Source organism: Ambystoma mexicanum, chromosome 1q (assembly GCF_040938575.1).
Source record: "Ambystoma mexicanum isolate Mex_15411 chromosome 1q, UKY_AmexF1_1, whole genome shotgun sequence".
Lineage (NCBI taxonomy): Eukaryota > Metazoa > Chordata > Amphibia > Caudata > Ambystomatidae > Ambystoma > Ambystoma mexicanum.
This window is the reverse complement of record NC_090922.1, coordinates 461,763,523-461,835,611: the sequence shown is the minus strand read 5'-3', so window position 1 is coordinate 461,835,611 and position 72,089 is coordinate 461,763,523. Positions and strand designations below refer to the sequence as shown.

The 72,089-nt window shown below is 46.6% G+C and overlaps 1 protein-coding gene across 1 annotated transcript; it reads left to right on the top strand.

Annotated features, from left to right (window-relative positions):
- The first annotated feature begins 25,618 nt into the window (after positions 1-25,618).
- Positions 25,619-53,470, top strand: LOC138528687 (formyl peptide receptor-related sequence 4-like). The gene is made up of 2 exons (XM_069640547.1): positions 25,619-25,732; positions 48,851-53,470. Exon 2 carries the CDS (start codon positions 48,864-48,866, stop codon positions 49,965-49,967), a length of 1,104 nt encoding a protein of 367 aa, XP_069496648.1. The 5' UTR covers positions 25,619-25,732; positions 48,851-48,863; the 3' UTR covers positions 49,968-53,470.
- Positions 53,471-72,089: the final 18,619 nt, after the last annotated feature.

Here is a 72,089-nt window from a genome sequence, read left to right as displayed (position 1 = left end):
TATGGACCTTTTCTGTTCTTTAATAATCAACCCTCAGGCAACCTACTATCACGAATAAGACATTGATCAATATCCTCATAGTGTGTTCAGTGAAGGCATATTCAAACTCATTGTATGTAACATTGGAGGTCATTACACCGGGGATGAGAACTCCTACCTACATAACATAACCGCACCACTCTGGTCATTCCACAATCACTAGAGTGACTGAGAGGTAGTAAATGATATACTTCCTGTACTATACAAAATATGTTCCGTTGTTAATGTGGTGCAAGTTCAGCTGTTAATTGCTGTGGACCCATACACCTATAAACTCTTGATTGTTGCTGACGTGCCCCTTGGAGCACCACCCATCTGCATAAAAACCTTGATAGAGCCCCGGAGCGGCGAAAGGCTGGCTGATGCAAGGGTGACTGTTAGCCGCCGTGGACCCATATACCTTTAAGCTCTTGATTGCTGCTGACGTGCCCCTTGGAGCTCCACCCATCTGCATAAAAACCGGGATAGAGCCTGTGAGAGATGAAATCCCAGATAGTGCAAGGGCGGCTGTTAGCTGCCGTGGCTGGTTGCTGCAAGGGGCTCAGCTAATCTGCGTACTTGCACTGTCAACAACCAGTGTGCTCACGCATCAGTAGTCACAAGATCTTCAGCTGCAACCATTTTTTCTTTCTGAGCCCTTTCAAGGACTTTCGACCAGGGGAACCCTGATAGACTGGTCCACTCGAGAAGAACATCAGAAAACCACTGAAAAAGAGTGACCAGGCACAGAAAACCACAGTAGGACACCGACAGCTAACTCGTTATTTGCACCATACGTAATTTGAAAAGATTGGTAATTAACTTTAAATCATTAGAGTTTGAGCTCTGTGTCAACATTCTAAACATTGAAGCTTGGTGCCTGGGAACAATCTCACAGAATAACCTGATAGGGGATCTGGTAGCGGGAGTGAGGAGGTGGAGACGGACTAAGGTGGCCCCTTTAGCCATCGGGCATGCCTTACTCTGCTCCACTCACCTAGCCGCCGCTGTGTCGACTTTGTCAACGGACATCTTTAATAAGTATTTCTGCGACAGCACTTCCATGAGAACTCTCTGTTAGCTTGACTACCCCCATTCTGCCCCGGTAAATACTATTGAGGGCTCCAATTGCGCGAACTGAGCTGAGTTTTTTTTAAACATGTCAAAAAGAAAGGCATCCTCAGAAATATCCCCAGGAGGGGGTTCTAAGAGACTTTTTCAGATTTATAAACCAATGCAAGATGTTAATATATTAATTACTGAAATGGAGGATCTGTTGTATGATATTGAGGGTGGCCCTCCTCTTATGAACGTTAAGTCAAATTTTGTGATTGGAGAGCAGGATAACGAAATCCCAGAGATTGGCCCTCATTGCCCCACTTCAGTGAGAAAACCATCAGTGTCAATAGGGAAGGTGCAACCGTTACGGGGAGAAACTCTTGATGAGTTTGTTGTAGAAAAGAGAGCCGGGCAGCAGGCAGGCAAAACATACAGACTAATGGCATGGAAGCTGTATATTGAAGGGAGGGCAGCCCTGTGTATTCGAGCTAGCATCCACCCCCCCACATGTCTTGGAAATCTCTGATGAAATAGAGGGAGCCCTCCCATTGAAAGAAGTACCCAGTGAAGAGAAAAGATTAGAGTGCGGCACGAGTGGGGGGGGGGTGACGTCCTTGAAGAGGAGGTGTTGGACGTATGTCTACCGATAACCACTGCCAATAGATTCTCCCCTTTGGCACAGCAGGAAATGCTAGTAAGAAACTGTCCTACCAAGAGAGCTGGGAAAATTGGGGGGAGGGTGTTGTTCGGGACACCGGGAATGGTAAGGATGCACCATGGCTGGTGCGTAAGGCAAACAGGCCCTCCACATTTAAGGTACGTGATCTGGTGCTAAAGCTCAAACCCTCTCCTAGGGCAACACAGCGGGTCATGTACGGGAAGCTGGGTAGAAAGTCCCTGGGGAAACTGTCTAGAGAGATCAAGAAAAAGGGGACCAAAGGCACCCAAGCGACAAAGAACAAAGAGATGGAGAAGGGGAAAAGGGGAAGAACAATCTCTCTCGCGATGGGAACGAAGGGGACATTGGAGCATTGACACAGGTGGTGGCAATTATGAAAGAAATTATGGTTAGAATAGTGAATGACCTACATAGGCTGACAAACCTCTCTCAGCGGGTGTGCATTTATTGCTCTGGCTCCCCCAATAAACCCCAGGGCACTAGCATGAAGAAGGATCATCCCAAGGAAAATAATTCCCCCCATTGCAGGAGAGGCCGCACGGTCCCACCCACGCTCACAAGCGGGGGCATGGCGGAGGTGATAGTTGAGCAAAACCATTATAAGAGGTCATTCAAACTCAAGTTAAGAAGGGGGATCGGAGGACTAGTGATAAAACTGTCTGTCCCACACCTTTTATACCTATGCCAAGAAAAGCCCAGATAGCCTCTTTGGCCCTGAGGTATTCTGCAGCACCAAGAGAGAAATCCAAATGGGTACCCCAAGCTGCTGCCCCTAGTAGGCTTGGTTACCCTGATCTAAACAAGCTCTTTGTGGTTCTGACTAATGTAATTAAATTAGTTGAGTTTTTTTTTAAAAACTATGAAACACTGGTTAACAAAGTCATTCAATGGGTGTGCATTAACAGAGGGTGCACTTCAGTGATTCCGGAGGACATTGTGCATTGTAAAAGAATCAGCCAATGTAGAGAAGGGAATGATTGCATCCATGTTTTCCTGAGAGATGAAGGGCTAGTTTTGGGGTTACTCCGGATTGAGACTCTGACTTATCTGCCAGAGGGTTGTAACATCTCTATCAAAGCCACAATCCCTGGGGCCCAGTATCTGGAAACACAAATGGCAGGTGGTAGCGCTGGTAAAGATTCACCATGGGGAGTGCATGGTCCTGGGTGCCCACGGGGCACATTTGTTAGGAACCTGGGGGAGTTACATTGGAAACGGCCCCAAATTTAGAAGATGCTGGTTGACTGACATGGGAGCCTGCAGTACCAAAGATCCCAAGCCCACACCTATTAAAAACATTGTCATGGAACAGAGCAGGCCTTGCCAAACATCTCAATGACACGGAGTGGGTTATATTTTTGCAGCTCCACGATATAGTTCTCTTTCAAGTGACATGGGCGGTGGAGGAAGTGGTTATACAGGGATATGAGATCTTTGAAATCAAGCCAAAAAGGGGTCCAAGACGGAGCCTGTCCGGGGGATTGGCTGTGGGAATAAGGACATCACTTAACTGGGAAGCCAAACAGATATCCACAGGATCTTTGGATCTGCTTTCACCGGAAATGGTGAAACCAAATTGGGGTAGGGATCTTCTATTTAACGTCTATAATAGGTTAAGTGACAAATCTCTCTTCTGTGAAAGGGATAGTGAGCTAAAGAATCCAGTTGAGACTCTACCGGGATATAGGCCGGTTGAAAGGGACTCCCAGGACCCCCCTTGTTTGTGCATATTAAGTAGCTTTGGGTTCCCACCCTAAGTTACTAGGGTAATCCAGGTGTGGACCCCTTGTTCACTGTTCTTAGAGAAGCACAGCTCCACCTCCCTGATGAGGCCCAACCAGGCCAAAACACGTGTCTGGGGTTGCTGTTGTTACTCTTGTTCAGAAGAGAACTGCCTGGCATTTCAGTGCTGGACGGCTCTTGGGCAGGACAAAGACTGATATGTAATGGAAGTTTCTCTTCTGTGAAAGGGATAGTGAGCTAAAGAATCTGGTTGAAATTCTACCGAGATATAGGCCGCTAGTGAGGGACTCCCATGACCCCCCTTGCTTGTGCACATCTCTATCAAAGCCACAATCACCAGGGTCCAGTATTTGGAAACACAAATGGCAGGTGGTAGCTCTGGTAAAGATTCACCGTAGGGAGTGCAGGGTCTTGGGTGCCCACAAAGCCAGTTTGTTAGGAAACTGGGGGAGGTACAATGGAAATGGCTCCAAATTTAGAAGATGTTGATTGACTGACATGGAAGCCTGCAGTGCCAAATATCCCATGCCTGCACTTATTAAAAATGTTGTCATGGAACAGAGCAGGCCTTGCCAAACATCTCAATGACACAGAGTGAGTTATATTTTTGCAGCTCCACAACATAGTTCTCTTTCAAGAGACATGGGTGGTTGAGGAAGTTGCGATCCAGGGATATGAGATCTTTGAAATCAAGCCAAAAAGGGGTCCAAGAATGAGACCGTCCAGGGGTTTGGCTGTGGGAATAAGGACATCACTTAACTGGGAAGCCAAGCAGATATCCACAGGGTCTTTGGATCTGCTTTCACTGGAAATGGTGATACCGAATTGGGGTAGGGCTCTTCTATTTCACATCTATAATAGGTTAAGTGACAAATCAAACACTAATACCGTGATGGCACTCTGTGATGTCATTAATCGGACCAGGACAGTGGTTAAAGGGGAACATTGTATCTTAGCACTGGGGGATTTATACACCCAACTGTATCTTCCCAAAGTGCTCGATGACCTCTGGGATGATCAGGATGAAGCCTGGGCGATACTTGCTGTGATAGCCAATCCCTCAGTGTGAGCACACTCAGAGTCCCTGGAGATCGTAAGGAGGCTGCATAATGTTGGCCTAAGGTGCTCTAACAGCCGGTTTATTGCGGACCAGCCAGCGAAACATATGTATTATGCTCAGAATGGCTGTTCAAGGATAGATTATTATACTATTTCCGGCATTTCAACATTAACTAGCCTTTCCTCCGTCTCTCCCTTTGCAATAGCATGCACCTGCTCTTGTGCTGCACGGCGAGTCCGGGACCCTGAGACTGAGATTAGCTAACCCAGTCAGGAACTGCCACTTTAACATTAAGGTACCCCGCTCCTGTACAGTTTTTTTATTTATATTCGCGAGACCTTTTGTCTTGGCAGTTTCTAATCTACTAAAGTGACATTTTATCAGTACCTGTCTCTCACGGTGCATTTTCTAAGGGGAATCTCTGTGTTTTTCATATATAACACTCTGCAGTGCCCCAGTATCGACTTTTTGGATGGTGTATCAGACGTAATTGCCTTTCAAAAGTACAGGCTTTCCACCCTCCAATTCTTAACTCACAAAGCCAGCTAGGCAACCCCATTTGTTGCTACCCCTGTGTAGGTCAGTGTACGTTTGGAATTGTGTTCATTTTAATAAATTATACACTCCATTTTAATGATGCATGAAGTCTGTGTTAATTATGCTTTGCCACTCCTGTATGTATTTAGTTACACTGTATAAATCAACTACTTTGGACACCACTTCTACCTATCTCACGGTCCCTTCTGCTTTTTCCAGGGGATCACCGCCTTCGCTCCAGAAGAAGGCTTGTCCATGACATTTGCCGAAACCTCTATGAACATCAGCAGTACCTTGTGTTGCTGCTGACTGATTCCACCCTTTACAAGGTTCTTGATTTACAGTCTAGACATCAACTCAATACAAGGTCACCCTACAGCCTGGTTCGAACAGACCATCCTAAGGTTTCAATAGGATAAGAAACCACCCTGAAAATAACATTTTCTTATGAGGTCCATTCTCTAAAGCACTAGGTGCAGAATTGTGTGTACCTGAAGGACTCAATTTCCAGACACTCTCTCTTTTTCCATTTCCAACATTCTACTTACAGTGTTCATAAGGAATTGTAATTCTGCATGAAGCAATGCACTAGGAGCTTGAAATCTGTTTATTCTTGGCTCTCTTTTCCTCCACTACATGTGAGAACAATTGACACTGTCTAGATTTTATAGCCACTTAAACACTGAGCATGAAGTAATGCTGATACGTGTGTGGCTCGAGTATTCATGTATTTAGGTAATTTACCCTTGCATGCACAATGTTGGAATTTTTCTGTTGTATGTACCTCTCTGTACAGTATGAGATAAACTGTTTCTAATCATATGAACTCCCTTGGACTCTACTGTACATTCACGCACAGAATGTTTTACATTTTGTTATATGTTTGCAACAATGAATGTGTCCACTACCAGTAAAACAAATTGCAACTCATTCTGAATGCCTGCACTGCATTTCCTGACACAGCCTTGCACTACTTGACAGTTAATAATATGCTGCCAGTGTGCCCTTTTTTATGTGATTAAATTTGCACTGTGAATTAGTGTGCAACCAAATAGTATCCCTACAGGCAGGACCCTTTCTTGTGTATAGCCAAGGATAGATGATGCCCTTCTGCTCCAATTAAAACATCCTATATTTCAACCTGCTGAAGTGGCTGACAAAGCAGTGGATATATCAATCGATGGTCATGCCAGATGACCCGTCAGGTGGGCGAACATTAATCTGGCAGATCTACCTCCAACATTAAATGGCAAAATCATTAAGCAGATTGAAACAATATGTGATGCATACACAACCCCCAGACATAAATGCACGAGTTAGGTCCCCATGGTGGAGGAGGCAGGGCATCTCGTAACTTTTCCAGTCAATCAAATAAGAAAAGGCCGAATGAATCCGGGTACTTGGTTTGACCAGGACTGCTGCAAAGCCAGGCAGGCCTTGACCACGTACATGAGGAATGGTGCCATGAATGACACCCCCCATCTTCACTATCTGAGGAGGTCTGATAAGGAGGGTATGGCCAGAATAAAGTCCCAGTACATGCAGGATAGATGGGCCTCTATGCTGGAATGTCTACAAAGTAAAGATTGTGTTGGCTTCTGGAGATTGATTGCGGACCCAGAACTTAAGGGTAATGTAAATGCTCCCAAATGCATTAATTCGACAAGATGGCAAAAACCATTATGAGAGTCGGTACGGCCTCCCACATAGGCACAAACAGGTAACATCGATCTCCGCCCTAGGTGGTGGCATAGGAAGGGAGCATGATGGTGAAAGCCAATTAGTTATTGCATTGGGTTAGGTGGTTAGGGCAATACGAGCCCAGAAGGGGAAAAGCATTGTGGCATGATGGGGTACCAGTGGACCTCTACAAGATCGAAGAGGCTATTTGAGCTGCAGTATTTTTCATGGGTTTTAAAGCCATCCTGTGGCAGGAGTGCGTTCCACCATCCTGGACGTCAGCTGTGATCATCCTCATATTTAAGAAGGGGGATAGGTCAGACCCCGGCAATTACAGCCCTATCTCGCTGCTTGAAGCTGTAGGGAAAAACTTTGCAAAAATGTTGCTGCAGCATCTGGTAGCATGCGTGGAGGATACACACCAACTAAGCCATCTCCAGGCTGGGTTTCAAGCCGGGAAAAAGCACAGTCGACCAGCGTTTCAGGTTCTACCTAGCGGTTCAAAAACACCTGAGTATTGCAAATGTTAACCTGTATGGGACATTTCTGGATCTAAAAGCCACATTTGACAGCATGCCCAGAGATGTACTTTGGGCTGTTTCACAGGCAAAGGCCATCTCTTAAGATATATTGCGGATGATCAGACTTCTATATGGTGACAGCACGGCCGCTGTCCGTTGGGGGATAGGAGGCGAAGTTACCAACCAATTCCGAGTGGACCGATGGGTCCGCCATGGATGTGTCCTTGCTCCCATCTTATTCTGGGTTTACATGAACTCTATCATTGACAGGTTGATGGGGGCAGGCACGGACCCCCCGAGCATTGTGGAGGAAGCAGTCTACTATCCACTACAACGACAGCACTGCGGCGAGCCATGGCAATATTTGAGCATGAGTGCAGTAAACTGGGCTTGGAGATCAACACTTCAAAAACAAAGGCTATGGTTTTTTCCCATAAAAAAGTTGGGACTAAAACTCTGAAGCTGAGGGTGGGTAACAAAACTCTGGAACAGGTGGATTGGTAAGATTACCTGGGGATCCGATTTACAAGTGGGGTACGATGAGAGAATCAGGTTTTCAAGGGCAACACCCTTTTGCAGAAACATAGTGGGGTGTTGAAGGCTTAGCATGCAAGGCACAGTAGGGGGACCATAGGCCCGGCTCCTAATTTGTATCAGGCACAGGTTAAAGCATCAGCAATGTATGGGGCCGAAGTCTAGGGTCATGCAGACGTATCATCTCTAACAGTTAATGGAGAACAAATGTATGAAAGCAATTTTATTGCTGTCGCAAAGTACCCCAACTAGCTCTACTTGCATGGAGTGTGATTTACCCCCCCATTGGCGCAGAAATAGTGATCACACCAGTACATTATTGGGTCTGAGTCTGGGGGAAAACAGGATCTGGGGAGCTACCACAAGGCATTAGAGCCTGTACTGTCACTAGGGGGCTGCCAGAAGATCGTCTGGCTTGCTCATGTCAAGGAATGGAGGGAGACTCGAAGGCCAGGATGGTGGCTGCCCTTGAGAGATACAAATTGACCAGAGCAATGTCAACCATAGGGGCATTGGTTACAGGTCCTGCCTACCTAGATGTAAAACAGATGCGGGGTAAAGAAAACTATCTGAATATGAACAAGCCAGCATATGCCTCTGTGTGCGGGGCAACGGGAGTCTCAATTGCCCATTGTGTGGCAACCGGGTGGAAACCATTATTCATTTTCTTTTAGTATGTGAAAAACTGAAGGACCTTCGAGTTAGGTATTTGAAACCTTTTTTTTCGGGTTATATCATGTCCGAACAGTCATGGATGCGCTGCAGTTCTGTAAGATGACCTCAGACCTGAATGTGGTTCACAATGCTTACAACTATATCCATAGAGCCTGGATAAAAAGAAATCTGCCCCTTTAAGGCAATCACTCAAAGTGTAAGACTATCCCCTAACATATACATGAGCAAATGTTGATGACCGACGCTCAGTAATATCAAGGAAAGCACATTTAGACCGCGCTGTTAGAGGTAACCTGAAAAACTAAGACCGGGCTTTGTGTTATATGCGAGTCATGTTTTAAATGTCTTAACTGCAGTTTGTTTTTATTTGAGACTTACGCAACATTTTATTGTGATTTTAATTTAGCACTAGGTGTCTCAAATGTATGTATTGGCTGTATTGTGCACCTAAAAGGCTGACGCTGAATAAAGGTTTTATGATGATGATGACTACTGCACGTGACGAATACTAAATGGATCCGTAGAGCCCCGTAGCTAAGGTTAGGACTCGGGCTAGCTGGGAACCGTCGGAGTACCATGGGTAATGTTTAGGATGGTGTTCTGACACTTATCACTGTAAGTCCTTGCTGAGCATTACTTTCTGACATCACTACTATCATATACATACCCACCAGCTCCACATCTAGCGCATTACCAACAGTTACATACTACCTTACACCCCCAAATCTAGATATATATATTGGGGCCCAACATGAGCGTGACTGTTTAGGATGGCCCCCTTTCACTTCTAACTCTAAGCCTTAGATCAGCAGACCCTTGCTGCTGTCACACAAGTTCTTTCTACATTAAGCGCACACAATAGTCCATTCTACTTTCAATACTATCTAGAGATAGACTGCCGCACCATTTAACTGACTGAATTTATCTGGTTAGTTATGATTATGTTGTGTTTACCTATGACGTCACATGGCGTACACATGACGTCATCAAACGCCATATAAGAATCCCAAAATGGCATCCATTATACATACACTGGGAATACTGAAAAGGCTACACCTTTACAGGCCTTAAACAGTCTCTTTTAGGTAAGACATGTCTTCCATTATTCCTTCAATCCTTTACATATAACACTTGGGAACTCACTCATACAGAGTCTCTATCCTCACAGATACGCCACGCCGAAATGCTGCACGTGTACAGGCCCTACACAGTGTCGACTTTAGGTAAGACATTTCCACCATATCTGTATCACTTCCTTAAATATCACATTTGTGAACCTAGTATCATTCAGCCTTTTCCCCTATCTTCCTTGCAGAATAATATGGATACCTAACTAGGCCATGCACTTTCTCATACAAATGGAACCTGTCTTGAATGAATTTCTCAACCGTTTGATTATTTTCTAAAATGAATAGGAATCTTCCTGAGGACTTTGCATATGTTAAGGGCCTGATTAGCATTTTGCTGGTAATCCAATCTTGTATGGGTCTTATCACATGCCCATGGCATCCCCTTTGACCAACCCCGCAACTTGTTCTCTTATCCTCTCCTGACTCCTTTAGGACCTGCCACCTGGTCTTGGCTGATTTTTCATAATTGAGGGTCAGTCAGTATTATCATGAAATCCCGTTAAGAGGGCCCACGTCCCTGGTGAGTGTACTCCCAATGTGTATATTTGATTAGTCCGAACAGGACTACAAGTCGTTTTTAATTCAATACTAATGTGTTTTCTCTTTCTTCTTTTTCGTTGTTCCCCTATTGATCGCAACTCATTTTTGTTCTCATTCTCTTATGTTTGTCATGGTTTTGTCAGATTTGGAATCTGTGATTTTTCTTCAGTTTCACCCTTCAGTGGCAATACATCTAAATGTATGTTCCACACTTATATATGCTTTTTTTCTGGTGGTGTACTAAGCAGCCTTGAAAAAGACCCAGCACAGGGACAAACACGTGTTGGCTGTGACTTTTGGATATCTACCACATAACAATCTTGATTAAACCTAAGGAGTTAGCAGACTGGCCTTTGCATTTGAATTTAGCTTGTATATAGTTTTTTGATTCAATTAATCTAATTGGCCAGCATACTAAATTTACACAGCCTGTATGTACATTTACACCCTGCCCAATTGTGTAATTATAGATTCACTGTTTTAGTGCCCATGAAATTGCATCAACAGTGCGAGGGAAAAGGGGCCTGTGGCACAAGTCCCAGGTTGCGTTACACCCAACACTCATTTTTCAAGTCAGTGCCGAAACACTGGTCGGTACATCATGACTGTCATAAAATAGTGATTCCTCCACCCATGCACTTTATGCGTGTGCTCTTAATCAGTGTCAATTAACAGTAAACCTGTACAAATTTACTATGTAATGCATCCTGATTCCCAAAGAAGAATAGACTTATGATGGACCTTCACCAGACCCCAGGCACACTTTTCAAATGTTCATTCAAAATGCACATTGGATGATCAGGGCCAGGCAAAAGTGCTTCTGAGGCCTGATGAACAGGGACAAGAAAACGAGGCCCAGGGTTCTGACTGCAGACCAGACCCTCTACGAAATAGTTTTTAGTGGACCAGATGATAAAAAGCATTGCATCAACAAAAGCTGGAAAAAGTTTAATATTATGTTTTGCAAGCCCCCAAGCATTTGGGTGGCAGCAAATATCGGAAAATTAACAAGTAATCAGCAAGTAAATCAATGATTCAGTGAATAAATAACTCAGGCCCAGTGTGACCGTTAAGTGCTCATTTAGGATTTGTGCTACCTGCCTTCTCTCTGTCCAGTGATAGTATGAAGCAATTAGCCCCTCTCTGAGGAAGGGCTAAGCTAACAGTATGCACATATTCCCCGGAGAGGTGCAAGTCTACTCAATCTAAAGGCCATGTCACTTTAGCTGTGCTTTTGATGTTCAGAGACAGACATCAACACGTTACTGCATCCTCAAGATCCTCAGCCAGCCCTGAAATGACTCAAGAGAGCACCAGTGTGAAAGGGCAGGAGGGCAAATACCACCCATACAAACGACTTGATTGTTTGCTTAAAAATAAAAGAGATTTTTTGTTTTTGAGAACGTAAGAACAAACACACATGTATGTTCAAGTATGACTTCTCTCTGGCAGTGATGCAAGCCTACAATCCCTAGTGTGGACTTAAATTAGATATATTCAACAGCCAGTGTGCATTATGCTAACACCATACCACTGATGGCAACCTATGGGCCATATATACACATTTAGAAGAATATTCCTTCAGATGTTGGATACTGGCTGTTTTACTTTCGCTGGTAGACAGCTTCCCTGTGCCACTTTCATATGAGTACCCCCCACTATGAGCCTCATTTTGAGCTTCCCTAATTGAGTGACAATTTTCACATTTGCTTCATAATCTGTAGCTATACAAATACACAAAAACAAAAAGGGGTCAATCCAGTCCCAGAGCCTACCATTCGAGGAACCCGAATAACATTAAAAAAAAAACATAGTTGCAGGCCTCTCTAACCTTCTAGCCGAAAGTGGAACTAGTGCTAGGGATTAATCTGTTCCCTTTATATCCTAGGCTACTCCTTAAGTGGACCCAGTAAAACATTTGTATTGCAATTTATTTTAATCCAACCAATCCGTATCTGAATTCAGAGTCACTCGCGCTGCATTCCAGCAAGTAGTGTATCAATATTTGACAGTTGCATCCCCAACCAAATACAGTGAACACTTGGTCTATGTGTCTGTACTGTGGGTCCAGGTGCATCCTCTGTCCCACCTTATCACTTCCAAGATTCATGCCTTCATCAGGACATATACAGTATTTTAGACACAAATTCAATGATTCCCCTTTGATACCATGTTCTGACTGATACTTTGTATCTCTCCATTCTCCAGTGAATCCATCCAAAGTACAGCACAAAAACAATTGTATCTACTGCTTCTCACTCTTGGGTGTACTTTTCAATTATTCAAATTCTACACCACCTTAACTATAAGCCACCATGTACACAGCATATAAGCACATTGATGACAATACAGATGACATTGGCCCTCATTACGACCCTTGCGGAAAGCGACTGACCGGAGCGCCACAGCGTAAATAGCGTTTCCGCCATTGTACGAAGGAGCAAAGTGCGGCCCATTCCGACCCATCGGGCACGAGCACCACGCCACGGCGGAAGTGCAAAGTCCGCGATGGCGGAAATGACCCCAAAACGGCCCACACCGCCGCCGTACGGCGCCCTAGGTGCAATACCGCCACCCCTCTTAGCGGTCACCGCAGTGTGCGCCTACCGGAAAGTACGGTGCCCGGAAATATACGGAAACGGAAGTTAAAACATGGGCCCGGAACGGGAAACATCCCGGCGTACACCTATAAAAACACCAAAACCACACAACCACTAAAATCACTACCCTGAAACACACCCCAACCCGTCAACCACCCTAGCGAAACCACGAAAAATGGGAAAAGTAGCGAAGAAAGCGTGCGACCGCAAGCGGCAGGTCCACTTCTCCCGTGAGGAACTCACCGTGCTAACAGAGACCCTCCAGGAGAATGCAGCCGTCGTCTTCTCCACGCAAATGACCAGGACGGCACTTGCAAACAAGAAGGCCATATGGGCTCTGGTGGCACAGCGGGTAAGTGCGGTGGGGACCGCACCCCGCACCCCACAGCAATGCCGCAAGCGATGGGACGACCTGCGGATACGCGTCCGCAGCATACTCTCTGCCAACCGCAACATTGCCACAGCCACCGGGGGAGGTCCTGAATCACCCATCAAGTTGACCCCCTGGGAAGAAATCTGTGCCTCCACCATCGGAATGGAGAGCATAGAGGGAGTCGGAGGGATGGAGAAAGGAGTGCAGACATCCGAAGATTCAGGTAGGTGGGCCAGATAAAACAATGCCAAATCCACAAAGTCCAACCATGTGAAGTACCATGCGTCCACATAGTGCAACAGAAACACATGTCCAGGAGAACGTCCACACACATCGGCCTGAAAGCGCACGTCAAAACCCACAATAAATACATAAATAATTAAAAACCCCTAATACACGCACTACACGTGCAGCAGGCACACCCTAACTGCAGGCTGCCAAACAACTGCACCCTCACTCCACACACAAATCAAAGCACCTCCAAGACCCCGACCCAAATCACCCTCAGGTACCACCCCAATGCATGTGATACAATGCCATTCCAATTCCCACTGACCCATCAATAACCCTCGCCCTCCTTTACTCCACCACAGGGTCCGATCCAAACGACGAGCTACAGGACACCCCTACCAGCACACCTGCAAAGAGGGCCAAGACCAACGGCCAGAGACCCTCCACCTCAGCTGCACGCATCAAGACACGGCAGCAGCACAAATCAGGTGGCAGCACAGAGGAGGGAACATCAACAGGCACCCCAGCAGCCAGCATGCCCACAACACCACCACCACAGGTCCCCCCAATGGATGCCACAGAAGGCACTGCCTCTGGTGGCAGCAGCACCATAGGTGACACCCCATTGATGGCAGCATGCTCGGACACAGAAGACGGGGATGTCGAGGTCAGATCCATCCATGACCTGTCCCAATCCCCCTGTCTGTCCCATCCCGTACAACATGAGGATACCACGCAGGTGCAGCCACAAGACGACGACTGGCCATCCCCCACAAGCCCTGTGGCAAGGCAACATGAGGACAACAGCCCCTCTGTGACACCACCGCAAATGGCCATGGCCCAGCAGAGGCAACAGTCCCTCGACAAGTTAATCGTCCAACAGCAGCAAATGGCCACACTCCTCAAGGGCCATGCCGATGAATGTGGGGGCACCAAGGCAGACATAGAAACATCAACAGAGACACTTAGGGCAGAAATGGAGAGAGGTACAGAGACGCTAAGGGCACAAATTGAGAGTAGCACCGAGAGCCTGAGGGGGGAACTGCATGCGACGTCCAAAGACGTATGTGCCGAACTTGCCGCAGTGCGCCGTGTGCTCACTGAGCTCTCGCAAACCCTTAGGGACATGCATGGACGTGAGCAGGCAGACACATCATCCGTTGCAAGTTCCGTCCAGGGCAGCCCCCAACGTAGATCTGGAAGGAACCTGCGCTCCACAGGCAGGGGTGCCCCTGATACCCGCAGAGGGGGCATGCAATAGCGACAGCACACTGACAATGAGCATCTTTGGACACTGGTGTTCGGGTGGGAGGTAGGAGGGTGGAGGGGGTGTGTTGGGCTCACTTGGGTGGCGGGTCGATAGGGTGTTCAACATGATATCACATATGCCATAAAAAGTGCACGATCAACCAATGAGAAGTGTGGACATTGATCTTTGTGTACTAGGCCATCATAGGCGTACAGTCCATATTGTGCATGTCCCAGACACACGCAGTGCCACGAGTCCCGTGTCCATGTATCAGCCACCAGGCGTGAGTGCTAGAAGCATACATCAATGAGATGCTGACGAATGTCACGGCCCTCCGGTGCCTCGCAGACTCCATGAGGTGCTGCCACATCCCCACCCTCATCATGACCATCATCAGGTGCTTGCAGTTCTGCGTCAGGGGGCATGGGCACATTTCTACGTACGCACATGTTGTGGAGCATGACACATGCCATGACCATCTTTGCAACCTTCTCATGGCGGTACAGGAGTGCCCCGCCAGACCTGCTGAGGCAGCGGAAACGGGTCTTCAGTAGGCCGAATGCCTGTTCTATGACTACACGGGTACGTGAGTGGGCATGGTTGTAGTCCTCCTCATGCTGGTCCCGTGGGTTCCGGACTGGTGTGAGGAGCCATCTCTTCAGTGGATATCCAGCATCACCTGTATGTGGACGATAAACGTATGATGTGGAATGCCATTGATACGTACGCACACCCCCCCCCCCCTTCCTGGCAGGTCATTGACAATTCACATACCCCACATCATCATGCATGTAATGAGACTCACCGAGTAGCCAGGATCTGTTCCCTGCGTGTCGTTCCATGTAGCGTGGTATTGTAGAGTTCCTCAGGACCATAGAATCATGGGTTGATCCAGGGAATCGGGCACAACAATGTGTAATGATCCTGTTGGAGTCACACACCATCTGTACATTCAGGGAATGAAATTGTTTTCGGTTGCGGTACTGGGCCTCCATGGCATGTGGGACGACCAATTCAACATGGGTGCAGTCGATGGCACCAATGCAACCCGGTATGCTGGCAAGTGCATGGAATCCCACTTTTGTGTTGGTAATTTCCTGCTCCGAGCGTGGTAGAGAGATGTAGTCGTCTGCGTGCTTCAGGAGGGCATCGAGCACTTGCAATAGTGTCCGTGAGAACAGTGGCTGAGAAATGCCATGCAACTGTCCGACTGTGTGCTGGTAGGTGCCTGTGGCCAGGAAGTGTAGTACAGACACCACCTTCAGTAGGGGTGGGATGGCGGTTGGGCTATCTATCATGCTGACAAGGTCAGCCTGTGTCATGTCCACAATGGCGGCTATGGTGTCCCGGTCCAGACGGTAGAGGGTGTGGATCTGCTCATCAGTGAGGTTGAACGGATGTGCTCGGAGGCGTTGAATTGCGGGCTGCCTGCGTGGTGGTAGTGGCTGTGCTGGTGGGCCTTGCTGGCCCTGCCTTGGCCTCCTCCTCCTCCTGCGTCTCCTCCATGCGGCTGGTTGTAGTTGGTGTTCGTCTACTTCTTGGAGTCGGAGCACTTGCAGTGCTATCAGGTCCCCCAGGGCCAACATCGCGAGTCCTGCCGGTAGCATTTCGGTGTGGTTGTGGGAGGAGACTGGCTGTGCAATTTATGTGTTTTCAGGCTGTATGGCCTCCACCTGTGGTGATTGATTCCACCTGTGCAAACTGCTCTCCCCTTTGGCCGAGCACGTCCCGCGCACAACGCTGCAATTCGGGGAATTGTATCTTGCTATTGCAATCATGTATTTGTACCCGATGGCCGTGTAAGATTGGTTGATATGTTCATTCTGCTGTGGTCCCATTGTTTCACATACTATCTGTGCAGTCGCGAACAGACTTGTGAGGGGTCAGTGGGACGTAGTACTCGAGTAACGGTGGGCCCTCATGCATCACTGTACCGAGTTGCAACGACGGGCGGGGCGTCCCATTCGTGGGTGAAGGCAGTTGCCATTTTCACACACAGCCGCACTCGATGGGATAATTAGTGATTTCAAACGGCCACAGATGCCTTTTCGACGTGATGTTGCAAATGAGGAATTCGAAGGGCGGCGCTTTCGGTTTCCAGCTAGCGGCGAGGAGATGCCCACAGGTCTGACTGCAAATGTAACGTTCTATTGTTCTATGTCCTTGAGACAGGGCCCATGGCGAGGGAGCAATGATTGATATGAATAGTTTGGGATGCGCAATAGCTACGTGGGCGATGAGGCCGTCCGTTCCCAAATACATGTTACTTCACAACACTGGAATTACGGGCTGGGGCACTGTGGATTTAGCAGGCTGCATAACGCACAGACTCAATGGATGTTTCTAATGTCATGTGAGTAATTATTCAGGCATTTTGATCCCGGGATGAGGGAATGATGGATGGATGCATGGGCAGGTGATTTGATACAGAGTTTGCCATGTACAGGGCTTCTTGGGATCTATCCGCCTCCCCTACGCTATGTGATGCAGGGCTGCCATAGTGGGACCATCGTCCATCTGGCCTTGTTGAGCCCTCCCTGTCTCGAGGCGCCCTCAGACACTCGTTTGTGATGGTGTTTGCACCTCGATATAGATGGTTATGAGTCGCAAGTGGTTTTGGGGTGGTGATGTTCCTTTGGAGTGGGATAGCATGCATATGGCTGTGGATTTCGTGTGATCATTGAAGTGAGTTGTTGGTATGTAGTTCTGATGGCCATTCTGTTCTTTTTCTTTTCTTTTGGTTGACAGGTATCTCCTCCCCTTTTGCCACTGCCATCTGTATGCCACTCCTGCAGATGGATTTTACTCCCGACACCTGCTGCTTCGTGTTAATCAGTGGAGCAGCATTACGATCTTATGGGACGATCGCCAATGGGCCACATGCCCTTACGCAGTACTGGTGGCTCGGAGCAACATTTCGGCCTTTCAGCTGGACTAGTGCCTCCCCATTGGGACGGCCCTGCGGTTCTGTGCGCTTCCATGTTGCCTTTTCGTACGTGAATGTGGCTCTGTGTACCATGGGGGAACAGGGCGACACACAGGTAGTGGCTGGTCATTTCTTGCGGAAGCAGCCCACAATGGTGATTGGTGTTTTGGATTTCATGGCCTGATGGCTGTATGTGCTTGGTGATTTTGATGTGCATAAATTTCTATTCTGATTTGGCCCGTGTAGCGTTTTTCTTTGCAAGTGATGTGGCATATGCCTATTTGGGGGGCGATGTATTGTGAGGAGATCTGCATTGGGTTCCAGCTTCGGGGTTTAGTTGCGTGGTACTGTGCTGTGCGCGTTTGCCTACGAAGCCCAGTGAGGTCAGGGATGGGGGCTGCCAATATGCCAGTTTGAATGTTGTCATGCTCAGGGGCGGGGGATTGGGTTTTGTGTAACAGATGCCGGTCAGCCAGGTGGACTGGTTGAATGATGTGGTTTTCGGAATATTGCTGGTCACAGGTGCCTGTGTTTGCGTGCGTTTCTTGGTGGGGGACTGTGGTCATGTCCATTGGGATGGCTTCTGTATTCGTGCCATCTGTGCCCTGCAGCTCCCATTGGCCCCTGTTGTGTTTCTTTTGTTCGTTGGCATGCATGGGTGACTTGTACATTTCAATGGTTGCATTGTGGCTTCATTGCACCTACGGGGAGTTGTACTTTGTGGGCAGGGAGCGGTGTACAGGCACTCAGTGGGGCCGTTTACGGTTGATTCGCGATGCCGTACTTCTCGCCATGGCGGAATGGTACATTCCGCCATGCCTGATGGCGTTAGGTACATGTCCGCTAGGGTCGGAATTGGCGTACCGTTGCACCATGGTGGTGTTTGCGGTTTGGCATGGCGCGCGCGCGCGTGCTTGGTGCAGTTAGCGTTGGCGTTCACTACGGTGTCGCTAATGGCTTCGTACTTTGCGGTGACGGGTCATAGTCGCACCGAGCGCTATTCGATGGCGGTATTGCATTTCCGCCATCGTTTTTCGATTTCCGCCAGGGTCGTAATGAGGGCCATTGTCTGTTACATCACATATGACATCATCAATTATATCACAGATATAGCTGATGTTACCTCATAGCAAGATTTTAAAAAGTGTATTGATGCATCTAAGCGTGTTTGTACAGACAAGTGCAAAGCTTGTGTGGAGTTCACATTTAAAAATACATTTAATACACAACCATGATATTCTTACACATCTCAGCCAGGCAGTACTAAATGAGCATTCACCATGAAGAGATACTCTAATGCCTTCATCATTCTGTCCTTAAATCGGTCCCCTTTCAAGGCAGATTTTCTGAGCATTATAACTATGACCTTGCAGACCTCCACAAAAGATTAGTAACATCACTGAGAAGGAACAGTTTCCCAAACCCCTTTATTTTTCATATCACAACAAACTAACTGCTAGTATTGTGAAAATGCATTTATTTCAGGTTAGCCTTAAGCTCCCCCATTTTATTTCATGCTCATCTTGCAAAATCTCCTATTTAGAGCTGCAGGGAATCACCGGACAAGAGTGCTGAGTTTGTTGCTGCAAATAAATTAGCTCATTTTTATTACAGCCTTGGATCTTGCACAAGCGCAATAAAATGTTTTCATCTGCAGCTCTTTAATTGCGTAGGTCTCACAAATATACATACTCATAATGAGAATAGTTTATGACACAGGAGATGTTCTGTTATTTTCTGTTCTGTTTGTACCAGGAAAGGATTCCCCTAAACAAACTGTGAAAGTTTCCGCTAGGCAGTAACTCTCGGTCATGAAAACAGAAGATAATGTTTGTAGGAATGTTTTCCTTTCAGTGCGAACAGTCTGTTGTCTTGCAAGTTTGGAAAGTTAGAATGTACAAGCATAAAATCACTCGCAGAAATTAATGTTTTTGCAGGAAACCTTATACGTAGAATGAAGCTGTAAACTGTTTATGGCATGTATGACATCACACTAGCAGCAGAACTCATTCAAACTGGGGTGCATAAAAGGATGTCATTTTCGTTCTGTAAGTTGCTCACTTCTGCACAGCTATTGCTGGGTAGAACCTGAGTTCGCTTAAAGCGAATAAAGTTGTATTATTTATACTCATCTCAGTGTCTGTTGTTCTCTTATCTTGTTTACAGTGCAGTTACCAGATTTTGGTTTTATAATATAACTAAGCAAATGTTAGGCCTTAAACAAGTCAAAAGGTAATGTTTATGGTAAGTTGCCTGTAAATGTCAAGAATCAGGATATAATGTTACATGATTAGAGGACACAGGGTTTTCAGGACAAGAGTAGATAATGGACTGCACTACCTCAATCAATACTCTTTCTAGTGCAGGGGTCTGCAACCTGACTCCCATGATCCCTGACCACTGCTTATGCTATCTAGGGATGATGGTAGCTTTAGTCCAAAACGGTGTATCCAAAGGTTGCAGAACCCTGTTCATGTGTACATGGAATGAAGATCCTCATGAGCATGAACTAGTTTACTGAGTAATTCCACAAATATCTACAATGCTGCAAAACATTTTTGACATTCAATTAAGTTTGAAAGAAAACAATGACAGGCTGTGTGGTAGCTCTGTAAGTATACCCCATGTGTCTTGAAAACGAACATTAGCATTGTTCACCATGATTAGTAGGTACTATGTTTGTTGTTGGGGAGGCCATGAGTGATGCCATGTGTGATGTTATTTGTGATATCATCTGTGATGACCCCAGTGTGATCTGACTTGCACTGATATCATTGTGTGATTGTGTGGATGCACAATTGGAAACTCATAGTTGAGGTGGTATAGTTTCCAACGCATGCCAAATTTCAGGTGTGTTGTTGTGTTAAACTGGCACCTTAACATCACGTCAACTAAAGTGTGTTCATGAATTTCAACCATGTTGTTTTACTGAACTTATTCACCTCAAAGGTCTCTTACCCAAGGCTGTTTCACTTAATTTCAAGGGTTTTGATATGCTATATCTTCCACCACTTCTAATTCTTCAATTGTTCTTCTGATTGAACCGATGTCATATGAATTGTTATCAATGTCTGTTTTTAAGCCATGCAACATGGGTATTTTCACCCTTGAAATGGCCCCTCAGGCCACTGGCCATGGCCATGTTTTAACACTTTGTGAGCACACGCACATGCTCTCTGTTAATTCAGGCTGCCCTGGGAGGGAAACTATGTATAACCTTACCAAGTACATCATAAGTGCTGATGATGTCAAACATATTTCGGCCTGAGCCCTGGACAACAGTGACACACATTAAGCACTGGAGATTTTAGGGGGTTGGGATCAACTCGTCATTGTCCTTTCTCATCTGCTGCCTCATGTCCCTATTTGACATCTGTATGGGTCTGACCTCTGATGGGGTTGAAGGCTTCCAATTGCTATCACTTGAAAATGGGTTGGGAATGTACACATTCCAAAAGCAAATATATGGCTAAACCACTGCATGTTACAGACAGGGTCTCACTGTAGTGGTGCCTTCCTGCTGTAGAATCTGTTTTAGATGCTGACCACAGCTAACAGCGTCTCATGATAAGTTTGAAATAGTTTACCAGACTTAGAAATAATAAATGATGTTTGCAGTGAAAACCCCTCTATTTGCAAAATATCGTCCCAGCTGTATATTTACAGGCATTACAGAAACAACCATGTGGATTTAAGTTAAAGGGGGGAAGCATGGCTGATGCAGAGTTTTCTAATCAATGCGTCTTTACCAGTTGACAGCAAATTCATGAGACATTAAAAAACCAAGGGTTTATGCAAGTACCTTAAAACCTGGGTAAAAAGTTGAACGATACCTCAAAGAACAGAGAGAAGATTTATCAAGAGGAATACGATGGGCCTGATTCACAGAACGTTTCCCTATGTGATTGTGCCATTATAAAACGCTTCTGTGAATCAGGCCCTATGAATCTACAAACCAAAAAATGTACATACAGTTTTAAAGGTGCGGCACGAAACAATGGGAATTCAATCCAACAATTAAGAAATGAGACCGTGAGCAAGCCCAGCCTACGACACTTTCAGAGAACCCTCCAATCATCAGGCGAGTTTACCTGAAGCAAACAGCATCCACAGCTGTCTTTCCAGAAGTAGACCAGACTGTCCTGCCTTGGGAACACAGAAGAGCAGCTACCTTTTACCTCCTCGGAAACTGAACATGGTCAAGTGAGACAGAGAGACATCCTGAACTAGATTATACATAAAGGGTGTCACCACCCTGCAAGGCCGGCGAAGACATTTGGAAGTAAGTGTCAGGGAATAGGGCAGTCAGCAAGTCTAGCAGGCTTTCTTGTGCATGTGCAGCCACCGGGATGACTTAGGACGGACATCATCCAAGATACTGAGCAAGACAGAAGTCCACCTCCTCACCCTGTTCTCTTCTGGCTTGCCTCCCACCTGGTCTCCGTTCACACATTGGTGCCTTCAATCAATAAGCTGTTGCCAAGCACCATAAGGATAAAGGGGAAAAACAAAATGACATAGCCTCGACAGGATGTATTATGGCAGAGAGGTGTGTGGTGGGTTACCATCTATGGTATGTTACAGGGCTTCCACTCACCAGATGTACTGAGCAGGTGTCCACTGTCTGAAAAACACACTCTGCACACACTCACTCAGTACAGGCGACCTCTGTGGTACTGCATAGGAATTCAAAGTACAAGGCCACAAAGGGGTCAGCATAGAAAAGCAACTGTTGTCATTCATTCTATGCGAAGACCTCCGACACACACATTAATCTGCCAGCACAATTATCCTATGACTCTGTGTGTTTTCTGTATTAGAGATTGAGGGACTATTTCTAGCCACAGCACATTCTTGATTTTGAATGTTCTTATTGACCTCAGATAGATTTATTTTGTTAGGGGAATAATGGTTTTACTCTACTACATGCCAACAGCCGTATTCCCATTGTCCACCCTGCTGCACAGTCATGTGAGCTTGTGTTGCAGCAGGGATGAGAATGCCAAGAGTCATTCCCTCTGAGAGAACCTCCAGCAGTAATGGGTGAGAGAGGGGGTTTCAGGGAATTACCATCTCAGGGATCTCAATGCCTTCGCACGTGGCCCTTCCAAAGATATGTGAGACTCTGTGGTTTACTTAGAACATTTTTAAAGTGGTTTGGTAAAGCGTGTATTACAGTGGTCAAAGTGTGTTAGGGAGAATTCTCCAGAATGGCTAATTTCCCTTACCTACTGAGTCCGTCAGCAGCTTTGCTGGATTTCTAGGATTTATTATTTTCACCTGGTAAGAGTGTGAGCCTTATTTCCCACTCTTACATGTGTTTGCTGTGTGTATTTAACATGTTTGTGTTCATAGACTGTGGAGCCTCACCTACTCCATAGGCATCATCTTTTTACTGTGTGTTACACAGTACCTTCAGTGCAGTGGCACAGGGTTGTCTTTTCGCCTTCCCAACTCCGACTCCATTTTCTGGGACTGAGTACTGTCTCCCAGCACATGTAAAGTTGCCATTGACTTTATTAGTCTCTTTTAAAACTCACAGACCCAGTACAAACTATCTTACATAGAGTGCTGGAAAGGGTTAATACTTAGCCCTTTTTGTCTGTTTCTCTTGGAGCATTGTTTTGCTCTCTTTTCATTAAGACTTGGCTGGTGGCAATGGTAACTACCCTATTTTTCCTACCGCGGTTATCTTAAATAGCCCTGGTATTGTTTTAGGCTATCTTGGTAGCCTCGAACTTAAAGCTGCTAGACCATATACATTTTTATACGGTTCAGGCTGGGTTTATTCGCCATTTCTTTTTGTAAAAGACTTTCTTGTGTTTTTCTCTGTGCGCCAAACCAGGTTTGGTTCCTTTGGTCACCGTCCTTTCACGGGCTTCTACACAGAAGCGGTCCTTAGGCACCTGTATGTCTGGGGGGACAGGATGTGAGGGAGGGGTTTGGTACTCCCTGCACAGGGTCTCTTTGGAGACCCATGTCACACTCTGATCTGATTAGCTGTGGTGACTGTCCCGGCGGGACAGCCACCCTGCTGTGTGATTGACAGCCAGGCTGTGTGAATGGGGGAAAACTGCATAAAAAGCAGGTCTGGAGGTCTGGAAAGGCAGAGTCGCCACTGGAATGAAAGAACCGAAGAGGAGTTGACAGAAGAGGACCCCTACAATGACTGAACCGCCCGGTGAAGCCCTGCTGCAGGTCCGAATCTTCATACTCTAACGACAGGGAAGATCTTCAAGGAATCCTCTGCCCTTGAGCTGGTGGGAACAACCAGTTTGCCAAACTGCTCGCCAGGTCTCCCTTCTCTGGTCAAATTTGCTGTACAGAGCTACAGTGAACCGGATAGCCAGGAGGAACGGACCCTGCTTGCATTTTAAAGAGCACACCTTTTATGTGTTGCTTTGCTCTGCTCCTGGTTTCTTCCCTGGGCAGTGCAGGACCCTCGAGTCTTCCTACTTTGTGTCACTCCGACAGTCGCTTCAGGAACCGTGAGCCTGCAGGACCTGCCAGGAACTTCCGCCTCAGCTACAGCCTTCTTCTCCATTTAAGGTACAGTTCAAATCCGGTTGTCCGTTTCGATCAGCCACGGTGAAAGAGTGTGAAACCTTTTGCCAATCTGAGGGCTTGCCCTTCTCCATTCTTTGAACTAACTTTTCTGCTGACTAACTTCGTCTTGAACTCTTGGCAAAGACTTAACCGCGTTCTACCCTGAACTGTGTGATCTTGAGCAAAAGACTCTAACCCATTGACTTTGGGCCAGGCCCTGTTTGAATCTGATTTCCTCACTGTAGTTCATTTTTCTAGATTGCCTTGCTTATTTACTTGTTGGTGTTGTTCAATTGTTTCCTAATTTTGTCTTCCCCTCCCTTTTAAATTGCCATTTTGCCAGAGTGTCATTTTGCTCACACTTCATTTTTAGCCTAACTTGTCCAGAATATATTGGGTGTGGTGTAGTGTATTAAGGGTGTGATTTTTCAACTGCTTTACTTTAGTGAAATGTTTTACAACTGATGTGTAAATAAATGTATATTCTTTTACTCAGAAACCTTGAGCCAGTGTTTGTTTGAATCATAGTAATTGCTGTCCTTTGTGTAACTATTGATGCTGCTCACTTACTCTTGAGATAAGTCTGGTTGCTCAGCCATTGCTACCACTTTACTGTGTAGTACAGGCTTGTACCAAAGGTGAATTTGTACTGTCACCTGTAGTCTTCATTGTGTGTGGTGTTCCCAAAGGGTACTGCATATAATTCTGCCTAACAAAGTGTACAAAAAGAAGTAGAGGAATTATGTTCCCTGCTTTTCTGCCCCCGCTCTCCACAACCCCATTGCTGCGCCCCGTCCCACACACAATCCAAACTCCCAAACAAACACACCTGCTATTTAAGGGAATGGTCTGTGCAGTGCACTGAAGTGCAAGCTACAACTTCTTCCTACAGTTTTGTTTTAAAACGAAACCATTCCGGAATGGTTTCTTTTTAAAATAAATGTATAGGGACAGTGAAACTTAAAAATAAAAAGTATAGGAGCACCTCTCCCGACCACTCCCGCACACTCCGACCTCTTGTGTATTACTACTTTCCCCAGCCTTCCAACACCCTTTGGCCTCTGCACACGCCAGGAATACAGCCCTCGCTTGAGCCCTTCACTTTATCTTGCAACTCTCAGCTATGCAGCCTGTGATCCAAGGAAATGCCATTCACATGTGTCCGGTCATGCAGGTGAGATCTATGTCACGACTTGCTTGGTAGAAGTTAGAAACCGTGTGATTTACAATCCAGGCATACATGAAGCGGCCCAGTGCAGTTAATGTATCTATGGCCGTTTGTGCATGTGGACCATTATATGTTGTATTGTGCGTTCCGGGCGGTTTCTCACCATGTGACACATCCCATCACTATTATCAGCATCTGAGGCTGCATCACATGTCCAAGTTTGGTCACAGGCATCAGATACCCCGTGGCATCTTAGAAGAACATCTGCTGGACCTCTGCCAGAGCAGAAAGCAGTGGCCAATTGGAATCAAGTGTACTTAGCTCATTGCCCCCAAAGGATGGTACATGCCAGGAGACAACAATCAAGCAACTCAGTAGCCACGAGTCAGCAAGCGAACCAACTCCAGACTTAGAGGGCAAGGGAGGAAAGACCTGAAGGCAAATGGAACCCTGAACTTCACAGGTAGGAGGAATTCGTGGATTTAGGGCAATGTGGTGGGGTCCAGATTGATATATCGATCCTGCAGCTGTCGTTTCCTGCAGCTGTCCACCAAAAACAGTAGGGTTGGGGGCACTGCTGCCGTCTCATTGAGCTCATCCATCACGTGACTAACATCTCACCAACCCCACTGGCTTTTCAGAGACACCGCCATCCCGCTTAATTATTGAGCCTTCTGTCTCGGTCACTGCATGTCCTGTTTGTAAATAATAGTCAATATTCTCTGCAAAGACAACTCCTTTAACTTGCAGCCCTTTCAGTCTTATGTAGCGCGGAAAGATTTGATGTCCAGTGTGGCCAGGTCTCGGAGCAAGCAGCACAAGACACTAATCAGCTCATTATGATCGCAGCGGTCATGGGAAAAGCATGCAGCAGTTCAGTTATTTCATGTTTTCCATTAATACTCACTACAAATGGGACAGCATGCAGAAAATAGCAGATAGGAAAATAGATGCATGGGGGCGAGTCTGCATGCACACATTCTGCATGCTTCAGAATACGGCGTAAACATGTATGGCCATATCTCCTACTTGCACCTAAAAGGTAGAGAAAACCACTCTCCAACATGAAAGGCTGCCCAGATTATGTCATTACACAATTGATCATGTTAAAGGAACCATAACATAAGTGAATAACCAATTCTCCTTGCCTCGGACGAGCCCGAAACTCGGCACAGTCACACTCTTGATAGTCATCTCTCTGTACCTACACCCTGGCTCAACACGCCCAGCAATAAAACCCTAGATATTGATGTCTACAAAGCACTCACACTAACCCAACACCCTCTCCACTAGCACTATGTCAGTGATTGCTTGCTTGCCTGGCCCCTTAGATCATCTAAAGGAAGCAACCATCAGGAAAGCATGGAGCAAGTTTCCAGCTATTCACCATGAATGATTCCCTCACCATGTCCCAGGAGTGTATTTCACCTCAGTACTTTGGTTTTGGCTTTGGTTTGTTCACCCTGTCCAACCAAGTCCTTCAAGAGTTTTCCCAAACACAGATAAGTTGGGGGGCCAACAGGTGCCTCAAAAGACACTACACATTACCAGGCTGTGAGATTTATACAATGGAGCAGTAGCTTATTCTAAGTGAGCTGAGGGGTAGGCAACCCCTGCTTAAGCAGCACACGCCTGCACATCATTATGGTGGACCCAACAGAAAGTGATGAAGTAACCGTGCATTCTGGCATTCAGTCGGAAGCACCTCAGTACAGGTAGGCCATGTCTACATGCTTGATGTGTGATTTGCAGGAATAAGAGCAGTCCTCTTTTTGACCCTGAGACGTAGCCACTAAGTCTGGGCAAATACATTCAGATGAATGATAAATCACCTGAATTAACACTGTTTTGAGCTGTTGTGGGTTTCACCAGATTTTTAAGAGATTCCGTTCACAGATTTGGGTTATGCTCATTACATTTTTGTGATGATGAAATGTAGTAACCAGTGCGTTGAAGAGGTCAGACCATTCCTGCCAGCAAATGTTCAAAGCTTAAAAGGTATAAACTTGATTCTCGTTATGTCCAAACAAAACAAAATGTCTCATTCAAAAATAACTTGCACTTGAAGGTTACCTTATTATAAAAACCACAATTAACTGTTTTAAGCTGACAACAATGAAATCTTCTAGAAAAGCACTTGCCATAGAGATTTGTTATGTGTTTTTCCCCTGGTGCAGAGCGCCTTACATTGCAAAACTACCCGACCAAATGATCAAGCAACATCTGAGAAATGAATGTCTGCATCATCAATGCTGGTAGCGTGAATGACTCTTCCTCAGCCCTCGCTGCCCTTCAGAGGTTATTGACTGCAGCCATTGATTGTGGACATTAAAGAATAATTATCCTCAGAGGTTCCTATAGAAGCAAGCTCAGTAGGATGAAACTTCCCACACAACTAATGCAAGACTGACTCTTCCCCAGCCCTATAGGCTTTTCAGTGGCCCATGTATGTTAGCAATGTCCTATACTGTAATATCATAAACCTAAATAATGCTCAAGATATCGACCACCCAAAAGGAAAAAAAGACCCAGACATGTGGACATGTGTGCCTGATTCTGCCTCAGCTCTATTGGCCATACTTTACCTTATTTAAAACCTCAGAAGGATGAAAGCGTAAATTGTTCTTACCCAGATTACAGGTTACACATAGATATCTGCAGCATGCCAGGTAACCCGCTGAGATAATTATGCTCAATTTAAGGTGCTGCCTTAACAGGCAAATGATAACGGAAACACAGGACTCCATTTCCTCCTGCTAACTCCATCCCTACCCAGCCTCAGTCCCACCTATCCCTTTCCACTAACATGTCTCCCTCTTCCTGCATCTTTGAAATTATTTTGTGTATGTTGTTTCCCAAGAATCAACCCGAACCTGTCTGAACGTCTGCCGAGTATCCCTGAAGAAGTATCGTTCTGAAAGCAGATTTTGGTAGTTTCGGGCTGAGCAGAAACTCCACGGACACCTGCAAACCTACCCAAATCCCACTTGTAGATTTGCACATGCCAGGGATCACATCTGAGAAAGTACAGCCAGGTTTATCATCCTCCACGTAGGCTTTGGACAATGCAAATCTTGAATCTCAAAGACCTGCATTTTACTTGAACATAGCAAACACCTCTTCCCCCAGCCAGTGAGTTATGTCCAGATACCGGCTGGGTGGGATTCTGGACCTGATCTTCTACACGGTTTCTGGGCTTGTGGTCTCACCCATGATTCTGATTCAGTGGTCTGACCATTTATTGGTTCCTTTTCTGTTACCCCGCATGCATTCCTTGCCTCCCTTGTGTAAGCCTTTCGCTCTAAGGAGAAACTTGCATAATATAAACATGTCCCATTTCTCTTCTATGGTTAAGAACACCTGCTCCAGTGCTAGATTAATGGACTTTTTTTTTTAATTGAATTGATATTTTATTTCTATCGCGCTCATACACAGGTGTTTCACAGTGCAAGTTTTTCCATCCTGTCCCAGGCACTTCTAACTACTGCTGACCAATTAGCGCTGTTCAGAATTACGGAGATACGTGGTCACCTTTCCCAACCATGATACTCGGAGGAATTTACGGAGGAACTTACCTGGCCAAACTAGGTTTGTACCAAGCCGAACGTAAATGGCGTTCCTCTCATAGTCTCTGTGATATGCTGCCTTTTGTTTCTCTATCAAAAAGTTATCACCTGGTTATTAAATTAGCCAAACTGCTTTTTTGCACACACAGGATCGAAACTGCTCTTAAGAAATATAAAGAGCTATTTGAGGTGGTTAGGTCTTTCTTCACACCCACGCGTTTGTTGTCTACTGCGCCGGCTTCTCAGACTCACTTTGATGCATTAGCAGAATTCTTTCATTCTAAAATTGAAGGAATACTCAGTCATATTCAGCTCGGCCAGGCGGGCAATAGCTTGCCAGTCTATGATGCTAAGCAGCAAGCTGTCGCTGGCTGGTCCTCTTGCCCACTATTCACAGATGAGGTCGATTTAGCAGCTATTACTAAATTGAAATCTGCAGCACCTTCTGACCCTGTCCCTTTATTTGTCTTGAAGGATCTTCTTCCTGAAATTATCTCCTTGGTGACTCAGGTGGTTAACCACTCATGTCATGTTGCTCTGGCTTTATTCCTTCGGAACTTAAGCAGGCTATTGTGGTGCCTCTCCTCAAGAAACCGTCACTGGATGCTTCAGTCCTTCCTAATTTCTGTCCTATTTCACTACTTCCCTTTTTCATGAAACTTCTTGAGGCTCTTATCTCAGCACTTCTTTCTGCTTTTCTTGAGTTTTCTTCTGTACCTGACCCCTTTCAGTACACTTTCACTCCGGGATGGCGAAAAAGAGTGTCTTGGTATCGGTTTTGGATGACATGGCCAGGCTGGTTGATGAGGGGTAGTGGGGGCCCTTATTTTACCCGATCTCTCGGCAGCCTTCGATACTGTACATCACTCCTTTCTCCCATCCCGCCTGGACTCCATTGGCATCTCAGGTCCTGTCTTGGAGTGCTTTGCTTCTTTTTTGTCTGAGAGGGGCCAATCAGTTTCTTTACCACCTTTTCTATCCTCCCTATATTCTCTGTCCTGTGGTGTCCCCCAGGGCTCTGCCTTGTCCCCGATGTTACTTAACATTTACTTTCAACCTTAAGCTGCCCTCATCCACTCCCATGGCTTTAGGTGTTACCCTTATGTGGAATGACACTCAGATCCTTGATCTGGACCACAGTGAGGTGTCTGTCCGTTTTTGTGACTGCCTAGCGGTCGTGGGATATTGGATGAGTGCCAGTTGGCTTAAACTAAACAGGGACAAGACGGAGGTCCTGGAGTCCCTGGTGGGTGCCACTCCTGATTCTGGTTCCTGGTCTCCTTCATTCTGGCCTGTCCTACTAGGTGTTTTCCCTATTCCAGTGGCGGTGCGGTGGTGAAAAATCTTGTGGTCCATCTGTCTGCGTCTTTGTCCATGGCCGCACAGGTTAGTGCAGTCTGCCAAACTGGGCACTTTCTGTTGAGGGTTCTTCGGCAGGTCCTGCCTTTTTTGCCTCCCTCACTTCTCCCCTTGGTTGTCTCTTCCCTTATCTCCAGTAGGCTTGATTATTGTAACACAATATATCTGGCCCAACGATCCGGTTTAATCCATCAGCGCCAACTGGTACTGAATTTGGCTGCCCAGAGGGCCACTGCCACACCATATTGCTCCCAAATGCGTCCCCTACTGCGAGCTCTGCACTGGCTTCCTGTGAAACAGAGGATAGCCTTCAAGGCTCTTTGCCTGTTCCATCGGGCGTACTATCATGTGGGCACAGACTTTCTTCAGGATACATTTCTACCTTATATCTCCAGACGGGCTCTTCGTTCTAGCCAGAAACGGCTGGTTCAGATTCTGCCTTCAGAGAGTCGGTGGTCACGCTTTTTCAGTGGTGCCCGCTAAAAACTGCACTTTTCTGCTAATTCCTGGGGACCATTGCAGTCGGGCTGTGCATATTCTCGTACCAAGATGCATTCGGGCTGAATGTGTGCATTATAAATGTCATTAACATAACATAACATAACATACCCTCTCTTTAAAACACTGTATGGAATCTGAGATACCAAACTCATACCTCTCTCTTGTGGATACACTCAGCACATTCAACAGCAAAACAATTGATTGACGAGAACATATCTCCAATGTTTGGACACGAAGGGCCTGATTCATGTAATTCATCAAATTTTTAGCATGATGCAAAGTGACTTTGCACTGCTGCAAAGTGACTTTGTACTGCCAACAAACACCCTGATTCATGGAGCTGTGCAAAAAGCACTCTGCAAAAATATACTTTGTACTGCTAAAATAGCCTCACACCTAATTTATTACAACCAAGGCAGCATTTCTGCTGAGAATTGGATATGCACTTTCAGTGTAACATGACCTTTATTTTAGTGAGTGTGTGAGCCGATTATCGACTGCTTATTCAAAGATTGAAAGATAGAACCACTTTTAGTCCAAAAAAATAGCGCCTGTTACTTATTGCTACAGACATGGTGAAAATTGGCAGGAAATGACTCTGTCTGACAACAATACGGTATCGACAATCAGGCGTCCGCCCCGTACATGGCATGGAATCCGCCATTTGGACTTAAAAATCCAAATGGACCAAAGCAAAGACCAAGCCAATATGGCCATCCTCCTCCTCCTGGACCTCTCAACAGCTGCCCACTTCTCGCCCAAAGCCACTAATTGGATAGAGTCCTTCCTCTCCAACCGCACAAGGAGAGTATTCTCTGCCTCAGCGTAGCCTGAAACACTTGTGTATAGGTGCGTTATAAATACATTATCAACATTTTACAATATCTTCACTAAACCACTTTTTAACCTCCTGGATGCCCTGGGTGTAACATACCCAATCTACATGGATGACACCCAAATCCTCCTACCCATATCTGGAAACTACAACTCAGACTCCAATGCTTTCAGTAACTTATAGCTTTCAGTAAATTATAACTAACGATCCAGGCCTGGATGGCACAGCACAGCCTATGCCTTAATGACGAAAAAACGGAACTGCTCCTCATTGGCTCTCAATCTCGGCTAAACTCACTCAATACTGCATACAAATACTTTTCCATTGATGGGAACTCAATCACTGTCTCCAAAGAGGTAAAGACCCTAGTAGTATACCTAGACTCCACCCTATCGTTAACCAGACATGTTAACTCTATAGCATCTCACTCAATACTGCATACAAATACTTTTCCATTGATGGGAACTCAATCACTGTCTCCAAAGAGGTAAAGACCCTAGTAGTATACCTAGACTCCACCCTATCGTTAACCAGACATGTTAACTCTATAGCATCAGCAGCAGCACACACTGCAAAACTGATCAATGCCTGCAGACCTTTCCTGTCTACTGACAGCTGCACGATCTTTGCGAGAGCCCTCATACTATCAAGGATTGACTACTGCCACTCACTGTTTGCTGGCACCAATGCCCACAACATTAAAAATCCTGCAAATCATTAAAAATAACGCAGTACGCGCATCCCGAAATAGCTCCAAAAAAGACTGCATATCCGCAGCCAGACGTAACAACCACTGGCTCCCCATCCGAAAACGCATCAGGTTTAAAACATTAGCACTGACCACAAATGCATCTCTAACACTGCCCCCACCTACTTGTCCAAAAGGTTCTCTAAGACCCAATCAACCAGACCCACCGGGGATGCCTCCTCACACTTACTCGTCACTCCTAGGTATAGGCGCCAGAAATCAGGGGCAAACAGCTTCCCAGTGATCACTGCCAAATCCTGGAATGCCCTCCCGCTGGCCTTAAGGTCAGATAACTCCTACTGGTCCTTTTGTAAGAGGCTCAAAACCTGTCTATTCTCTCAAACATCCAAAACCCCAAACAAATGTAATAGTATATCGTGCCACCCCCAATTTCGCACAAACACACACTAGAAACACTGCTGCTCACTTTTTTTTTAAAGTAATTTTTATTATTTAAACAATAAAACTCAACAAAACAAGTCAACAGTGCATGTCATAATTATCAAGAATCAAACATATTTCCATAAGATGGTCACTGTATTCCTTTTACCCTGCCCCCTTAACTCGAGCTTACTATCCTTCACTTCCCACTTCGGTTCCTTCTAGAGGTCATCCTAATCTGTATTTCCGGAGGAGTCCTGATCTTCTGGGAGACCTTGGGTGGATCCATACAGTGTGGCTACTAAATGTCTCCAAGCCATTAGAGTTTCTGTCTCTTCCTCCTCTCCTCTGTTAGCCGCCTCATACCATATCGAAGCCCACCAAATATTCCGCAAAGCCATCAAAACCAATCTTTTTAGCTGAAAGCAAAATACCTATTATCACCCTTTACAACTGTAAATGCCATACTGTTATTTTCGCTATGTCTGCAACGCTGTTCATATCTGTATGTCATGCAGTCTGTAACTGGAACTGTAAATAAGAGACCCCTGGTCGCTCATGAACCTGTAATTCAAATCTTCTTACATATTCTTGTAACAGCGCCTCAATGCCTTCGGGCTGCAAGTGCGCTATACAAATGCAAATAAATAAAATAAATAAATACCACTGTTTCGGCATCTGCCCATTTCAGGAGACCATGCCACCACACCACTATTTTGCATCTAAGGCTCACCTTCCAGCCCATAGCAATTCTACGCTTAGCCAGTATGTAGGCCAGGTCCTTCAATTTGCTCACATATCTCAAGTTGCAGAGTCTTACAAAGCCTCCCACCATAAATGCCCATACGGATTCCACATCCAGCAGTATCCCTTTCGCGGTCAGCCGGTAGATGACTTCACCCTAGAATTTCCCAATCTCTGGGCATGCCCAGAACATATGTACCATCCAAGCATTCACCTCCCCGCATTTAGGACATGCTTGTGTTTCTGTGCTCTTAAATCTAGCAACCCTCTGAGGGGTCATATATGCCCTATGAGTTATATATAGTTGAATCTGCTGCAACCTCACATTTCTGGATGCCTTTTTGTGATATCTCTGGGCCCTTTCCAATAGCCCATCGAGCATTGGCATCCCCACTTCCTCCTCCCAATCCTGTCTCAACTAGGTCACCTCCTTACCCACCCTAGACATCAAGAGTTCGTAGATTCCGGAGACTTCATGTCCTCCCTCTGAAATGTCATAGAATGTTTCTACAGTTTCATCAGGTTGATCTGTAAGCACCGATTCAGGCCATGACTCTCTCACCCTCCGCACCATTCTTGTATAGGTAATATATTGACCCGGTGTAGCCCGGTTTCCTCTACCAGTTCTTCAAATTCCATTACTTTCCATTCTTTCCACAGGTCTCTCAATGTTGCTATACCCCCCGGTTCCCAGTGCCTACGAATCATCTTCCTTAGTTGCTCGTCCACACCCCCCAATGCCACTAGCGGCATCTGCGGGGAACATGGGGTCGGGTTCTCCACAACCTGGCAAGCTTTACGCCATACCCCCCATCCCAGTTCCAACAGCCTTGATCGCCCCTTCAATTCTAATTTAGTCACCCATATCACCTCTTTCAGAAAGAATGGGGCACATTCAGATCTTAGCAGTCTGGACTCCGCTGTGGGTTCTTCTGACAGCCATTTCGCCACATACTGTAGTTGACTGGCCAAGTGGTAGATCTCGAAGTTGGGCAATTTTATACCCCCTTATCATACGTGTTTTGCAATTTCCACAAGGCTATCCTATTCCTGGTGTTGTGCCAGATAAAGCCTCTACCTAGTTATCATAAAGGGGATGTTCACAAAGAAATGCAACAGCCTAGGCAATGCGACCATCTTCAGCAGCGCCAGCCTCCCTACCATGGCCAGGGGGAGCTTTGCCTAGAATCTCATGCTATTCTCCAAGTTTGCTACTGCCCTCTCCGTGTTATGTGTGTGCTCGTCTTCCACTTTGTGATATATATCTACTCCAAAGTACCTGAAAGTTCTAGTCTCCCAGGGTATCTGCAATGCTGGTAGGTTCTCCTGCGGGATCCCTGTGTATCTACCCAGAGGGAACAGGCTCGATTTCATGGGATTAACTGCAATCCCTGAGAGCGACGCAAATCGCTCCATTACTTCCAAGATATATTGTAGGTTCTCCTCTGGATATCTCAGGTATAACAACATGTCGTTGGCATACAGTGATATGAGATTTGGTCCCCCCTTCGTATAAATTCACACCGTTTCGTATTGTTGTCTCAGATATATATCGCTAGGGGTTCTAATGCGAGGATGTACAGCTTCGCGGACCAGGGGCAACCCTGTCTGGTGCCCCTACTGAGCTGCCATTTATCTGAGATAGTCGCCCCGTCTTAACCCTAGCTATTGGGAACTGTAAATCAATTTAACCCATTTTAGATTCCCGGGCCCTATTCCGTATACCTTCAGGGCTGCCATCAGTCAAGGCCATCTGACTGAGTGAAAGGCCTTCACCGCATCTAGTGAGGCAATTGCAATTTCCTGCACATCCTCTTCTGATTGTTTTATGACTCGATGAAGTCTTCTAAGGTTGTCAGATATGCTCCTATGTAGTACATATCCAGTCTGGTCCAGATGCATGAGCTTATCTATGACCCGTCTCAATCTGCCTGCCAACACCGCCATGATAATCTTGCTATCTTGGTTTAGCATGGATAGTGGTCTGTATGACCCGCAGTCCATGCTAGGTTTGTTCGGCTTGAGGAGCGGGACAATGATTGCCTCCCTGAGGGATTCCGGCAGTCCGCCTGTCTCCCATGCCTAGTTCAGCATATCCAATAATGGGGGGAGCACCTCCGTCCCATACATTTGTAGAACTCACTAGGGAGACCGTCGGCTCCCGGGGCCTTGCAGGTAGGTAGCCGCTTGACTAGTGCTTCTAGTTCCTCCAATGTGATTGGGGCATCTAGGTTCTCTCTCTCTTCTGCGCTCAGCTTCGGCAAGCCTATATCCTCTAGAGTTTCCACTATCTCGCTCAGTTCTCCCCCTTCCACGTCTCCATACAATTGCTGGTAGAATTCAAGGAACCCGTTATTCAAACTCTCTTGGGTGTCTAGTATTTTAACATTCTTTCCGTTTATTGCTCTGATGGCTAGTCTGGGCGACTCTTTTTTATATAACCATGCCAGCAGCCTTTCTGGCTTGTCCCCACCCGCATGTTGCCTTTCTGTATACTTCTTATAGTTTAAGTTACACAGCCTCTCCCAGTGCCCCCCACACGCCTGCTGTAATTTATGTATAGCTTCGGCAGCCTCCGGGGAGCTATCTCCCTTATTTATGATCGCTTCTAGTTCCAATTCGGCTTTTTGTAGTTTCTGGATTATTCCACCCTGGAGCCCTTTGGATTTTGCTATAGCTGATCCTCTCACCACCCCCTTAAAGACCTCCCACAGAGTGCCCGCCGAGTCTATGCTTCCGGTGTTCTTTTCAAAATATTCTATGATGTCCTCTCTCAGGTCCTCTCTGAACACTGTGTCTTTCAGTGCCTCAGCTCTGAGCCGCCATGTGGGGATATTTGCTCTGGGGGGCAAATGTTGCCATGTTATGATCAATGGGGAGTGGTCCGAGAGGACCCTCGCTTTGTATTCTGCCTGCATTATCTCCCCAGTCATCTCAGAAGAAACGAACATGTAATCTAGCTTTGTGTACAAGTTTTGTGGAGCCGCATAGTGCGAGTAATGTCAGTCTTGTGGGTGGCACATTCTCCATATATCTTCTAGTTGTAGTTCACCCACCAGGTTCCACAAAGTTTTGCCAGCTGGAGTGGGTCTGTTTCGTTGTTCATCCGATCTATCCATTCCGGGGTCCAGTGTACAGTTAAAGTCACCCCCCCATATGACTGCTCCTCCCAGGTACGGGCAGACTTTGCTGTACAGGGTCTTAAAATAGGCTACAGTATCTTGGTTGTGGGCATATGTGTTGATAATGCACACCTCTTTATTTTCGTCAATCCCCTATCCTCCCATCCAAGTCCACTGTAGTCTGTGTTAGCTTAAAAGGTGCATGCGGGCCGATCCAGGTAGTTATCCCCCTTGCGTATGCTGAATATGTTGCCCCGATTGTGGTCCCCTTCCATTTTCCCTGTATCACCTCCTGTTTGTCCTTTGTGAGCTGGGTTTCTTGTAACAGAGCTATATCTACCTTATGCCTCCTCAGGAAAATCATAATTTTGTTCCTCATTTAAATAACTGTTGAGCCCTCTAATATTCCAGATCATTATCTTGAGGCCTCCCATTTTCAGCCATAGCGTATGCCACCTCTATCCCTTCTCCTCATTTGTGTTGTGCGCAATAGCGCGTGGGTGTAAGCCCGTTCCCCAACTAATTCCAATGCAAACTCCGCAACTCCCCTCCCTCCCGCCTACCATCCCGTCCCCAACTGTTGCCCAGCTCCATCCCTGGATCTCAGGCATCCCCGCATTTGGTCCTGTCCTGGCTAAGCCGGTGCTAGGAGCCCAGCAGGGGTTACCGCACTATCAGTAACCCGACTACCCTATCTAATGGGGTATGAGTTTGGGTTCTCTTCATCTCCCACTTTTTGATATAACAACTCTGCCCGTCGCTGCCTTACATCCTAAATCTATAATCAAGTTACAATGTCACAGTTTATACAGCACCACAGCCTCTGGAACCATTTTCTCGTTACTCCGTGCTGCTCTTCTTCTGATCATCTGCTCCCGTCGGACAGTTCTGTGCGTCCAGCCACTCAGTCGCTTCTTCTGAAGTCTCGAAGAAAATTGCTTGCTTCTTAAGGATCACCTTCAGCTTTGCCGGATACATCAGCATGTATTTGTAGCCCGCATCTCACAGTCTCCTTTTCACTGTTCCAAAGTTCAGTCGCCGTCTCTGCACCTAGAATGTGTAGTCCGGGTACGCAGTGATAGACGCGGAAGCCCTTTGTATTGTACTTCCTTTGCGGAAGTGTTCCAGAATCTTTCCTCTGTCGCAATAGTTTAGTATTTCGGCGAAGATTGGTCTTGGGAAGGCTCCCGGGGGGTGGGGCTTCTTGTCATAGCCCTATGCGCTATTTCCACCGCAAATCCTTGGGTGAGTGCCCCTCCTTCTATTTCTTGCAGCAGCATGGTCTCAATATACTCAGTGGGGTTCGGTCCTTCCTGTCCCTCAGGGAGTCCCACAATACGTATATTGTTTCCCCGTGCACGTCCTTCGGCTTCCTCAGCTCTGTTCTCCAGGTTGCTCACTTGTTGTTGCAATGCGTGGATCTCTGAGGCATGCAATGCGCAGGTGGCTGTGTTAGATTTCACTTCTTTCTCCAGCTCGCTTGTTCGTTCCACAATTGTCCTTACATCCTGTCTTAGTAGGTTAACGTCCACTTGTACTGCATCAATTTTAAACTCTAGAAACTCTTTCAGCGTGGTCATTGCGGCCTCCAGTTTCGTTTCCCATGTCTTTTTCAGATCTGCAATGGCCTCTAGTATCTGCTGATCGCCGGGTGCTGGGGGTGTTTCCGCCTGAGCACCCCTTTCTTTGTTCCTGGACCCCTCCATTGTTTGTGGTGTTTTAGTAAAGTCCTCGATTGTGGATTGCTTCCCCTTTGTCTTGGGCAGCTTGGATGCCATTGCACAGTCTCAGCGTTGCAGTTCGAGATGTTCGGGGCCTAGGTGCCCAATGTTTGTGCTTATGCCCTCCTGCTCAGTGCTAGGTTCAGTTTGGAGGCCCTTCACTATATTGTCCTGGGTCCAGGGCTCCTCCTCGTGTACAGGGTACTTGGGTGCTCCGTGCGGCCTCCAGAGGCTTCTACTTTCTCTAGACACGCCTTGGTTTGTTTGTTTGTTTATTTGTTGTGCGCGCCGGACCCAGAGGTATCAGGGTGCAGTTAATAGAGAACTTACAGCTTAGTTACAGAAATTAGTAAAGGTAAGGACAGGTTACCTCCGTGTTACAGGATGAAGGTAAGCAGCACGAGTATCAAGGCATATGAATGTAGACAGCAAAACTTTACAGAAATTTACATATTTAACAATACTATAACAAAAATACAATGCAAACAGGCAGGGCTAGGTTAGTGCGGTAAAGGAAATTGGGTAACAAATCTTTCTCTATGAGCCTTTTAATAGTATTCTTTCTGAATTTTGTAAATGTTTGGTCAGATCTGAGTGTGTGTGGCAAGGAGTTCCACAATTGTGCTACCCTAACTGGGAAGCTGGACCCTCCAATGGTGGACAGTTTGAATCTTGGCACTTGAAGACAGTTAGGGTTGGCTGTTCTAGGCGGTCTGACTGAGTTTTTTCTGATAAATCGTTCTGATAGGTAGCAGGGGGTTTTGTTGTTAAGACATTTGTGGATGAGGGAGGCTGATTTGAGATTAATTTTTTCTTGGGTGGAGAGCCATTTATGTTTCCTTCTTATTTCGGAGATGTGTGCTCTTCTGGGGATGCTTACGGCAGCCCTCAGAGCATTATTTTGTAGCACTTGTATTCTATTAATGGTTTGTTCATTTGCCCCCATGTAGAGAGCGTTACAATAATCAAGTTTTGATAGGATGAGGGCTCTATAAAGGATTAAGCAGCTGTCAACTGACTGGAATTGTTTTCCTGCTCTAATTAGTTTACATGTGTAGGTAGTAGATGAAGCCAAAGAATGTACCTGTTTAGTAAGGGATAAAGTTGAGTCGAGATAAAAGCCTAGAGTTTTTACTTCTCTGGCGACCTTAATAGTATTCCCATCAATGATGAATGCCGAATAATTAAGGTTGAGATTTGAGATGCGAGTTGCGGTGCCCAGGATGATGAGCTCTGTTTTGTCATCGTTCAGACACAGGCCATGGTTAGCCATCCATGCCTGAACGATGCTGTAGAATCTGTTCACTCTGTTAATCTGGTTACTCCGTTGTGGCTGCGCTTCATAGGTCCATGTTTGGTCCGTGCTCTTTGATGCTCCAGGGGAGATGTATGTCTCTATCAGTATAGTTGGCTGCCCACGTGTGGTTTGGAGGGCACTGCGCTATGCAGCAACCACATGCAGGGGAGTTGCTAGGTCTAGAAAAGACCCGGGGCTAAGCTGATGTCGGAACTGTTGGGACTGGGGGCTAGCTAGTCTTTTGGCTGTAGCTCCTGAGATTCTATCCGGGGCTACAACCAAAAGATCAGGGGCTATAGCCCCCTTAGCCCCCCCCTAGCAACGCCCCTGACCACATGTATCTGCACGGCTCACACCCCAGTGTCACGTATGTTGCAGCCGTTTCTTCTCCTAAGTGTGGGGCTCTGGCTCTGGCTGTGTTTATCTAGGTGCATCTTGCCTTCCCAGGCCCCCAGGGAGTTGCACTCCTTGTTCCAGTGTTCATGTGTCACTGTCTGGGTTAATTGTGTTGCTTGTGGGTTATAGAATGGGGCCACCTCTGTGAGTCTCCGGGTTGCCCACCCTACATTGCATGCTCCGGTGCACGTCCTCTCCAGCGCTGCACCCCCTGTGGCTGCTGTGCTATGTTATGCCGTCTTCCTTCCCAGCGTTTTCCGCAGTGTATGCTCTGGGATGCCCCCTCCTTCTGAAGATTCGATTCAGTGCAGTGCCAGACCCACGGCCCTCTCCGCCTGACTCTATATATCCTTGTTAGCGTACGTGGGCAGTCTGTGGTCGCAGTGTTGTGAGGGGTACGGCTGCCTCAACTGGTCCAGCCGACCTCCGTTTCGCATTTAAAAGTCCCCCTCTCCTGAGTGACTCCAATGCGGTCACACCATGTAATGGGTGCCCGTCCGCGTGTACGCTGTCTCCAGCGTTGTCGGGTGGTATGTGTTGCGCATCCATGCGCTGAGGCCCGATGCCCCTTCTGTGTGCGCACACTCTTGGTTCCACCCAGTGTGCAACCCGGGGCCGGCGCTGGCTCTCGCTCTCATCTAGCAAGCGCTTACTTCGGTGTGCACCTGGGCTCTTCCGCTGCACACTCACCGCAGTAGGATTTCTCAGTTGATGACCAGGAACTTCGCTGCTCCTTGCTCACAGTGTTCAGTCATTCGAGACCTTTGTTAACCTGGGCGGCCATTTTGTCTCTGCGTTCTCTGAGGTGACACTCCTAGTTTCCAGCAGATATCTTCCTTTATTTTACATTGTTAAGGTTCCAGCTTAGATCGTCGCGTGCCTCCTGCTTTCCCATGAGTGTTCCTCCTTTTGGAACAAGTAGAACTTGGTTTTAACGGCGGGCAGTCTCAGGATGAGTATCGGATCTGCGGGAGCTCCGGAGCAGCCCAGCCTCTCACATGGCTGGTTAGCCACGCCCCCGCCCACTGCCGCTCACATTATGGCACTCTCCACCTTGTCAATTATTCCTACTGCGTACCTGCAATGTACTGTATTTAACAATGACTGTAACCTGTTGTATCCCATGTACTACAATGCCAGTTATTGTTCAGAACCTTATCTGTATCTCCTGCACTTTCCATGACTATTCCAGCTGACGACTGTGACCTTGCTAAAGCTAAGCATTATTGTAACCTGCGCCCAGATGCCCCCAGGTTTGCCACGCTTTGTAAATGCCAAAATAAATAAATGAATAAATGAATAAATAAATAAATACATAAACAGGTTTTTTTCATAGCAAACCACTGCTTTTCCCAGAATCCCCAGAAAGTAAAATTTGCAGAATATTACACCTTTTGCCACTGGTAGGTGAAATTTATATTTCCCTGGGATCACTGTAGCCCTTAAAGTAACATCATACGGATCAGTTCCTTCAATTTTTCATGTGCCAATCATACTCTTATCCTCTCTGGCACATTTCTAAACACATATGAGCCTTACACAATGTGTCCCATAAATTGGACGACTGTATTTTAATACCTAAATACCGAAATGTGCCTCCTACTACTTCTGTCTCTTCCCCATATTGTGACATTATATGCTTTTCTTTGCAAGACACCCAACGCATATTAACATATTTGAACTGGTAGCCCTCTTGTCATCCTGTAATCATTGAAGTTGTTGGTGCCAATCAGAACCCTTGAGACAATATAGCCCTGCCTGTGTTGCACACTTTGATACAACCCCGGGATAACCTTGCCACCATTGTGAGCATTTTGAAAAGGGTATACTATGCTAGAGTAGGAGAGGACACTCGTTCCAATATTTTATGCTGGCTCCTTCCTTAAAGCTCCAACCTTTTATGCCCACTCTTTCCTCACCAACCCATTTTGCACTCCCCTCAACTGTGTGAAGGATGGCTGTAAGAACCCTGGTCGATATGCACTTGTACAGTGATCAACAGTTTACAAGTATCCTTTTTCACACAGTAATGCCAATTGGTGATTGTTTTTGGAGGGACACCTTGCAGAATTGTTTTTCTAGCATAGGTACCTTATAATTACTGTGGATACCAGTTAAAACAGCACCATTGCTGGTAATTCTTAAAGAGGCCCACTTGACATTAATCTGGTGTACAAATGACCCCATGTGCTGAACTGTCCACTCTAAGGCTTTGACTCTACTCCCATTGCTAGCTTCCCATAATATCATAGCTGTTGCCATAGATGTCTTTAAAGACACACTTACCAGCAGGATATTTTTCAAAATGTATTACAATTTTTTTCAAAATAAAGATGAGTCAAGAAGGTTTGTGGAGACCAGACTACAAAGGTCACTAAGCTGCTCTGAATCTCCACGTGGGCTCCCTCCACCCTAGCTCAGAAACCCCCATCCTGACAGGGCTCCCGAGACTGCTAACTACCAATAGCTATCCCCAATTATGAAGGTCTAGACTGCTATAAGGGAGGCCGCAAGGCTTCAGCCTTTTCTATCTCTCTCCCATTGCAAATTCCTAAGGGACAAAAAATGGCACTCCACCCTCCCTACTTTCTGTCTCCTTCTCCTGCCTCGGTTCTGCTCCCTCTATTTCTACTATTCTTCCCTGTTTGTTATTACCATGTTCTCTCTCTCTCTCTCTCTCTCTCTCCATCTCACGTTCTCTTTCTCTCTTTGTTCAGCTCTTCCTCAGTCCTCCCTCCTCATTCTCCGTCACTCTTGATTCTCCAGCCACCCTGCCAACTTTCCAAGTTCCACGCGTGACTTCACAAGCCAGTCCTGCTTTTTGCTTCCATTTGCATGATGGAACTTGTAGTTTTGTTTTTCTCATTGCACCGGTGGCCCTACAAGTCCCATCATGCAGTGTGAAAAAAACAGTACTGAACAGAAACAAGATTTTGCCTGGAACTGGGAAACTTGGCAGCTATGTTTAATGGCCCTGCCCAGCGGAGACCCCAACGCTTCCCGGCGGGTCCCTGTACCTCCCTGGAGGGAAACGCACTAACGTTTCCCTCCAGGATTGCTGGGGTGCTGTCGCCTCCTTTGGGTGCCTGCCTTGCCTGTGGGTTGACCATCCGTCTGCCCAGTGACGGTCACAGGGTGCTCCAGAGGGAAAAGCTCTGTCGCTCTCCGGCAGGAGCTCCAGGATAGTTGGGGGTGCTACCCCCTCCCTTGGGTGCCTTCCTTGCACGTAGGTTGACCATCCCCCTGCCCAGCAGATGTCCCTGGGGGCCTGCCATTCATTTGCCAGGGCACCAGGAGCCATTCGCGCCTGGGCCCATTGGAATGCATTGCACTACTAGATGGCTGCGCTCCGAGCTCAGTCATCTGGTAGTTGCCCATAGAAATTAAGGCAAGGACCAGATGGCTGCTTCCTCTGGAGGTCTGGATGAGCACTAATTTGAAATTATTCTACAGCTGGGTCTATAAAGAGTCTGAACACTTTTGTCCAGACCCCCCTCAGCCCCCCTCTGTCACTACCCTCTGTCACCCAGGGTAATCAGATTACAAGAAAGCTTAGTCACCTTCCACCAGATTATTGTAGAATGTGTGTATGGGTCCCTACTGCGCTCCACTCAGTTCTCGTTGCCCAACCTGGGCTACATGGTGAAACTACTGTAACATGCCAAGCCGGCCGAGGGCCGCACTCCATGTGATTTCCCAGTAGAGCTTGGCCTGCTGGGAGTGCCCTGCCTGCCCACAGCAGGAAGGGGAGCCTTTGGTGCTTTTCCAAGAGGCCAGCTTTTTTCCAGGCAGCAGGACTTGCAGTGGACAGCAGGGTGGCCTGCCTGCGTGCTGCCACATTATAAATAGGATCGATTTGGCACACTTTGTCCATCTAGGGTTGGATTTCTTGGCCGGTCTCCTCTGTTGTTTCAAGCAATTAGCTTACACCTGCCTTGGAATTGTGTCCAGGGTATGTCTGCTCAGTTATGCCCCCTTACATGTGTGGCTCTTGCCTTGGAGCAGAGCAAAGGTCGGGCAATCCAAGTGATCAGACCTGAGTGGACAGGGTTGGGTGGTTCTAGCAGGCCCTGTAAGCCATTGATTTGCCCCTTTCTCCTGCAGTTTGGAACGATTGTTACATGGGATGCTGACCCCCTTGTCACCATGCTGGTGGTGGCACGTAGAAAACCCCTCCCACTTTAAGTTGTGTCTGTCCCCTTCCACCGCCTGGAGGAGGCTGGCCAGCCCTTGGCCTTGCCGTTGACCTGTCCACCCACCCCTACAATTGTTGGGGGTGCAATTTGATCCTTGGGTCCCACAGACCTCTGAGGGCATGAAGGGTCACCACAGGCAGGCCTGCTGCTCCCCTGGTTTCCAGCCTCCAGCAGGTGCGGCAACCTGGCCAATCCTGCCAGTAGCATATGCTTGTCTCAAAGATTAAGCCATGCATGTGTAAGTACACACTGTCGGTACAGTGATACTGCAAATGGCTCAATGGCTCATTAAATCAGTTATGGTTCCGTTGATATCTCCATCTGTTATTTGGATAACTGTGGTAATTCTAGAGCTAATCCTTGTGGAAGAACGCTGACCTCTCGGGATGCATGCATTTATCAGACCAAGATCAATCCGGCATGGCTACTTTGGTGACTCTAGATAACCTTGGGCCAATTGCACGTCCCTGTGATGGCGACGATACATTTGGAAGTTTACACTATCAACTTTCAATGGTACTTTCTGTGCCTACAATGGTGACCATGGGTAATGGGGAATCAGGGTTATATTCCAGAGATGAAGCCTGAGAAATGACTACCAGAGTCAAGGAAGGCAGCATGCGTGCAATTACCCACTCCCAGCTCATGGTGGTAATGACAAAACATAACAATGAAGGAGTCTTTCGAGACCCTGTAATTGGAATGTGTAAACTTTAAATCCTATAATGAGGATCCACTGGGGGCCAAGTCTGGTGCCAGCAGTCATGGTAATTCCAGTTCCAACAGCACATTTTAAGGTTGGTGGAGTGAAAAAGCTTGTAGTTGAATCTACCGCCTGCTCCAGGCAAATACGTGGAATGCTGACTGCAGACCCAACAGTGAACGATGGAGTTAAAAAAACTCAGAATTTAAATACTCCTTCCCCTGTTTACATATACTGTAGATATGGTTTGAAACCATCTGGTCTTAATAAACCTTCAGTGTCACTTGGACGGATATACAAAGCTACCCAATAACCTGTGGGATCAGCGTGATTTTAAGTTATTTACCTTGCGCTTGCTATTCCCTCTGTGGATACTATCATTAGCCTGGAAAAAGGCCTGTGTATAGGTCAAAACACATGTTTGCTGTGTTGATCTTTGACATTTGGACATACTAAACGATTTTGTTTAAGTATAAATTGTCACAGGGCTGATTCTAAACCAAGTTAGTATAATTTCTTCCAATTAATTATTGAAGCGCAAACGGTTCAGTGCTAATTTAATGGTTGACTTTTATATGTCGCTGGGTATTGCCACACCCTTGCTCTGACATCTGCAGCACCTCTCATAAAATATCTTTCTTTTATCACTCTGGCAGAGTAGCTCAAACATGTGGTTTCCCGCCTCTCTTTTTTATACTTTCTGTGCCTACCATGGTGACCACGGGTAACAGGGAATCAAGGTTTGATTCCGGAGCGGAAACCTGAGAAACGGCTACCACATCCAAGAAAGGGATCAGGCGCACAAATTATCCACTCAAGACTCGGGGAGGTAGTGATGAAAAATAACAATACAGGACTCTTTCGAGGCACTGTAATTGGAATGAGTACACTTTAAATCCTTTAACGATGATCCATTGGAGGGAAAGTCTGATGCCTGCAGCCACAGTATTTCCAGCTACAAAAGCTTATATTAAAGTCACTGTGCTTAAATAGTTTGTAGTTGGATCTTGGAATTGAGCTGGCGGTCCACCGCATGGCGAGCTACCACCTGTCCCAGCGCCTGCCTCTCGGCGACCCCTTGATGGTCTTGACTGAGTGTCCTGGGGGCACGTAGAATTTACTTTGAAACGATTAGATTGTTCAAAACAGGCCAGTCACCGCAATACTTCAGCTAGGAATAAGGCAATAGGACTCTGGTTCAATTTTGTTGGTTTTCGAACTTTGGCCATGATTAAGATGGACAGTGGGGGGCAGAGGTGACATTCTTGGACCGGAGCAAGACGAACCAAAGCAAAAGCATTTGCCAAGAATCTTTTCAATAATGAAAAACGAACGTCAGAGGCTCGAAGACTATCAGATACAGTCGTACTTTCGTCCATAAACAATGCTGACTAGCAATATGGCAGCGTTATTCCAATGACACACGGAGCAGCTTCTGGGAAACCAAAGTCTTTGGGTTCAAGGGGGAGTATGGTTGCAAAGCTGAAACTTAAAGGAATTGTTGGAAGGGGACCACCAGAAGTGGGGCATGTGACTTAATTTGACTTAACACAGGAAACCTCGCACAGTCCAGACATGGAAAAGATTGATAGCTCTTTCACAATTCTGTGTGGGGGTGGGGGGAGGGGGTCCAAGGCTGTTTTTAGTTGGTGGAGTGATTTTTCTGGTTAATTCTGATAACGAATGAGACTCTTCCATGCTAACTAGTTACGCGACACCCCACCCCCACAGTCGGCATTCAACTTCTTTGAGGGAAAAGATCAAGCAATAACAGGTCAATGATGCCCTTAGATGTCTGGGGCTGCACGTGTGTTACACTGAATGGATCAGCACAGTGTCTACCCTTCGCCGACAGATTGCGGGTAACCCGCTGAACCCCATTCATGAAAGGGATTGGGGATTCCAATTATTTGCAATGAAAAAGAAATTCCCTGTAAATGCGAGTAATAAGCTTGCGAGATTTAGTATCTACCCTTTGTGCACACCGCCAGTCACTACTACCAATTGGACAATTAAGTGAGGTCCGCAGATCGGCTCCACCGGAGACAGCAATGGCCCTGGGGGAGCACTCAGATGACAACCAAACTTTTCCTCCTTGTAGCATTTATGACAAGGTGGCTTTTCTCCAAAGGGTGGTTTGGTCTGTCGTTCTCCTTCCGGTTTCTCTTTCTAAAGGGAGAGTACAGAATCACTGCCTTCCAATCTGCCATACCACCAACCTATGTCCAAAATACCCTCCATTTGCCCGTCCACTTCGACAGTCCTGCACATGACTCCCAGCAAACACCTGCCACGGCCATGCAGATGCTTGCTTCCAGGTCCTCTCCACATGGTGTGCTGCTGTATGCGCCCATTTCTATCCGCTTCGCCAATGGTTATTGGTTGCAACTTGAAATCCACCTATCCACTGTAAATACTAGACCATTGGCAGGCTAATGCCACTGATCCAGTGCCTAGCCACACCATTAAAGTCTGCCTGCTAATGTCACTTCAGTGGTGTATCCGTGCACCGTTGCAATGTTAACATTTACAGCACAGGCACACCCAACGTACTGTATAGGATACAAACACCTCTTACACCTCTTTTTTATCCCATGCAGTACCTTCGTTGTAGTCCATGCTGTAAATATTCCATCTAATACCAACACATATGCAGGTAGCATTAATAAATGGGAGATATTTAAAATACCAAATGCTTTTATTGTTACCTCCAAACTCATTGTCAGTGGCTACAAATGTAAAGGCACAAAAAGTCCACTGTGTGGTTGGAAATTCTCACTTTGATTTTGTTCCAAGCATCTTCTAAACCTGACTTGTGATTCCCCATTTAGATCTGAATACAGTGCCCATCCTTATTTTCAACACACTTGCATGCACATTGCTGGATGGCAATACAAGTACTAGAGTTGTTTTCCAAAATCCTCATTCTGCACATTGATCTCAATTAAAGTTTTCATCCTAATTGTCTTTTGACATTCTGTCCGTTAAAATGAAAGGGGATCTGTGAAATAAATATTTAACACAAGATAGATAGAACGATAAATGGAATGATAGATAGATAGACGGATACATAGATAGATGGATTAGATATATTCATTTATAGATACTTAATTAGATGTATAGATACAAAGACACACTGATAGAAATTATTTAAAATGTACGTGGTCGTAAGTAATGTGTTTTGTTCGCACTAGCTCATTGGCCATGAGGAATAGTAATGATAGAGGAAACAGAGAGAGGGGGACAGAGGTAGGGAGAGAATAGGCACGCATAGGGGCTCATTCTGAGCCTGCTGGTTCAGAAAGAACGGTGCGGGTAACTTTACCGGCACCGTTGTTTCCGTACCGCCATATTACAACTCTGAATGCGGTCGCCGTCCTGCCCGGCAGGTCAGACCTGCCAGGCAGAACGGCACCAGCCCGCAGAGTTTTCATGGAAGCACCGGTACTGTTATTAACAGTGCCAGTGCTTCCGTGTTCCCCACCAACATAGAGTCCTACTGGACTCTATGGGAATGGGGAATTACAATTTTCTGGCGCTTGACTTTCCGGTCAGCCGGGGTTGCAATCCCCCTGTGTTACTGGGAAGTCAGGCACCAGTAAATCATTACGGGTCCGACGGCAACCTGCCGGTCTTACCGGCACGGTTACTGCTGGACCCGTAATGAGGCCCATAGAGTCAATACTGAATGCAAAGTTATCAGTGTAATATAAAATTACATTCCCCTGCAATTTTTCAAAAATGTTCTTGTGATCTGAAACTCACCTCTTGGTAATTTGGAGTCATCAGTGGTTGTTCTGAAATATGCTGTCTCGATTCTGCGTGCTGTCTATTTTCTCTCTAGGTTTGGTCCTGTCGAAGGTTGAACAGCATGTTTTTGGGCAGATTTATGTGCATGTGGTAGTTTCATACATTTATATTTTGAATATGAAGTTTTCTGCATTTTGTTGTGTGTTTCTCTTTGTTCTTAAAGAAGTTGCTTTAAAAACTGACTGTTGAATGTTTTGTTCAGGAGCCACAGTTGGATGATGATGATGATGGAGAATGTCACAGGTGTGCTGACCCCTTTTCTGACAAACACTACAAATCCCGAAACAGCTATGTCTACCATTCATGAAGACGCAGATAGCCATCAGTACATAAATCTATTTGCCCGCTGGAACTTCTTCACCATCGTGTCCCTCTCCATTATTTGCATTCTAGGGGTCGCAGGCAATGGACTTGTGATTTGGGTCGGCATCTTTAAGATGACCAGGACAGTCAATGTCATCTGGTTCTTGAACTTGGCCATCGCTGACTTCATCTTTGACATCTTCCTTCCCCTTCACATTGTGCCGATGGTGATGGAGCATTATTGGCCATTTGGAGACATTCTCTGCAAGATAACCAAAACAATATTATACCTGAACATGCTGACAAGCATCTCCATCCTTGCTGTCATAAGTATAGACCGCTGTGTTTCTGTGCTTTATCCAGTTTGGTCAAGGAACCACCGAACTCCCAGCCTGGCATGTAAGATTGCATTTGCTACTTGGCTGTTTGCAGTCATCCTCAGCTCTCCATACCCAGCCTTTTATGAAGCTATAACATTTTGGGATAGAAATGTCACATACTGCTTTGACACCTATGGGATTCAAGAAGAGGATGGGGTTGTCGTGATTATGCGCTACAAGGTCATGATCATTACGAGATTTGTGTCCATGTTTGTGGTCCCATTCATAATTATCATCATTTGCTATGGGGCCATTGCTTTAAAGATTAAGAACAGAAAGCACCAAAGTACATCCAGCCGGCCTTACACGATCATCATCACTATCATTGTTCTGTTCTTCATCTGTTGGTTTCCATTCCACGTCTTTCCCTTACTGGATTTTTATATCTATGATCCAACATATTGGTTCTTCAAATTAGGTGTAGTAGCTGAGGCTCTAGCAACCAGCTTGGCCTATTTCAACAGCTGCCTCAACCCCATTCTGTATGTCTTCATGGGCAGCGACTTCAAAGATATTTTGAGAAAGTCTTTCTTGACTGTCTTTGAAGGAGCATTTAACGAGGAACTTACTGTGGAAAAGCTGGATGGAAGAACCCCACCCAAACCTTCATGCGAAGTAGAATCCCAGTTGCTCTGAAGCTTCTCTACAGAGACAGATATGTCTTTGCAGTATGAATAATACAGTTAGATATCTAAGTATAAGTTCCATATCAGTATAGAACCGTGAAGCAAAGTGATAGGGTGTTTAACATCAGGTGGGGCAACTAAGCCCTCCCATCAAAATGGCCACTATGGACGTCACTAAATAAACGACGTTCCATTGGCTACACAAACTATAGGACCCTTAGTTACGCGGTCCTCTATAAATGGTTGGCTTCTAACCCGCGTCAGTACTTTTCCACCTACGTCTAGCAGCACGCAGATTGAACATCAAGGTGCTAGTGGGCTCATCTAAACACTAGCTTCCCACCAATTAACCTATCAATCCATCATCACCTCAATGGTCCAGTGTCAATTAGTGCTCTGAAGTTTGGCCTTGAGTTTGTACTGTGCTCTGAGAATTTTTTAAGGAGTGAAGTCACAGCCTGCCCTTGTGCGTAGGTGTGACCACCTCGATCGTCCAATTTGTTCCTTCCACGTGACTGGACACCATGAAATCGATCCTTTTCGTGTATTTAATATAATTTTTTAATAGTCCTCTGACGTCTTTTGTTTTACTCACGCCTTCTGAACAGGACTCTCCTGTTCTTTCACACAATTTGTATCCAATGTCAACCAATTCCTGTTTGATAAGACTTTGGCTTCTTGGCTCATCCAACTGCTGAGATTCATTTGTAATTAAAATTGCAACACACTGAAGTGAGGCCTTCTTGTTCTGTTCAGCACTGCATTAGAATGTGTATTGGAAACATCCATCTTTTATTTCTCCATTTGCATCTATATATATATATATATGTAAATTCGCGCTTGCCGTGATCTATTTACTATAAAGCTTGAAGCTAGCTTTCAAGATGACTTTGCTTCTTTGCATTTCTGTGGCATCTGTACACGTATAAACTAGCTTATGTCTTCATCTGTGTCTTTGGCATAAGCTTCTTCACCTTGCTACCAAGATGTCACTTATCCTTAGTACTTTTTTGATGCCTTATAGAATATCTGCATTCTCTGGTCTCTTCTGTGTGTGCCATCTCTTTCTGTGTGACGTCACCATTCATCCTTGCCTTTCATCTGCTCCGCTTCTTCAGGAATCTCATTCAAATTGCCATCATATTGTCTTGCATGCAGGTATGGTTTTCTCAATGGGTACCTTGCCTCCCAGATTCTCTTAGGTACTGGTACTCTTATGGGTACTGCACAGAGTCCACGCTCTGCTCTTTGCTGGTTCAACTGTTCCGCATACTTCTCATACTCTGGTTCCCACTCTATAGGTAGTAAGGGCGGGGCAGTTGGAGGGGGGTACGTGGCTCCTCCTCTACACTTGTTTCTGCAATGCCTGTAAATATACAGCATGGGTCGAGACTTTGGCAAATAGAAGGGGTTTCACTGCAAAGATTATTAATTAATTTTAAGTCTGGTAAACTATTTTAAACTTATAATGAGACACTGTTAGCTATGACCAGCATCTAAAACAACAGATTCTACAACAGAAAGGCACCACTACAGTTAGACACTGTCACTGACATGCTGTGATTTGGCCATAGATTTGCATTTGGAATGTGTACATCACCAACTCATTTTTAAGTGATAGCAATTGGAAGCCTTCAACCCCATCAGAGATCAGGCCCATACAGATGTCAAATAGGGACATGAGGCAGCAGATGAAAAAGGACAATGAAAGTTGATCACAACGCCCTAAAATCTTCATTGCTTAATTTGTGGCAATGTTGTCCAGGGCTCAGGCCCAAAATATGTTTTACATCATCAGCACTTATGATGTACTTGCTGAAGAATGTCCTACCTTGTTGTGCTAATGGGACAGAAACTTGTACATGTTGGGAATCTACAAATTCAAAATATGCAATAGCCATTAACATCTAAGGCTAAGGGATCTCAGTGTGATTAGACTACACCGGTTTGACCCAAGATCGAATTTATGAATAGAACCCACTTAGGTTGATTCACTTGTGTTGTTTTAAGGTTGATTGATTTTTTTATGTGATATGATCATATTTATGATGACTTTTTTTATTGACTTTGTATGACTAATAAAATGTGTATTTTTTTAGTACTATAGTATTAAGAAAAAGGCTCAAGCTCTATTTCAATACGCATGGGGTATACTAACACATGCAGGCGCCAATTTGGCCCTTTTGATCAAATATATTGCCCAGCCACCTTAAGATAAACACATTATATACCAGATAGAGCTGCAACACCTTTATGCAAGCCGGGTTTGACAATCTGTGGGCTTACAGCTTAGCATGTGCCATACATGAGGCGGTCTTTTCCGCGAATGGTTTTACGACATTTTGCATAAAGTAGTGATGGCTTTGAAGTTATTGTTACCTAAGTGACGTATGGATATACTTTAAAGCAAGCCTCCTCTTTAATTCTTGTTTAATGTGGGTGCTTAGCAATTGCAATCCATGCTACATGACAGCAATGGCGACAACATTCGACTAAAGCACAAATTGTTTCGCCTTCACCACCCATTTATTGGGTTTGTCGACGCCTTTATCCACTTAAGGCTCCCTGTTTCTTCTCCATCTATCCTAATCAGGTGAGTTGGTATTTATGCCTTTGCTTCTCTGGGATTCACTGGCGCTGCACTCCCGAGAACTCACAGCCTTTTTGCTTCACAATTGGAATGTAGGGATTGGTTTTTCCCACTTTCATTAGACGTTCTTGTTCCTTGCCTTTACAGGCTCCTCTACTGTGGCCAACACATCTCTGGATTAATCTACAGTATGTTGGGACCAGTATGCCTGGTGAAGAAAATGGTATTCATCAGTTCTCCCGGCTTTACTTTGGTTATGGATTAAGTTCCCAGTACAGTTGCCCTCAGATCTCTTTTTAACTTGTTGTTTTTTAGTCTTTCCCTTTCCTGTTTCTTTTATATATTTTTCTCTTAGGATGGATCTCCTGCTTTGGGCTTATTTGCTCACCGTTGGTTTTAGAACTTTGTATCATTGAATTGACTAAACATCAAGTGGCGCTCAACATCAGGGAGTACGCCGTCCTGAAGAAGACGGGCATCAACTGAAACACAGTTAGATGCTAAACCCTGTCGAAACTACCACTGTTAGGTTGACTCCAGTCCTTTCTCTAGTCCCAACGCCAATGTTGTCAACGAACGGCACCCCACTGCCATTATTTGTGAAAAAATGTTTCTCGTTTGAATGTATGTTAGTAAGATCTGTGTTAGTACCCCGCAGATGCACGTGCGAGCTCCGGCCTCCTTCTGAGTGATCCCCTTCACTCATTTGGGGTTCCAGGTGGTTCAGTCGTGCGCATGCGGTGTGGACCGCTTAGGCGGTTCCTTTTGAAGGGTGTGATGAGCTCTTCCACTGAGATGCACTTTATTCTTATCACTACGAGCTAATATTTAGTATGGGCCTATGCAGATTTAATATGCAAAAAAATCTTTTTATCTATTTGTGGAAAAATAATAAAATGACAATATTTTCTTTTTTAAATCGTTTTTGGGTTGATCTGTTGTGTCCTTTCTGGGTCCTCTTCCACTGTAGTCTGTTCTTTCCCCTCATGTATTTATTTTGAATTGTACCGCTTGACATGACCACTGTTTGAATATACTAACACAGATGTCAGATAGCCTGTCATTTTTTTACTTAACACTTAATTGAATGTCACAAATATTTTGCAGCATTGTAGATATATGTTGAATTACTCAGTAAAAGAGTTCATGCTCATGAGAATCTGCATTCTATTCACACATTAACAAGGGTCTGCAACTTATTCGATCCACAGATCTTTTGGAATACCACTCTCATCATCCCTAGCAAGCATAGCCAGTGGTCAAGGATCATGGGAGTCGGGTTGCAGACCCAGCACTAGAAGGAGTATACCTTGTGGGAGTGCAGTCAATTATCTACTCTTGTCCTTAAAAGCCTGTGTCCTCAAAACATGTAATATTGTTGAGAGGCAGATGAATACATCATACATAGCTACTGCCCTTCCCCGATCCACTATCGCACAAGGGAAAAACATTACTCACTATGGCAACCGTACCACCCCTATCACAGACAGACACAAGACGACATGAAAACACTATAAGTTCAAGATGGCAAATGTAAAACCAAACTAGCATTGCAACATTATATGTTAATGCATTAGACGTTAAGCAAATATGCACTCAACATGAAGAACGAAAACACTAGGTAATATATGTATTTATACACAAAGAACATTAACATGGCATCCATTAGACATAATGGGTCTCATTACGACCCTGGCGCTAATGGGTTAACGACGCCGTAACAGTCTGCGGCGCCGTTAACCCATTAGCGCCTAATTACAAGGTCCCTTTGCGGGACCCGACCTTAACGGCTGGTTTTACCAGCCGTTAAAGTAGGGACCCGCAAAGGTACCTTGGTGCTAAGTACGGTGCTAGCAATTTGCGGCACCGTACTTATCCCCTTCCTCATTCCCATTGAGCCCTATGGGGCAAAAATGGGAATGGGGAAGGGCCATGGAGTAAGGGGGAATTACCGCCCCGCCTACCTTGTAATGGGGTGGTAATTCCCCCTTTCTCCATGGCGGAGTCGGTAAGTTACCGGCATGGACCATGGTGCTAATAGCACCATGGTTTTCCACCAGGGTCGTAATGAGGCCCAAAGAATACTAACATAAGCAATGTATAAGCTGAAAGCAACATGAACGACATGCAAAAATAACTAACTAACATTGAAATGCAATGGTAATGAACAGCCATCATTTCCAAAATGGAAGCCCAAACACACGTCTAAGTAAATGAAAGGCTTCAAAGCTTCAAGATAATTCAAGATGCTGAATTAACAAAATACAGATCCGCGCAGAGCTCATGCAGTAGCTGCTAATCAGAACCAAGGTTACTGAGATATTAGTGAGGGTCGGAAGGTTGTAGTGAAAGCACAAGATATTAATTTCCAGCACAAAAAGAAAACTCCACGTCTAATTAAAGTCTGGAAGAGCACAGCCGACCATTGTAAGCCAGGTGCGAACAGACTATAAACCTAAAAAGACTCCATAAAGAGCAGCCCAAGAGAATCCCCAGTGGTAAACAGATGCATAACACTTGCATTAAAATTAGCTGAAATCCCATGATACGTAGTGTGAAATAATTCAAAAAGTATTCTCACCAGACGTGACCCATAACTGAAGAACACTGTGTATTCATTAGTAATGAACACAGATAGGACACCTGCCTCACTCCTCATGCAAAACCCAGACACGAGACACCGTACAAGGCCAGCAACATCATCCTGGCTTATGGCGTAGCAATAAGAGATGGTATTTCATTTAATTGAACGGAAGGCAGTCCAAGGACCTCTCTCCCACTACTTCATTCTGGCTCATGTCTTGATGACCTGTCAGTTGCCCAAGGAAGGCCGGCACAGAGCCAACCAATCAAACCTCCAATGTTAGGCCACCCAGTACGTATTAGACTAACCAATAGTTTATTGTAGAGATTATGGGCCTCATTACGATGTCGGCGGTAAACTGCCGGTGCCACGGGCAGGTTGCCACCAACCCCAAAGACCGTTTCTGGAATCAGATTTCTCAAATGCCACCGGGACATTACATGCCTCAGTGGCACGGGAATGGAGACTCGGAAGCACCAGCACTGTTGCTAACGGTAATTCAATATTTTCATCCTCTGCGGTAGCTGGAACTGTCCTTTCCAAAGCCGGGTGTTGGGCTCTTGCTTGGGCACCAAACCCTTATCTTCATTTTCCACTGTGGGGAAACTCATTTGCCCCTCTGCAGGCAGTACTTCCCCCTTCAGGTGTTCTTCTGGGATTACTAATAGCGCTGAATGCAATGTGGCCAGCGAACAACAGACCCTCCATGATGCTGGGTGGTGCAAGTAAGCTTGTCGGCCACATATTCAGTAGTAATCCATCAGCGCTGCCGTTCCTTTCTTCATGTCTGTGATCAAGAGAGTTTTATTAAAATGTTTGTTTGTGCCGACAAAGACTGTACCTTTGCTGTGGAAACAGAGTATATGTTCTTCTTCCTTGTGCACTCGCTGCAGCTTTTCCATCGTTGCAATCCACGTCAGCTTTGTGATATGCTCTGTCCAGATTTTTGCACAGAAGTTGATCACTCGTGCTATCCTTTCCTTGCTATATGTTACCAGTCCTTCTGCCAAGCAAGGTAGCGTGCTATGATGCCAGTTATTATTGACATACTTCCGCCTCTACACCATCAGATAAGGCAACTCCACATATTTGATGTTTCTTGGGTCTCCAGTGCATTTTACAAAATCTGGGCCCACCATTTGCAGTTGCACACTGTGTGCCTGGAACGTTCCCTTTATTCTGCATAGTGCAAGATGGACCAGGCATTGTGCCTCTATAATTGGGACTGCTTGTGGTACTAACACCTTGGGAGCCCGTGACATGTGCGGAACGAGTTAACACACATAACAACTCCCATTCACAGCCTTTCTCCCTACACCACTCATATCAGAATACCATGAATTATTGAACTTGGGGTGATGAATATCCTTAATCACATCAAATCCCAGCGGCTTTAGCAGTACTGTTAGAGATAACATTATTCCTTTCCATAGTGGTAGACAGTCCCCTGTTTATTGTAAACAACCTGTTCTCTTCTTCCTTCACAGACATAACCTGCATATTGGAGTTATTATATCCATTTCCATTATTATTATTAGTGTTCACATTAGTACTGATATATGTAAATGCAACCGTGTTATTAACATTTATATGTATCGCTCCATTTGGATAATATACAATACTATTCCCCCATTCGCCCTTTATAGGATCTCCCCCTATAATACCCTCCCCAATACACTCCCCAATACTAATAGTGCTAGCAATATCACATACAATCCTCCAGCAATTACTGACCCACAATAGTAGATATATGTCCACAATCTCTCATTCGTGTCTCTACGCCTCAGGTCCCTACTTAACAAACTATGTACATTAGTTGCGTCCAACTTCATCTTTCCTGAAATAGAAGCACAGACACAAAAGTCAATGAAAAAGGGAAAATCGTTCAAGACGTAAAGGAAAAAGAAACAAGAGGGGGTTAGAGCAAGAGAGAGAGAGCAAGAGAGAGAGAGGAGAGATAGAGAGAAAGAGAGAGAGAATGAGAGAGAGAGAGAGAGAGAGAGAGAGAGAGAGAGAGAGAGAGAGAGAGAGAGAGAAAGAGAGAGAGAGAGAGAGAGAGAGAGAGAGAGAGAGAGAGAGAGAGAGAGAGCGAGAGAAGGAGAGCACTCCCAGAAATGGAAAAATGTGGAGCTAGCAGCTGAGCTTTGGCCTGCCACTTAGACGTGCCACCACACCCGTATCGCCTCTGGACAGGCCAGTGAGTTAATCAGAGTACGGGTACTGCTACCTCTTGTTTTAAGACAACTGATGCACCACTGTGCTCTCTGGAGGTTCCCTAAAAACTTCAGAGAGGTGGACCCAGTAGCATAATTCTTTCACTTTAACAGCAAGGGGAGTACAAAACACCACTACGTACGGTTCTTGGAACTGAGGATTGTTCCACCTGTGCACAAAATTGCAAACATAGATATATTCCCCTGGCAGCAGTGATCGAGTCGTTAGATGCTCAGAATTTGTCCCCGTCATCTGAGCAGCATCGGGTATCTATGTTGCCATAACCCTGGGAGGTGCAATCTGTCAGCAGACCCATTTAAGGGCCCGAGTTAGTGTTGTCAAATATTCCCGTATTCTTCTCCTAACACCGCTGCAGCCCTGTGTGCATCAGAAGCCCATTTTACAGGGTATATGGGGGTATGCATACTCCAGCCAGTGACCACCTCGTGAGGTGACAGATGATGATCTTTACTTGGCTGCGTGCGAAGACTAAAAAGGGCCAGGGTCAAACAGTGCACTCAGTTTTTCTCCAACGTGGTACACAACTTAGATAACTTGCTCTTGAGGAGGCCATTTATTCTCTCCACAATGCTATTGGCCTGTGGGTGATAAATTGAACACATCTGATGCTTGATGCCAAGAAGTTCTGCAACGTGTTCGAACAACGCGTTGAAGAAATGTGTGCCATTGTCTGACCCTAAAACCTTGCACACACCCCAGTGTGGGATAACTTCCTGTACCAGAAACTTCACAGCATACTTGGCATCCGGGTACACACATGGCCCTGCTTCTACCCACATTGAGAAAGGACATACCACCACACTGAGGTACCTGGACCCATTACAACGCTCACCCATAGCAGCGTAGTCTATGTGTAGTTCACGGAACAGCCCAGTAGGGCAGGGCAAGGTGTCCCGTTACATTCGTAGTGTCATCCTTGTACTAAAACTTTGACATGTGGTGCAATGTATAGTCATTTCTGTAATGCTTTTCTGGATGTTTGGGGTGAACCAGTCATCCTGTATATCTGCCGCTATGTGTTGGTTCCAACTGTGAAACGGGAAGTGTAATTGTTCAAATGCTACTGACAGCAGCTCCTGGGGCATTACTGTCTTCCCAGAGCTCTCCTGCCTCCATAACAAATCTGTTGCAGATTGCTTACACCCTCTCTGTAATCACAACTCCTTCTCACTCTCAGGTGCTCTTCCTTGTTGTTCGATAATATGGGAGATGGGCAATGCTATGTTAGGCACTGTATGCTCGTTTGTCGGTCAGGCTGTCACAATTTACACAGTGGGCATTTCATTTGGAAGATACGCTGCCATGTTGGCTGCCGCGTCGGTGGCTGCGTTCCCCCTCGATATTTCATCTGTCCCATTAGTATGAGCAGCGCACTTGACGACATCCACAACAGATGGCTGTACTAATGCTCCGATCAGCATGTCTAGCAGCACCACATGCTGTACTGGAGATCCATCTGCACTTTGAAACCCCCTCCTCTTCCAGCGGGATAGACCGGCATGTACCATTGTTGTTACGTATGCCGAGTCAGAATATATTGTGACATGGCACCCTTTTGACGCTCTCAGTGCTTCGATGAGCGCCACATGTTCTGCCGCTTGTGCAGAATAGTGTGTAGGCAACCTTTCATGACTACAGTCTTGTATTCTCCTCCCTCAAAAGTACCACTGCTGCCCCTGTCCGTATATGTCCATCCTCCTGATCAATTGTGGATGACCTGTCAATGAAAGTATCTCACCCTCTGTGAATGCACAGTCCCTTGCGAGTATCCTCCTGCTCCCCCTCATGTGCGGCACAATCATGCACTGTCAGGTCCTCTGTAGTAGGCATGTCTGTTAAAAGGTTGGCTGGATTCACTGTCTTATACCTAACCACATGAATATGGGGCTTAGAGATGATGATCTCATATGCCAACAACCTTTGTGTAGGGTAGATTAGGACCTTTCTAGAATAGCAAACAGAGAATGTTCCACATACAATGTTACTGACCACCCCATTATGACTGTAGAACTTTTCTCTATGGCAAAGGCAGCAGCTGCTAATGCTTGTTCACACGTGAACTGCCCTTGCATCAGTGCATCCAAAGTGCCACTATTATAGGGTAATGGCTTGTGGCCCTTAGTGCCCTCCTCTGCCTCTTTTGACAGTGGATATTGTCTCACCCTGGGCAGGACCGCACCTTGCTTCAGGGTTATACGCACAGGTGTTACATCGTTGAATAACCCTACATCATATGAATTTGTTGTCCACAACTGTGTAGGCACATGCTGTAAATCTTCATTGAAAAATGGGGATGGAATTACTGCTGCCATCAAGGGACACTGCACGCTTTGATACTGTATCATTTTGTTACATGGAATGCAAATCTCCAGTATTATTTCCCCATCAGTGTTGTTATTCCCAAACAGTTTGTCTTCCGTCACCTTTTTTAGCAGCACTGTTGGCTCTACACAGAGCACTGTGTGCCACTCACACCCGTCCTTATCCATACCCAATAGGACAATCCTTCTGTCCAAAACCAACAAGCCGTGTAGGTCCAGCGATAATATCGTTCCTGCCACTACCTCGGGCGACATAGCTCGGTGAAAAATAAAATCAGTGGGAACTCGCCAGCATTGCTTGGCAAGCTTGGGCACCGCCTTCATAAGCACCATCAAACCATAGATAAACAAGTCCGGCTCTATGGGAATCCTGCAAATTACTTGTCATTGTGTGCATTATCAACATCGCCCTTACAGCACACATCCCAGGCATGGAACAGACTACTCCATGATGTGTAAAGGATATAGGCCCTCATTACGACCATGGCGGTAGGGGACCTCCGCCGGCGTAGTGCATGGCGTACATTTACGCCGTACTACGAGTTCCCGTAGCGCCATGGAGGAATTTTACGCCTGCTTTTAGCAGGCGGTAAAATCCATGGCGCTACGGGACTCGTTGTTAATTACGCCACCGTATTCTACGGTGGCGTAATTAACGCCTTCCCCACTCCCATTATACCCTATGGGGCAAAAATGGGAATGGGGAAGGGTAAATGGGGATTGGGGATTTACCGCCCCGCCAAGGTCGGCATGGGGCGGTAAATCCGCCAACCCCCATGGCGGTATCGGCAGCTTTCCGCCGTGCTCCATGGTGCATATTGCACCACGAACTCCGCCAGGGTCGTAATGAGGGCCATAGTCATGTTTAACTTACTGAGCAGGTTCCTACCCAGTATATTGACAGGGGAACTCTCAGAATATACTAAGAGTGCCCCTACTACCTTCCCTCCCACCTTTACATCCAATTCCTCAGTGTATGGAACCTTGGAAATAGTCCCAGAGAATCCCTTTCAGTCAAGATATTTTCCTGATAGTGCAAAGTTTCCTTCCATGATACATGATTTAGCTGCACCCGAGTCCATCATGTTAGGACGATTTGTAACATGCACTACCACCCGAAGGCATCTTGGCACAAGGACTGGGGACTGTAACAGGCCGCTATAGTGACCCTAGAATAGCAGAGTTTTCAGGGCTTTCCTGAATTAGAGATGATTTGACATGGCTCTAAGGCCAGAGAGCAGCCTATTCCAAAGTCTAGTGGCAGCATATGAAAAAGCCTTCCCTCCTACATGGACCCGGAACAAATTTGGGACAGCCACTAACTTGGCATCTCCTGAGCGCAGTGATCTGCCAGGGAAATAGGGAAGAAAATTGTCCTGCAAATACTCAGGTCCCTGTTTGAAAAAGGCACAATGTAATAAAAACACAGAGCATTGAATTGAATCCTCTGTGCTACTGGAAGCCAGTGAAGTGACCAGAGTAGCGGGCTTATGTGGGCATCATGAGGAGACGCGGTAGCCACCCTGGCCACCAAGTTCTGCAACTGCTGCAGGCAGTACACCAGCCCAAGATGTTGCACCAGATAAAGTGCATTGCAATAGTCAAGCCGACTAGTAATCAGGGAGGACACCACTAAAGGCCGCAAATGTTCAGGCAGGCAAGGCAAGACACAGCGCAGGACCCTAAGAAAGCAATGACCCGTCTTACAGACCGCACTAACCTGCGGTAACATTGATAGATCAGATGATAGTAGGACCCCTAGATTCTTAACCACCTTCACCGGAGTGGGACAATCACCCAAAGTAGAAGGCCAGAAGGAATCAGACCATTCAGCAGCAACCAGAGAGGAACCCACCACCAAGACTTTTGGTCTTGTCCCCATTCAGCTTCAGCCAATTCACACTCATCCAGTTTCCTACTGTTGACAGACAGTCATGAAATTCGAGGGACACTGTACCTGGATCCTGAATGGACCAGGACTGAGTGAGGTGAATCAGCGGCTGAATATAGATATTAAAAAGCATAGGGGACCAGGCCGATCCCTGGGGAAACCCACAGGATAGAACCTGAGAAGAAGAAAGAAAAGGAGGTAAAGAGATAGCTTTCCCTTATCTGTGAGAAAAGATGCAAACCACCTCAGGACGGGCCACCGAGAGGACCGCTGTCTGTATACGAGATAACAGGACAGCGTTGTTGACCGTGTCAAATGGCGCTGACAGATCTAATAATATCAGGGTTCCCACACCTCCATGATCAGATAACATAGTAAGATATTCGACCACAGACACTAGGACACTCGGGGTGCTTCGACCCGGGTGAAACCCAGACTGAAAGGGGTCGCAGAAAGAAGATGACTCAAGAAAAGACGAAAGCAGAGGGGCTATTACAGACTCCAATAGCATCATAGAGAAAGTAAGCAATGAGATAGGATGGAAATTAGCGAATACTGACACATCCAGTGGGGGTCTCCGTAGCCTCTTTTAGCTCTGGCAGCACCCAACCATCCCATCACGAAGAGTTAACCGCCTCCACAACCCAAGGAATCATATCCGGCAGGATCTTTTTTTAAATGGCCAGAGGGATTGGGTTAGAAGGGGCAGCCGACTTCAAGCACCCTACAGCCTGATGAATTTCAGCGGACCTGAAAACTGGAAACCTATTCCATCTGCTACTCTCAGTGGGTAAACTGTCTCCAACGGTGGTAGTAGCAGTCACTTGTTTATTCCCTGAGATGTTGGCGCAAATATCAGCTACTTTAGTATAGTAAAATTCAGACCGCGAATTGCACCAGGCCTGAGAGGGAGGCGCTGAGAAAGAAAACCGAGAAGCCAAGGAAAACGATTTAACCACATAAAAAAGCTCCTTCAATTGACTAAGAGCAGATTCCACCTTATAGGTGAAATATGCTTGTTTAGCCACGATAACATCCTGATGGTAAGCTCTTGAAAGGCAACGAAAGGAGGCCTTCTCGGCTGCAGCATATGCGCGGCGCCATTTACGCTCTGCCTGTCTCACCAGCAGACAGGAAGCTTTCAGAGCCTCAGTGACCCAAAGCTCAGAGGGACGTCTCTTAGCTTGGACAAATTTAAGAGGGGCCATATAATTCGCAACATCCAATAGGATGTCAGACAATATGGAAAAATCCATATTGCCGACTGCCTTACACCGAGACATGATTACAGAGGACAGCCTATGGAGGTCTACTGTCTGCCAGTTGCGTCTCCAGGATACCACTAGTGGAGCCTTCAACCGCTCAGAGGGGCACAAAATATAAAAAGAGATTAGACTGTGATCAGTCCATAGTACCTGTTTCCCATGCACCTCCAAGATACTAGTCCATGAGGCAAAGATTAGATCGAGAATACCACCTCACTATGTGTAGGATCACTAACAAATTGAACACGTTCTAAATCTAACATAGCCTCACCATGAATATGAATTGCTTATTTCCTATCTCCACCCTCACCAATGGTTCCTCTTCAGGGTGGATAGTCATCGACAAGACCGGACAAGCGAGTGCTCTCTGTGGGCTGTCCTAATCAGGATATTGCTTGTTCCGGGGAACGAGAAGGTGCTACCTCCTACTACTGCTGCTCCACCAAATGGAGCGGCAGTCCCACTTGGCACCCTAATTACCGGGGCAACACCACCCTGCTGTTGCTGCGGTGGGTGCCGCACTTGTGTATCCAGTGCTTGGGGCTGCTGATTATAACTTTGGTATTTCCCCTGGGGATACTCCTGATTCTGGTACCCTAGACCGTGGGTTCCTTGACACCCTTGGCCCTGTTGTTATGGTGCATAATTATACCCCACAGCAGGCCTGCTCCTGCATTCCCTTGGGAAATGCCCCCACCTTAAACAATCCCACCATTGAGATTGTCTGAACCCACCCCCTGAGTCCAAATCCTCCTCCTCTTGCTCCTCGAAATCCTCCTCTTCCTCGCTGAGCCTCCCTTGCTGCCACTGTGGGCCAGGGTACTGTTGCATCAGCCCCACTGTCCTTGTCCTCCTTCGGCCCAGAGCGCCGTAATAGTGGCACTCACAACTTGCTGGATGCTCTCTGTTCCTTCCACCTGTACTGGCGTTGATACAGGCACCTGGATTACTACCTTTGCCAACTTTTTCTCCACCAATTTCACTTCATCCCCCTGATGCCTTTGTGCTGTTTCCCTCTCCCGCCCCTTGATCCTTTTACAATGATTCACTATTATACTCTGTATTTCCGGCCACCCCTTCGCCTCATTACCCACAATCTTATCCAGCGCCTTCTGCACATCCTTCGGCAAGCCCCTCTTTACGATAAAATAGAAGAATGGTATCGACTGATCCCATGGCCCTCCCGTCTAAGCTCTACATTTCTTTTGCATTTTAAGAATATATATAGCTGGGTTCTCATCATCCCCCATGGTATCCTGCATCAAAGACTATAAATCGGGAGTACCGGGAAGGCACTCTGTAGTGCAACCCATACCATTGCCCTAACTTCATTAAATGATGCTCCATCATGCACATTGTTCCCCAAGTTTACCCGCTGGAATCCGGCCTCAACCCACAAGTCCCCAGCCTGATCCCCAATTACGGCAGCCAACAGGCTCTTAAGATCCCCTATTGCCAGGGGCACCCCTTCTATTTGTTTTTCAAATTTGTATATCCACTTGCTTGTCCCTGCTGTGAGCTGTGGGAGTGCCTTGATTCATGTATTCTTATCCATTTGTGGCCAGGGCACATACTGTGTCCTCCCTGCCCCCTTATGGATGAGAGACATCTGCATCTTTTCCCTACTTCTCACACCCTTCCTCGTGATTCCTCTTCTCTTTACCAACGCCACCCGGCCGGTCCTATTCCTTAACCTGCCCCCGCCAATAAACCTCCTGCTTGGGTGGTATTTTTAGCCACCTCTTCACCCCTCCCTTCTGCTTCGCTCAAATCCTCCATAAAATGTTCAGCATCCCCTTCCTGCACATCCTCTCCCAACACTGCATTCTCCTCTCCCAGGATAATCCACCCACCTGGGCTCCTTTCTTACTCAACACCTACATGTCTTATACCTTCCGTAAGTAGTCCTGTCAAGCTATCCTCAAACTCCATAGATGTGTAACACGCTGAAGCCGGTACTTCTGGTGGATGGTTATACAGAGGTGGGGGAGCGGAAGCCTGTGGTGTTACTGATGCTGCGGGAGACCCTACCGCAGCAGAAGGGGTCCCTAACGCAATGGGTACATAGCTTGGATTACTGTACCCTTTTACAGGATATGTTGTCAAGGGCTATAATCCCCTACCCTCCACTAGCACCTCGCCTTCTCTTTCTCCATTTGTGCACTTCCCATCTTTCTGTCTCTGCACCTACGTTCCATTCCTTTGATCTTCTGCGTCTTCAAACATACGCCAAAGATCGAAAATCTCTTTTCTCTTCTGTATATGTTTCCCCTTATATTTTTCTACTAGAAATGTGGACATTTGTTCCAAAATACTCTTTTTGTGTGAGCCCTGCTCTAGCCATGGGCAGGGCATTCCCTCTCCTCCTGTTTCTGCGATCACTGCTTATGATATTTCTCCACTCTGTCACAATACAGTGGCAGGGCCTTGTACATGTGCTCTATTGGTTTTCCTCGCCCCATGCTAGTGACGTCCATCTCTTACTGACCCTTCAACGCCCCTCTAATATCCCATGCGCAATGCTGCTTGCTTGTGATAAAAAAACAAGAAAATCAACCCCCAGCCTTCTCTCTCACCCTTCCATAGGCACACACGCCGCTCCAGAAAATCGGGCAGCACCACACCATGACACAATTACCACCCCTTCTAGGACCTGATTATCACCCAAGAAACACAACCACCATAAATTAAACCAACACACTAAACTAACAACCACTACCTGTTCCAGGCCTACTACTGATATGAGACCACTACTTTTTATTTCCATACACCTCCTTTAAATACTGTTCTGCCTTGTGGTACCACCTTCCCTCCCCTTCCAAGGAGGGGATCCCTGCCTTACCTTTGCCTTACCTTACAATGGCCCTCATTACGACCCTGGCGGAATTCGAAAAACGATGGCGGAAATGTAATACCGCCATCGAATACCGCCCGTTGCGATTATGACCCGTCACCGTAAAGTACGATGCCATTAGCGACACCGTAGTGAACGCCAACGCTAACTGCACCAAGTACACGTACGCGCGCCTTGCAAAACCGTAATTTCCGCCATGGCGCAACGGTACGCGAATTCCGACCCTAGCGGACATTCACTTAACGCCATCAAGCATGGCGGAAAGTACCATTCCGCCATGGTGAGAATTACGGCATCGCGAACCAACCGTAAATGGCCCTACTGAGTGCCTGTACTCCACTCCCTGCCCACATTGCACAACTCCTCGTAGGCACAATGTAGTCACACTATGCAACCAGTGAAATGTACAAGTCACCCATGCATGCCAACGAACAAATGCATGCAGGGGCTCCAAGTGCCTTGTGAGTGGCCATCCATATTTGGCATGTCACCATTGCCGTACTGATGCAGCACAGGCATTTGAAGGTTCAAGTACAACAAAATGAACTGAAATATTCCATGAGACAAAACAACAATAGTCCCCCATCACCTGCCACCAGTGTAAATCAACATTCAAAGCAGTATCCTGAGGGAGACTGCACCAGCCCTGTACTCTTGCCAGTAGACAAACCAACCATCAGCATAAGCATGTACCACACAAGTTGGCAGAGTGACTGAGCAGCCAGGCCCATCTCAAGAGGGGCCAATGGGAGCTGTAGGGCACAGATGGCACGAATACAGAAGCAATACCAATGGACCTGACCTCAGTCTCCCTCCAAGAAACGCACGCAAACACAGGCACCTGTGACCAGCCATTTTCTGATAATCCCATCATTCCACCAATCCACCTGGCTGACCGGCATCTGTTGCACAAAAGCTAATCCCCCGCCCCTGAGCATGACAGCATAAAAACAGTCATAATGGCAGCCCCTATCCCTGACCTTACTGTGCTTCGTAGGCAAACGCGGCCAGTACAGTACCACACAACTCTACTCAGAAGCCGGAACCCAATGCAGATCATCTCACAATACATCGCGCCACAAATCGGAATATGCTACATTACTAGCAAAGAATAACGCTACACGGTAAATATCTGAACATGAATTTAATGCACATCAAAATCACCAAGCCCATACAGCTATTTGCTCATAAACTCCCAAATAATTTCCATTACTGTGGGCTGCATCCGCAATAAATGACCAGCTTCTTCTTGTGTGACGCCCTGTTCCTTCATGGTACACAGGGGCTACATTTACGTTCAAAAAGGCAACATGGAAGCGCCTAGAACCGCAGGGCCGTCCCATGAAGTAGGCACTAGTCCAGCTGAAGGGTCGATATGTTGCTCCTAGCCACTAGTACTGCGTAAGGGCATGTGGCCCATTGGCGATCGTCCCATAAAATCGTAATGGTGCTCCACTGATTAACTCGAAGCTGCAGGTGTCGACTGTAAAAGCCATCTGCAGGAGTGGCGTACAGATGGCAGCGGCAAAAGGGGAGGAGATACCTGTCACCCAAATGAAAAAAAAATAATAGCATGGGCATCCGAACTTCATATGTATTACTCACTTCATTCAACACACTAAATCTACAACCATATGCATGCTAGCCCACTCAAAAGGATTAATTTCACCCAAAAATCACTTGCGAATCATAACGATATAAATCGAGGTGAATACACTATTACAAACGAGTGTTTGTGTGCATGCGTCTGTTAAAACAGAATCCATTAGATGGGATTAGTAACGTGCATAGACACAAGTGTCTGAAGGTGCGTCGAGACAGGGAGGGTTCAACAAGGGCAGATAGACGATGGTCCCACTATGGCAGGTTTGCATCACATAGCGCAGGGGAAGGGGATAGATTCCAAAAAGCCATGTACATGGCAAACTCTCAATTAAATCATCTGTCCATGCATCCATTCATCATTCCCTCATCCCGGTATTAAAACGCCTGAATATTCACTCACATTACATTTGAAATTTCCATTGAGTCTGTGCGTAATGCAGTCTGCAAAATCCACTGTGCTCCTGCCCGGATTTCTAGTGTAGTGAAGTAACATGTATTTGGGAACGTCCTGCCTTATCGTCCACTACGCTATTGCGCATCCCATTCAATTCATATCAATCATTGCATTCTCGTCATGGGCCCTGTCCCAAGGACATTCAACAATAGAACGTTATATTTCCAGTCAGACCCGTGGGCGTCTCCTCGCCGCCAGTTGAAAACCAAAAGCGCTGTCCTTCGAATTCCTCATTTGCAACATCACGTCGAAAAGGCATCTGTGAACGCTTGAATTCACAAATACATCTATGTAGTGCGTCTGTGTGTGAAAATGGTAACTGGCTTCAATCACTAATGGGACTCCCCGCCCGTCGGTGAACGTCGGTACAGTGCTGCATGAGGGTCCACCGTTGATCGAGTACTACATTCCACTGACCCTGCACAAGTTTGTTCGCGACTGCAAATATAGTATGTGAAACAATGGGACCATAGCAGAATTAACATATAAACCAATATTTCACTGCCATCGGGATTAAATACATGATTGCAATTGCAAGATGCCATGCGTCAAATTGCAGTGTTGTGTGCGGGACGTGCTCGCACAAAAGTTATTGCAGCTGGCACAGGTGGAATGAATCACCACAGGTGGAGGCTATACAGCCTGAAAACACATAAATTGCACACCCAACCCCCTCCCACAACCACACCCACTCCAAAATGCTACCGGCAGGACTAGCGATGTTGGGCCTGGGGGACCTGATAGCACTGCAAGTACTCCAACTTCAAGAAGAAGACGAACACCAACAACTACAACAACCGGCCGCACAGAGGAGACGCAGGAGGAGGAGGGCAAGGCAGGGGCAGCAAGGCCCACCAGCACAGCCACTACCACCACGCAGGCAGCCCGCAATCCCACGCCTCCGAGCTAATCGTTCAACCTCACTGCTGAGCAGATCCACACCCTCTACCGTTTGGACCGGGACACCATAACCGCCATTGTCAACATGACACACGCTGACCTTGTCAGCATGATAGATAGCCCAACCGCCATCCCACCCCTACTGAAGGTGGTGTCTGTACTCCACTTCCTGGCCACAGGCACCTACCAGCACACAGTCGGACAGTTGCATGGCATTTCACAGCCACTATTGTCACGGACACTATTCCAAGTGCTTGATGCCCTCCTGAAGCACACAGACGACTACATCTCTTTACCACGCTCGGAGCAGGAGATTACAAACACAAAAGTGGGATTCCATGCACTTGGCGGCATACCGGGTTGCATTGGTGCCATCGACTGCACCCATGTGGAATTGGTTGTCCCACATGCCATGGAGGTCCAGTACCGCAACCGGAAACAATATCATTCTATCAACGTACAAATGGTGTGTGACTCCAACAGGATCTTTACACATTGTTGTGCCCGATTTCCAGGATCAACCCATGATTCTATGGTCTTGAGGAACTCTACAATACCACGCTACATGGAGCGACACGCAGGGCACCGATCCTGGCTACTCGGTGAGTCTCATTTAATGCATGAGAATGTGGGGTAGGTGATGCGTCAATGACCTGGCAGGAAGGGGGGGGGATGCCTACGTAGCAATGTCATTCCACAAACATCCTTTATTGTCCACATACAGGTGATGCCGGGTATCCACTGAAGAGATGGCTCCTTACACCAATCCGGAACCCACAGAACCAGCATGAGGAGGACTACAACCATGCCCACTCACGTACCCGTGTAGTCATAGAACAGGCATTCGGCCTACTCAAGGCTCGTTTCCGCTGCCTCAGCAGGTCTGGCGGGGCACTCCTGTACCGCCATGAGAAGGTTGCAAAGATGGTCATGGCATGTGTCATGCTACACAACATGTGCGTACGTAGAAATGTGGCCATGCCCCCTGACGCAGAACTGCAAGCACCTGAAGATGGTCATGATGAGGGTGGGGATGTGGCAGCACCTCAAGGAGTCCGCGAGGCACAGGAGGCCCGTGAAATTTGTCAGAATCTCATTGATGCATGCTTCTAGCACTCACGCCTGGTGGCTGTTACATGGACACGGGACTTGTGGCACTGTGTGTGTCTGGAACATGCACAATGTGGACTGTACGCCAAGAAAGGCCTCGTACACAAAGATCAATGTCCACACATCTCATTGGATGAATATGAAGAAATGTATAGCAAATGTGAAATGATATTACACACCCAATCGACCCGCCACCCAAAAAAGCCCAACACACCCCCTCCACCCTCCTACCTCCCCCCCGAACACCAGTGTCCAAAGTTGCACATTGTCAGTGGGCAGACGCTATTGCAAGCCCCCTCTCCGGGTATCAGGGGCACCCCTGCCTGTGGAGCGCAGGTTCCTCCCAGATCTACGTTGGGGGCTGCCCTGGACGGAACTTGCAACGGATGATGTCTCTGCCTGCTCACGTCCATGCATGTCCCTAAGGGTTTGTGTGAGCTCAGTGAGCACACGGCGCACAACGGCAAGTTCACCACATACGTCTTTGGACGTCGCATGCAGTTCCCCCCTCAGGCTCTCGGTGCTTCTCTCCATTTGTCCCCTCAGGCTCTCGGTGCTTCCCTCCATTTGTGCCCTTAGTGTCTCGGTACTTCGCTCCATTTCTGCCCTAAGTGTCTCAGTAGATGTTTCAATGGCTGCCTTAGAACCGCCACATTCAGCAGCATGCTCCTTGAGGAGCGTGGCCAGTTGCTGCTGTTGCACAATCATCTGCTCGAGGGACTGTTGCCTCTGCTGGCCCATGCCCATTTGCGGTGGTGTCACAGAGGGGCTGATCACCTCATGTTGCCTTGCCACAGGCCTTGTGGGGGTTGGCCAGTCGTCGTCTTGCGAGTGCCCCTGCGTGGTTTCCTCATGGTGTACGGGATGAAACAAACAGGGGGATTGAGACAGGTCATGGATGGGTCCTACATCGACAGCACCGTTTTCTGTGTCGGAGCATGCTGGCATGAAAGCAGTGTCACCTATGGTGCTGCTGCCACCTGAAGCAGTGCCTTCTGTGGCATCCATTGGGGGGACCTGTGGTGCTGCTGTTGTGGACATGCTGGCTGCTGGGGTGCCTGTTGAAGTCCCCTCCAGTGTGCTGCCACTTGATTTGTGCTGCTGCCGTGTCTTGATCCGTGCAGCTGAGGTGGAGGGTCTTTGGCCGTTGGTCTTAGCCCTCTTTGCAGGTGTGCTGGTAGGGGTGTCCTGAAGCTCGTTGTTTGAATCGGACCCTGTGGTGGAGTAAAGGAGGGCAAGCGTTATTTATGGGTCTGTGGAAATTGGAATGGCAATGTATCACATGCATTGGGGTGGTACCTGAGGGTGATTTGGGTCAGGGCCTTGGAGGTGGTCTCATTTTTGTGTGGATTGAGGATGCAGTTATTTTGCAGCCTGCAGTTAGGGTGTGCATGCTGCACATGTAGAGGGTGTTTTTAGGATTTTCACTTATTTGTGTATTTAATCTGACTTTTGAAGGGCGCTATCATGGCAATGTATGTGGTCGTTCTCCTGGACATGTGTTTCTATTGCACTATGGGGACACATGGTACTTCACATGATTGGACATTGTGGATTTAGCATTGTTTCATTTGGGCCACCTACCTGATTCTTCGGATGTCTGCACTCCTTTCTCCATCCCTCCGACTCCCTCTATGCTCTCCATTCCAATGGTGGAGGCACAGATTTCTTCCCAGGGGGTCAACTTGATGGGTGATTCCGATCCTCCCCCGGTAGCTGTGGCAATGTTTCGGTTGGCAGAAAGTATGCTCCGGACGCATATCCGCAAGTCGTCCCATCGCTTTCTGCATTGCTGTGGGTTGCGGGGTGCGGTCCCCACCGCATTTACCCGCTGTGCCACCAGGGCCCATATGGCCTTCTTGTTCGCAAGTGCCGTCCTGGTCATTTGCGTCAAGAAGACGACGGCAGCATTCTCCTGGAGGGTCTCTGTGAGCACGGTGAGTTCCTCATGGGAGAAGTGGACCTGCCGCTTGCGATCGCACGCTTTTTTAGCAACTTTTCCCATATTTATTTTTTTGACTGGGGTGGCTAACGGGTTGGGATGTGTCTCAGGGTCGGATTTTTAATGGTTGTGTGGGGATTCTGTTTTATAGGTGTACGGCGTGCTGTTTCCCGTTCCGGCCCCATGTTTTTACTTCCGTTTCCGTATATTTACGGTGACCGTAATTTGCGCTGACCGCTCATTACGGTGACCGCTAAGATGGGTGGCGGAATTGCACCTAGAGCGGTGTACGACGGCGGTAAGGGGCATTTTGGGGTCATTTCCGCCATCGCAGACTTTGCACTTCCGCCATGGCGTAATGCTCGTGCCCGATGGGTCAGA

Excerpts from the sequence above, each read along its gene's own strand:
- LOC138528687 (XM_069640547.1), top strand. The coding sequence starts at position 48,864 with ATGATGATGATGATGGAGAATGTCACAGGTGTGCTGACCCCTTTTCTG.